Source organism: Mercurialis annua, linkage group LG7, assembly GCF_937616625.2.
Source record: "Mercurialis annua linkage group LG7, ddMerAnnu1.2, whole genome shotgun sequence".
Lineage (NCBI taxonomy): Eukaryota > Viridiplantae > Streptophyta > Magnoliopsida > Malpighiales > Euphorbiaceae > Mercurialis > Mercurialis annua.
The window spans coordinates 47658677-47719624 of NC_065576.1; the positions used below are offsets into that span (position 1 = coordinate 47658677).

At 32.0% G+C, this 60948-nt stretch overlaps 10 protein-coding genes across 19 annotated transcripts in view; 4 read left to right on the forward strand and 6 right to left on the reverse strand.

Annotated features, from left to right (window-relative positions):
• LOC126657441 (uncharacterized) overlaps window positions 1-803 on the forward strand; it is a 1738-nt gene extending 935 nt beyond the window's left edge. Inside the window, exon 3 of one of the 2 annotated variants that reach the window (XM_050352131.2) lies at window positions 182-290. The gene's annotated coding sequence lies outside the window, so the exon portion shown is untranslated. Of the gene's footprint in view, window positions 1-181; window positions 291-568 lie in introns of those variants that run through there. The other variant, XM_050352130.2, reaches the window with a different exon arrangement.
• A 1790-nt stretch (window positions 804-2593) lies between these two features.
• On the forward strand, window positions 2594-6065 carry LOC126657439 (uncharacterized). Of its 4 annotated transcripts, none has more exons than XR_007633331.2 (3): window positions 2594-4884; window positions 5291-5378; window positions 5842-6065. XR_007633331.2 is itself a non-coding variant. In XM_050352127.2 (2 exons), the coding sequence occupies exon 1, from the start codon at window positions 2719-2721 to the stop codon at window positions 4852-4854; it is 2136 nt and encodes a 711-aa protein (XP_050208084.1). In that variant the 5' UTR covers window positions 2594-2718; the 3' UTR covers window positions 4855-4884; window positions 5842-6065. The 4 variants fall into 4 exon arrangements, 2 of the variants coding, with proteins under 2 accessions (XP_050208084.1, XP_050208083.1); XR_007633330.2 differs by having other exon boundaries at window positions 2594-4872; XM_050352127.2 differs by lacking the exon at window positions 5291-5378.
• A 954-nt stretch (window positions 6066-7019) lies between these two features.
• Window positions 7020-8988, reverse strand: LOC126656145 (REF/SRPP-like protein At1g67360). 2 transcript variants are annotated; one of them, XM_050350636.2, is made up of 3 exons: window positions 8835-8988; window positions 8483-8722; window positions 7020-7630 (listed from the first exon to the last, which is right to left on the reverse strand). In XM_050350636.2, exons 2-3 carry the CDS (start codon window positions 8705-8707, stop codon window positions 7172-7174), a joined length of 684 nt encoding a protein of 227 aa, XP_050206593.1. In that variant the 5' UTR covers window positions 8708-8722; window positions 8835-8988; the 3' UTR covers window positions 7020-7171. The 2 variants fall into 2 exon arrangements, with proteins under 2 accessions (XP_050206593.1, XP_050206592.1); XM_050350635.2 differs by having other exon boundaries at window positions 8801-8910.
• Window positions 8989-10893: 1905 nt separating this feature from the next.
• LOC126656141 (meiosis-specific protein ASY1) lies at window positions 10894-15794 on the reverse strand. The gene is made up of 21 exons (XM_050350627.2): window positions 15685-15794; window positions 15530-15586; window positions 15034-15130; window positions 14862-14930; window positions 14659-14751; window positions 14348-14474; window positions 14166-14235; window positions 14016-14057; window positions 13568-13696; window positions 13365-13478; window positions 13190-13232; window positions 13040-13081; window positions 12743-12867; window positions 12638-12650; window positions 12450-12526; window positions 12272-12361; window positions 11969-12119; window positions 11812-11888; window positions 11528-11728; window positions 11314-11439; window positions 10894-11237 (listed from the first exon to the last, which is right to left on the reverse strand). Exons 1-21 carry the CDS (start codon window positions 15685-15687, stop codon window positions 11184-11186), a joined length of 1800 nt encoding a protein of 599 aa, XP_050206584.1. The 5' UTR covers window positions 15688-15794; the 3' UTR covers window positions 10894-11183.
• A 1096-nt stretch (window positions 15795-16890) lies between these two features.
• Window positions 16891-19283, forward strand: LOC130014777 (putative transcription elongation factor SPT5 homolog 1). The gene is made up of 7 exons (XM_056103578.1): window positions 16891-17031; window positions 17667-17731; window positions 17795-17941; window positions 18033-18212; window positions 18307-18390; window positions 18709-18779; window positions 18878-19283. The coding sequence occupies exons 1-7, from the start codon at window positions 16992-16994 to the stop codon at window positions 19020-19022; spliced, it is 732 nt and encodes a 243-aa protein (XP_055959553.1). The 5' UTR covers window positions 16891-16991; the 3' UTR covers window positions 19023-19283.
• A 2257-nt stretch (window positions 19284-21540) lies between these two features.
• LOC126656146 (meiosis-specific protein ASY1-like) lies at window positions 21541-23449 on the reverse strand. 2 transcript variants are annotated; one of them, XM_056103580.1, is made up of 9 exons: window positions 23362-23449; window positions 23112-23156; window positions 22975-23016; window positions 22655-22751; window positions 22332-22575; window positions 22185-22242; window positions 21889-22002; window positions 21741-21783; window positions 21541-21643 (listed from the first exon to the last, which is right to left on the reverse strand). In XM_056103580.1, exons 5-9 carry the CDS (start codon window positions 22400-22402, stop codon window positions 21585-21587), a joined length of 345 nt encoding a protein of 114 aa, XP_055959555.1. In that variant the 5' UTR covers window positions 22403-22575; window positions 22655-22751; window positions 22975-23016; window positions 23112-23156; window positions 23362-23449; the 3' UTR covers window positions 21541-21584. The 2 variants fall into 2 exon arrangements, with proteins under 2 accessions (XP_055959555.1, XP_055959554.1); XM_056103579.1 differs by having other exon boundaries at window positions 21741-21789.
• A 3247-nt stretch (window positions 23450-26696) lies between these two features.
• On the reverse strand, window positions 26697-29662 carry LOC126656143 (putative transcription elongation factor SPT5 homolog 1). 2 transcript variants are annotated; one of them, XM_050350630.2, is made up of 9 exons: window positions 29506-29662; window positions 28819-29024; window positions 28568-28714; window positions 28316-28474; window positions 28138-28221; window positions 27741-27817; window positions 27316-27643; window positions 27071-27226; window positions 26697-26989 (listed from the first exon to the last, which is right to left on the reverse strand). In XM_050350630.2, exons 1-9 carry the CDS (start codon window positions 29543-29545, stop codon window positions 26891-26893), a joined length of 1296 nt encoding a protein of 431 aa, XP_050206587.1. In that variant the 5' UTR covers window positions 29546-29662; the 3' UTR covers window positions 26697-26890. The 2 variants fall into 2 exon arrangements, with proteins under 2 accessions (XP_050206587.1, XP_050206589.1); XM_050350632.2 differs by having other exon boundaries at window positions 28819-29006; window positions 29506-29660.
• Window positions 29663-31048: 1386 nt separating this feature from the next.
• LOC126656144 (putative transcription elongation factor SPT5 homolog 1) lies at window positions 31049-33480 on the forward strand. 2 transcript variants are annotated; one of them, XM_050350634.2, is made up of 7 exons: window positions 31049-31215; window positions 31851-31915; window positions 32020-32166; window positions 32263-32352; window positions 32506-32589; window positions 32915-32985; window positions 33083-33480. In XM_050350634.2, exons 1-7 carry the CDS (start codon window positions 31167-31169, stop codon window positions 33330-33332), a joined length of 756 nt encoding a protein of 251 aa, XP_050206591.1. In that variant the 5' UTR covers window positions 31049-31166; the 3' UTR covers window positions 33333-33480. The 2 variants fall into 2 exon arrangements, with proteins under 2 accessions (XP_050206591.1, XP_050206590.2); XM_050350633.2 differs by having other exon boundaries at window positions 31056-31215; window positions 32263-32421.
• Window positions 33481-44118: 10638 nt separating this feature from the next.
• LOC126656142 (uncharacterized) lies at window positions 44119-48972 on the reverse strand. 2 transcript variants are annotated; one of them, XM_050350628.2, is made up of 7 exons: window positions 48710-48972; window positions 47489-47711; window positions 46595-46716; window positions 46260-46338; window positions 45589-46140; window positions 44996-45333; window positions 44119-44619 (listed from the first exon to the last, which is right to left on the reverse strand). In XM_050350628.2, exons 2-7 carry the CDS (start codon window positions 47643-47645, stop codon window positions 44401-44403), a joined length of 1467 nt encoding a protein of 488 aa, XP_050206585.1. In that variant the 5' UTR covers window positions 47646-47711; window positions 48710-48972; the 3' UTR covers window positions 44119-44400. The 2 variants fall into 2 exon arrangements, with proteins under 2 accessions (XP_050206585.1, XP_050206586.1); XM_050350629.2 differs by lacking the exon at window positions 48710-48972 and adding an exon at window positions 48181-48204.
• Window positions 48973-57893: 8921 nt separating this feature from the next.
• On the reverse strand, window positions 57894-60484 carry LOC126654823 (cytochrome P450 78A5-like). The gene is made up of 2 exons (XM_050348818.1): window positions 59489-60484; window positions 57894-58719 (listed from the first exon to the last, which is right to left on the reverse strand). Exons 1-2 carry the CDS (start codon window positions 60434-60436, stop codon window positions 58126-58128), a joined length of 1542 nt encoding a protein of 513 aa, XP_050204775.1. The 5' UTR covers window positions 60437-60484; the 3' UTR covers window positions 57894-58125.
• Window positions 60485-60948: the final 464 nt, after the last annotated feature.

A 60948-nucleotide genomic window follows, 5' to 3' on the forward strand; every position in this document is an offset into this window, starting at 1 on the left:
TGATTATAGTTAACTTGTAGTGAAACTGAAACATAAGCAGTCTGTATCTTCTGCAAAGCTGATGTGCTGTATGGGCTGTTAGAAAGATTCTTTAACGTTTAGGATGATCTGCGCTGTATCTGTATGTTCTTTCGTAGTCTGAGTTCTGTGAATCTTTTGTTGCAATTGCTGAAATCTTGAGACGCAAGCGGCTTGGAAATGGAGCTTTTTGATGTTGAGCCGCACAAAAACTTCTCCAGTCTTACGTTTTGGCATTTTGTTTCCCTTTTCCGGTAGAGCTTATGAAACTCCAAGATTCTATATTTTAAACATATTTTTTTAAAAGAAATATGGTTTCGCCGTTTTTCATTTCAGTATTTTTCATATTAGCACTTCCATTTTAGTGCTACATCGATGTTGAGTTATGTCTAAATTTTTCAGTTGTTCATTTACTCGCATATTGTTTGCGTATGTGGAGCGAGCTTTTCATTAGTGTAAGAATGATATTACGGTTTTAGTTTGATAGGTGACCGTCATTAATCTGTTTCATTGCGATCGGTATTCATTGCCTTTTGTTTGACCGATGCAGATACCTCAATTCGCCTATAGCAGATTGAAAAGCAGCTTTCTTGAAGGAAGAAGATGCTACGCTGTGTTTGTGCTTTTGTACCTCTATTTCAGAATCTTGTAATTATCTCTTGCAGGATGTCAGCTTGTAATAATCTTGAAATTTATAGACTGGTTCAGGATTTCGAATAATTGTCCAAAGAGGTCGCCTTTTATCGAACATATGCTTGAAATTTCAAATTTTAATCATTTGTATTGATTGTCCTCCTTGATTGATATTTTCAACTTGGTATGAACCTTGCTGAAAACTAATCTCTGATTAACTCAATTTTTTTACAGTCTTTTCTAGCAGGTTAAGTGTTTTGGTAAATAGAGAAATGATTCAGTATTTATTTTTCAGTTTGGAGCTATTATGCAGGAAGGAGACTACAGCAAGTAAAGTAGTTGTTAACTTGGTGATGTTTTGCTAAACTGAATCAAGCCTATAAATTTATCGTGAGGAAGCACTTGTAGGAGAAATAAACTCACGATCTAACAAAATATTACCTAACGTTTATATCATTTGAACTGTATTTTTTTGGTATAAAAAGTAGAACTCACGGGATAACAGAATATTTACTTAACGCTTATGTCATTTGAACTATAACTCAGTGGTATATCCAGCAAATTTTAATACAGTGTCTTATCACACTTTTATGGTAAAAATAAATTAATATGAAAAAAAATATGATATGATATACTACAATAACATAATTAACTATTCATCTAATATATTTTATTTTGTTTAACTTTTAACAAGAGACAAGCATTCGCTCTCTGTCTTTAAAAAAAATCTTCTCACTTCTCTCTGAACTACAACTCAATACTTATAGCTTTAAGGAGGTGGTTTTTTGGCCTTTTGGCCGGAAAACTACATCCTCCTCCACCTTTCTTCTTAATTTTTAGTTTTAGTTGACTTTTATCTCCAATAATTACTCTTTAAATGGAGTTTTTTTTGTGTTTTTGCTGGTTCAATTTTGAAAATTTATTAAAAAATCTTGTATTTTCAAGATTTTTTGATTGTAACCAAGATTTTTGAAGCTTTTTGGCTTTACATGTCAAAAATTTGTTTGGATGATAATACATGAACCTATATATATATTGAAGATTCTTTAGTATTATATTTTATTTAGTTTTTTTTAATTAACATTTGTTTTTTTTATAGTTGGTGATTTTCTATCTATTTGATTCACTTTGAAGAACATGCCTAAAAAATTTAAAGTTTTAAAGAATTCAAACGGTTTATCGGCATAGTCGAATGAGATTCAAGTTAAGGTCCGCGTACCAACGGGACTTTGGTCATCGTTGTGCGCCAAGACGGCATCTTAACGGGATTTAGGCTTAATTTTTTTCTCCAATTATTATCTTTTACTTGTATTTTTTATTGTTTCATTTTAAATTTTTGGATTAAAGTTTTTGAAAGACTATATATTTACATATGCTTTCATGTCGTACTTTGACCTTTTTTTCAATGAATCTATCTCTGTTAAAAAAAATCTAATATATTTTATTTGACTTAAGTGGCCTCAACTTGTAAACAATGGGCAATTAACATATAAATTAATTTTATGGGCAAATTAGTCACGAACTTGATAGTTATGGGCAATTAATCCCATTTGGGCAAATTAACTTACAAGTTGAAGAGACAAATTGTCAATTTAGGAACAATTAGCTTACAAGTTCAGGGAGAAAATTGCCAAAATGGGGGTTAATTGCCCATAATTAACAAATTCGTGACTAATTTGCCCATAAAATTAATTTATATATTAATTGTTCATTTTTTTTTTGAACTCATATTAATTGTTCATTGATTACAAGTTAAAGGGGCAAATTGCCACTTAAGTCTATTTTATTTTAATTTTTTATGTAATATGATTAAATAAATATGTATGAATTGTATAGTTCAATATTAAAAAAATTATTCATTAGAAAATAAATTCCATATCACCTAATTTTTTTATTATTTTATAATTTATTAATAAAATAAAAATCGCATAAAATATTCATAATGCTCATAGCACTATAGCAGCAATGCGGCCAGATAATCGGCTAGTTTGCACTAAAACCCTAATCCATTTTCAAAGCCAACGTCTCTTCTTCTCGCTGCAAAATTGAATCAATCAACAGAACAGAATGAAACTCTTCGAAGGCGACGACGACAACGCAAACATCGACGTTTCGAAGATCGAAATTGACGAGAAATTCGCTCGCCGATACGAACACAATAAGAAACGCGAGGATTTGCAACGGTACGAAGAGCTGAAGAAGAAAGGCCAAATTGAAGACTCCGAATCCGAATCGGAATCCGATTCAGAATCCGACGAAGTTGAACTCAAGAAATTAAACGAAAAAAAAGACTTCAAGGAGTTCATCGATAATTTAATCAAGGTAAAACAACGTGACCCTTCTATTTATCAAAAAGACGTTAAATTATTCGAATCCGATAGCGGTAGCGATGATAGTGAGTTAGAAAATGAGGTTAGGAGTAGTAAAAATAAGAAAAAAGCTGTTTATTTGAAAGATGTTACGGCTCAGCATTTAATTGAGGAGGGGGCGGAATTCGATGAGGAAGAAGAAGGGGAGCGGAATAATACCCGGATTGAAAATAAGACGTACAATGAAGAGCAGGAGGAGTTGAAGAAGTCGTTTTTAGAGGCGGTGAAGGCTGATGAGGGGAATGATGTTGATAGTGAAGGGGGATTGTTGAAAGTTAAGGAGAAGAAGAAAGGGGATTTAGGAGAGGAAAATGATGTGGAGCTCGAGGATAAGCTGCGAAAGTATTTTGGTGATGAGGAGGAATTGGATGAGAATAATAAGTTTTTGAAGGATTTTATTGAGAAACAAATGTGGATTGATGGGGATAGTAAGAGTAGAAGGGGTGTTGATGACGATGAAGTGGATGATTTATTGAAAGATGATGAGGAGATTGAGAAACAGGAATTGTATGAGGAGAGTTATAATTTTAGGCATGAAGAGAATCCGGGGGATAGGGTTTTGGGTCATTCGAGGGTAGTAGAAGGATCGGTGAGGAAAAAAGAGAATTCTAGGAAAGAACAGAGGAAGAGAAAGAAGGAGAGAATGGAGATAGCGGAAATGGAGAGGAAGGAAGAGTTGAAGCACTTGAAGAACTTGAAAAAGAAGGAGATGAAGGAAAAATTGATGAAGATTGTGCAGGTTGCTGGGGTCGATGATCATGATGATTTTGGTTTGGGTTTGGATGATTTAAAGAAGGATTTTGATCCAGAAGAGTATGATAAAATGATGAAGAAGGCTTTTGGCGAAAAGTATTATAACACAGATGATGTCAATGCAGAATTCGGGAGTGATAACGACGATGGCGATGAAAAACCTGATTTTGATAAGGAGGATGAATTACTTGGACTTCCAAAAGGGTGGGATGGAGTGGATAATGAGGGATTTTTAGCTCTTAGAGAACGTCTTTTGAAACAGAAGAATGAAAATGGCAGTGGCATTGGTGGTAACGAGGAAGAAAAAGAAGAGGAAGAAGATGATGACGATGAGGAGGAGGAGGAAGAGGATGGAGAAGAAGAGGAAAAAGAGGGCAAAACGAGGAGGGATAGGGAAAGTAAGCGGAAAAGGAAGCGGAAGAAGTCGCTTCTGCAGGAAGTGAAAGAAGAATGGTTGGAGGAGTACTATAAGTTGGATTATGAGGGTACAGTTGGAGACTTGAAGACAAGGTTCAAGTACGCTAGAGTGCAACCTGAAAAATTTGGATTAGATACAGCCGAGATATTTACTTTGGATGACCAGGAATTGAATCAATATGTGTCTGTTAAGAAGCTTGCACCTTATAGAGAGAGTGAATGGAAAGTAAATAAGTACAAGGAAAGACAGTTTAAGGAGAAGCTTAGAGAGCTCCGAGAGGGAAAATCCGATGACCAGAAGAACCGAAAGAAGAATAAGTTGCAGGATAATGGTGATAAATCAACCTCAGAAAGACAGTTTAAGGAGAAGATTAAAGAGACCCGTTTGGGAAAATCCAATAACCAGAAGATTAGAAAGAAGAATAAGTTGCAGGATAATGGTGACAAGTCGACCTTAGATGGAGGTTCTCATCAAGACGAGAAAGAAAAAGTAGATTCTCATCAAGACGAGAAAGAAAAAGTAGAAGTATCAAATGTCGAGATGAACAATCTTTCCAGAAAAGCCAAGAGGAAGCGTAATCAAGCGGAGTACAAGCTTTCACAATCTCGAATGGAAGCTTACCAAAATATTCAATCAAAGGCTAAAGGAAAACGGAAGCTCTAAATTCAATCAGTAAACAAGGTAGTGAATGTGGTATGAAAGCTTGTTTCAAACCTTTGGTGCTGCTGTTATTTCAAAATGTTTATGATATTGAATTCCCTTGTGTGTGTTTTTGTTAGATGATCATATGATACTGTTAGATTTAAGTACTATGCTGGTAAAACTTGTGTTGCCGTTCTTCAATTTCTCGCATTTACTCTAGAATTAGATAAGATTGATTTTGACTTTAAACTGTTTTGTTTATATGTTTTGTGTTTCATCACTGAGTTTGGCTTAAAACTTTTCCATTATGATAAGCATTATATTTAGTGAAATTGATTTATCTGTTAGTGGTTTTGATAATGGTTTTGAAGATTAAAACAGCTAGAGTTATTATCTAATGCAGGTCTTTTTTTGTAATTTTGTTTGTTTGATGATGGAATTTTGATCTATATTGTAGTTCTGAGCATCTACTTTCGTTGATTGCATACGGATTCGGTCTTATGTCGTTTTTTCCTTCTTCACTAATACATCGGCGTTATGCTAAGGTAGGACGCATGTTAGCAATGTAAATAAGATTGTTCACTTTTGTTTTCGCGAAGTTCATTCATTAATAGCGATTTTTACAATTTGAATTCCATGTATTTAAAAAACACTTGTCTCAAAGATATGGTAGTGGTCTTTTGTACTTATTCCGACTACATTGTGTGCGATTAGTGCAGTAGATGTTTGTGTGTCTTTGATGGTTTATGATTTTTATTGACAGTAATGAAAATTGATTCATGAGCAATATGCAGCATTGTGTATTTGGTGTGTCAAAACTTTTTTTCACCTAGTTAGAAAGATTGTTTAAGAACGTCTTGCTCTGATTATTAAATCCTGAAGAAGCTAAGTAGCTCAGAAAATGCCCGTTCTATGATAGGTCATCAGGAATGGTTTAATAACTATCCTGAAATACTATCTAACTTGATCATGATTATTATTATTCATTAATGTTTATTATTGATGCAGGGACCTCAATCCCGTATCGCAGATTGATAGAGATCTCTCTAAATGGAAGAAGAATTAGAAGTTTTGTTGCGGCGGATAAAATTTTTGCACTCCAGAATTTTGTAACATTGTATCTTGCTGATTGTTTGTTTGTACTCATCTTGAATTTTCCAGACTGCTTCAGATTATTGAATACTTGTCCTCAGAACTTTTTGTTAAAGAATTTGCATCTTTTTTTATTGTAATTTTTCTAGAATATTTGGTTCGATTTAATTTTTAATTTTGAAAAATTGAAATAATTAAATTATCAAATTATATAGGCTTAATTCCTTAAAAAAACTCCACCTTGTATTTTTTTTCGTTTATACCCCGACCTTGTAAAAACACCATTTGTACCCAATTTTGAGTTTTTATGTTATCTCTACCCAAAAGCATTAAATTGTATTATTTTCATTTGAAAAAGAGTTTAAAACAATTCTTCATTTTTAACTTATATATTAGTTAGATATTAATGTTATTAATAGTATGAAAATACCATCTTCTTCAAAAAATTAAAAATAATAATAATTTTTTTTAATTTTTTTTAAAAATATTTCGAACAAAAAAATTAAAAATAATAATAAATTTTTTAAATTTTAAAAAAAAAAATTATTTTATAAAATTTAAAAAATTAATTAATTATTTGGATGTATTTGATTATTTTTTAAGTTTAAGGATTTATTTGTATTTTTAAAAATATAAAAAAGTATGTTTTAAACTCTTTTCCAAATTAAAAGAGTACAATTTAATGCTTTTGGGTAGCGATGAAACATAAAAATCCAAAATTGGGTACAAATGGTGTTTTTACAAAATCAGGGTATAAACGAAGAAAAGTTGCAAGGTGGGGTTTTTTTAAGGAATTAAGGCAATTATATAATATGTATATGATGCCATTTTCTAGAAAATAATATCTTTTTTTTTCACATTCAAATGATTTAATATATAACGAATTATAGTTTAACTAAACTTCATTATTAAATTTATTGTCTCGAATTCTTTTTTATCGTTATAATTTTAAAATAACATTATCCTTTTATTTTAGTAAAATCAAATTAAATCAAATCAATCAAATATTGTTCTATTTATTTTTTCAGAAAGCGATCGATTCTGGTATGTTCATTATTCATCTGAAGAACAAGGTAGAATTTACACAACCATAGTGATCATCAAGTGAACAAGTCTAAAAAACATTCACAAACTTGCAACAAAGTATTTTTAAACAGGCTCGCATATCCTTTATATATAGTTTTGCAAGCAACTACACCATACAGACTATACTAAGCAGCCACCAAATTCAATCCAATGCAAATATTTAATCAGAATCTGATGAATCAGATTTATGTGCAGGAGCTGCATTTTCTTTCTCTCCTGCTTCTACTGCTTTACCTTGCTTAAACGCTTTCGATATCTCATCAACAGGAACTAAAGGCAAATGGCCGACAATCGGAAAACCCTTCTGTGTCATAACCTTGAGAGTATGGTTGTACTTCTCAGACCAATGTGCAGCAGTCGGAACAGCCATGTCAGCAACCGTGTGAATGATCGGGAACTGGTTGAGCTTAATCCAGATGTTCACACTCTGAGTAAGGGCAAAGTGCTTATACTCCTTCGCAGCATAATGAACAGCAGCACATGGTCCTCCAACACGAGCCTCGTTGACAAATTCTTGAACCTTTTGGACTGTTATCTGAATCAAACTATGCACTTGGCCGGCAACTTGCTTAGCAAGTGGTGGAGCATGCTTATCAAACTTATCTGCACCTTCATCTACCTGTGGCAGGAAAACAACATAGATTAGCTCGGCTTCAATGGGGTCGATATACGTAAAGAATTTTACACAATTACAGGAACGATAAAATCTGGAAATTGCAATTCGGAAGCAGAAATCCAAGTGAGTCAGCTCCACATAATTCATAGTTAAGACCTTGAACAACAATCAAGTTGTACAAAGATTAAAAATACAGAATCCATCTACAACTAAATCATTTGAGCTAGAGATGCTCATTTACATAAAATAGTTGCCAAACTAAGCAAGCGGCTGAGCTACTGTTATCCATAATTAATTTAATTTAAAATAAATAACTCAGAATATAAACGTTTAATACTACAACATAACTAATCAAAACCCGAAATTGATATTCCGAAAAAAAATCCAAATAAATCAGCTCAACGTACGAAAGAATTTAACAAATATCAAACAATTAAAAGATTAAAACTATAGAATCCGTCGATAAAAAACGACACAATAAATCACAAAAGCTACATACGCAATAAATTCGCGCGACTAATTCATTTCAGCTAAAAATATTTTTAGTGGAATCATTTTTAGCCAAATTTAGCAAGCAGCTAAACCAAAAGCGCACACTAAAATTACTAAAAAAACTGTTCAATCATTTCCCTAAAAAAATAAAGTAAAATAAATTCCACATATAACCTATGACTTTTTTTTTTAAAACTCTACCAAAAATAAACCCATAAAGCACAGCTCAGACTGAACAAAACATACTAGCTGATCCAAAACCATAAACAAAACGAAAAAAAATAAACTCAAAATGCATCAAATCAATTAGCTTAGAGAAAAAAAATTAAATAAATTAATCCTAGTTTTATTTAAGTTTTTTACCTTTTTATCAGCAAAAACAAGAAGATCATCAGGTAAATCCTTAAATTTATTATAAACTGGGCTCACAACGCTCGTCACAGCTCTCTCAACCGTCCCAACAGTAGATCTCAACGGTCCAGAGTTTTTCTTAGCGTAATCATAAAAATTCGACACGTAGATCAACGACTGTAAAGCAGCCATTCTCACCAATCCTAAGTGCTTCAATTCCTTCTTCTCTGTCCCCATGATCTTCAAAAATAACTATCAAAAATGAAAAAAAATTATTAAAAAAAATTAAGTAATCTAATTAATAAGATATCAGATCATAAAAAAATATACCTTAGAAAGAATAATATAAAATATTTGTGCTTACTTCTTTGTGTTTCTTTTGTAAGCTTTTTTTGGAAGCTTTTTGAGTGACTGAAATTTCGGTGAGTTCAGTTGCGGAATCTTGGTTTTATAGAGATGAAATGAGGGTGTAGCGTAAGGGAAGGGTTTTAGAGAATCTGAGCCGTTGAGATGATCTAATGGTGATGGTTACATCTTGAAGGATCAAATGTTAAATTCGTAGCATATGAGGGATCTGAGTGGGACCTAGTCGAGAGGGGTCTAGGATTAAGTAGACGCTTCGTGAACCAACACGTGGCAGTATGAGAGAAGGACGTTGGAAATATCGAAGAAAAGGGAAATTTGTTTGGGTATTTTGGTAATTTACTTGTTTAGAGTGCTTTCTTCTCAACCAATCTGAAGCTTTGGGGAGTTGAGGACTAACAATTTTTTTAGCTAAAGACAACTAACTAATGTTTTTTCTGGATAAATAAATCAGGAATACTAAACTTTCAAATTCTTTTGATTTCATTTTTGTTTCAAAAGGGTAATTCTAATGAAATTCTGATAACATGATAATTTCAATTAGAATTTTAAAAAATATTATACACGCCAACAATTTAGTTAAATGCCATATAAGATAGTATTTTTTTTTTAAATAATATATTTTGGTAATGTTTGCTGAGGTAACAATTTTTAAAAAATTATATGGCTCCAGAAGAAAAATAAAATCATAAAAAATCTTACGAAACAAAAGTTAAAGTTTGGTGACGTTAAATAATTATATTAAAATTTGGTATTCTTTTTAAAGTAATTTGAAAATTTAATCACTTATAAAATATTTGACCCGGTTTTTCGCTAGCTGTAAGAAATGAATAATTTATATCCAAAAGAAATTTATTTTAATATTAGAATGAATTTATTTTAAATTAAATTCGTCAATTGAATCAAAAAAATTGCACTAAGGGATGTGTTTAAGAAGTTAATTTGAGTTTAAACTTCTAGAGAATTTTTTATTGCAGGTACTTAATTTTTTTTAAGTTTCTTCTACTTAATAGTGATAATTTTATGAAAATTGTTTTTAGTAATAAAATTGTAACTCAGATTATTTAAATTACGAATTGAAATAGATATACTATAATGAACTAGAAGAATATTTAAATGTTGTCGGTGGCAATTTCTCAAAGTTTTAAGTTATGCATATATGATAAAATCAAATTTAATTTAATAGGTTACAGAATAGCTTAGGCAATGTTTCTATAAAATTTAAGAGTTCAATTGGCACTTATGCATTAGGTAGGCATAGGTAGACATCCTAAATAAGGATGATACAACGAGTCAATTCACTCTTAATATATAAATGAATACTCCTAGCTTTTAACATGATTTTAGTACAGAACTAGAAGTTTATATAAAAATATTCAGTGAGGTGAGGTCATGTATACTCAGTACTCTTGTTCTAGAGGTGGGGCTTGTGATGAAGACAATCTGGAAACAGAAGCATCATGGGACATTAATAAATCCCGTAGTGGTTGGTTGGTGAAATCACACTATGTTAAAAAGGCTACTAAATAGACTCGAGAATCTCTTTGACAAAAAAAAAAGACTCGAGAACTTTGACTATATTTCGTTCATGAAATAGATCCGGAATAGAGTAGCTATTCCGAATAAAATAGTTATTCCTTATTTTGGTTCATGACATTGCTATTTCATGAATTTATGACATAACTACTACTTTTAGAAAGGAAAAAAAAAGCTATTCCATAAAAATATTATATATTATTCCATTTCATGAACCAAATATGGTCGTTGTTTTTATTGGTAGAATGACGAGATGAGAAAAAATAATTAAGGTAAGAAAAATGAAACAACTTATAGTAATAAAAAAATAACGACTGTGACTAATAAATTACTAAGAGATAACCATTGACCAAAGCAAACTTGAACCATATTTTTCTTTGGTTACTTACTGCTCTCTTAGGTTGGAAAACAATGGGATTGGCCTAAATATACATTAATTAATTGTCATTAGCTTCTTTTTCCATAAGGTTGCTATTAATTTAACTAAAGATAAGATATGTATTATATAAAAGCAAATAATGTACTACTAAAGATAAGATATGTATTATATAAAAGCAAATATTACTAAAGCTAGCATAATTGCTGCTATATATTTACAATATTTTTTTTCTACATACCATAAAATTGCATATTATGTGATTATATCCTATCAGAATGGGAATGTGACGGCAAAACCATTACCAATATTAGTAGTCTTAAGAGATATAAAGGTAAATCTGTCATTTTCTCATGCTAACCTTCTGTAAACTAAGACTCAAAAGAAAAGTTACTTAAATCAGAGGATTTACAGTTACTGTGGAACTCCGTTAGTTTTTCAAATAGCTTCGGACCTCTGGCGCTTCATGAACTGAATAATTGGCTCCTTAACCTGTTTTACGCAACGATATTGTTACCAATTCCAAGCTTGTTATAATAAAAAAAGCTCTTATGTATTTGGAGCTTACAGTGCTTGTTTTTCTGGTTCTCTTGTCTTGAGAGGATCTGCTGCAGATAACTGTATCTGCATCACCACAGGCAATTGCTCTGCCGTTCTCATTTCCTACCGCGAAACTTTCTCTTGAAGCAGCTGGCTGCGTATTCGCAATAATAAATGAGAAACAAGTCAGCTCTGGAAAAGTTCTATAGAATTTATTTACTGTCCAATTTATAAGCACTGACCTCAGCCTTGCTGGTAGGTGTGTTGCCTGTCTTTGAGATAGTCTGCTCGCTCCTGATTGATGCATTATTATTAATGTCGGATCGGATCTTCATGCGTGTAAGATCTGAGCCAATCGAGTGGAGGACACCACATGTCGAGGTATCTCTTTGGAGTGCTGCTTGGTCAGACTTCATTTGTTGGAAATTATTATTGTCAACATCCTGCCAAAATGCAAGAAAACTAGATTTAGAATAAAAATTGAACAAGTATTTAGCAAACGTGAAAAACTGTTTAATTCTGTTACCATAGCACCATTTTCCAAGATTTTCTTTACTTCCATAAACTTTTTCTCGGTTTGAGCTGAATGGATTACACGCTTTCCTGTGAAACATGACAACCAAATTGATCAGAATTAGATCTTAAGGCTATGAAAATAAATAGCTTCAGCTATGCTAACATACCAAGCCTACGGTTTCCTTTAGCTTCAAGGTAACCATCTCGAGTCATTCTGTCAACTAATTTGCGCACTGTTGTCTGATTTGCCTCTCCATCTAACTTGCTCTGAAGCTTTGTAGCGGTCACAAACTTCAATGGAAGAGCATGGTACAGTGCCTGAAATTGTAGGAATTGAAGGACATGGATTGTGAGAAACAACTTCAAGAAAACTGTCATCTTGTAATAATAGTAACTTCTTTCAAAATGCTAATCTTACTGACTTGGAAGGTGAAAAATAAAAAAAAAAATAGAAACAAGGGAAATCTCGCCTTTATGTACATGCGATCATCTTTGTTGCCATTTGGGATTGCTTGGCCATCCATTTCCTCTTTCACCAGAGAGAACTCAAAGTCGGATTTCTAGTATTTTGTTCCATTGCATAATTATGAGTATGAACAGAAAAGCTAAAATAAGGAAATGAAACTGAAGTACGATATGAAACGGAACCTTTTGATTGTTCTTGGTGTATCTATCTGTTCCAGTTTTTGACAAAACACCTTCCTTTACAAGCTTGTCGATAATTTCTGAAAACCAGTAAGAACGAATTAAATCGGAAAGAGAACATTGCTAAGAAGTTAATTCTAGTTGTAGCCTTTCCTATTTGAGAATTAACAAGAATCAATTGCTCCAATTACCTTCAGTCAGGACCTGCATTAGTAAACCAGAATATCACCAGCTAAATTTAAAATTCGTTTCAAAGAAATTCATAATTTACAGAAGAAAAAAGGAGAAATTGTTACCACTGAAATATCTGGGAAATTGGAGAGGATATCATTAAAACTTATAGTGTTAAGGTGGTGACCAGCAATCCAATCCTTCACCCTAACCATTTGCTGTTCATCCTCTTCTGGATCTTGAGTGTCATCTTCACACACATTACATTTCATAAATCCAACAGTTTAGTGTACCGGTAATAACATTTCTCAACTTTCAAAAGGTCAACTCAACAGATAGCCCAGATTTTAATTTTGAAAGGCTCCCGTGTGTTTGCTCAACGTGTACAATGTAAAGATTGTAATATTCAATTGGAATGTTACCTTGGTCAACCATGCCAGTGTCTTCCTCTGGACATTCCTTGTCTGCCAAGATAAGAACTAATTACTTCTATTTTCAAACACTGCAAATACCAATATATCAAGGTAACCAGAATACAAAGGGCGACTGCTCGTAAAAGGAAGTGTATTTACCCACTGGTGCGACTATGAATTCATTTTCTTGAGATTGATTAGCCTGAAATTACAACAAATTTGTTGTAGACATAAGTTAAATCACTCATTTAAACATCATGATTTCCAATTCTCAAGCTCAGGTAAATACTTGAGGAATAGCTTAAGCATAAATTAGAGGATTCTGTAACTTCACCTCACTATCAGAATCAGAAGAGTCTGATTTTTGTTCAGTCTCAGCTCCTAAGCTTACTTCATCTTCTTCCATATCATCATTTTCATCCTCACAAGGATCAAGCACACTCTTCACCTGCTCAAAGTGTGAGTTAATCAAAGTTAGATTAAAAAGATGATCCGTAAATCTGAATTCTGATGATTAGCAGAACCTTCGCTCATTACCTTGAGAGCAAGTACAAAATGCTTGCTGTTGACATTTCCAACCTCCATCTTAAGGGGGCTTTTAGTCCAGGGGTTATGTGCTTCTTCTTCAGTGCACACCCGGAAGAATGGAGGCTCATAATCTACTGGCTGCAAGCTCAAATTAGAATTTCATTAATCATTATGCTCTTCTTATGTTTAGTGTGTCATCAGGCAGAAAGTGAAAAAACTTCTGAAATACTTTTTTAGTTACTTACGCACACAACTCAAAGCACATCAAAACTTTTGTCAGAATAATATCTTAAACCATCAAACTTTTATAAGTTGAAGAACAGGCCTAATCTTATAAGAGATTTAAAATGCTAGAATTGGCAAATTTGGAATATGTAGGTTCTAAACCATAACAAGTAATCATTATAGTACAACTGCATAAGAAGAGTTCATCTAAGCATGTGGTTAGCTGACTTACAGTCACATCGTCATAGTAGAGGAGTTTCATCAGTATAGTACGCTGAAAAAAAATGAAAACCGCAGTCAAATTCCTTGCAGGCTATAAAGTACTATCAGTAAACATTTTCTAGGCATTTTGAACATTCAAAGTCAGACAGGATATTATTACCTCTTCAGGCATCTTATCCAGAGTTCTCATCAACTGAACCAGTGTACGGATCATTTTACAAGCAGAACTCCTGTATTTTCAACTTGCTCGTTAATTTAAAAGGAAAATTAAATTGAAATCTAAAACAGAAACAAGAGGTATAGAAATTCAGATGCAACAACAAGTATCTTAGTCATTATTACCTCATTTGATTGGGGGTAATTTCTGTTGTGGAGTTATACTTGAAAGTTCCTCCGTTTTTCTTGTTTCCACTACGGTTGATATTCATTGAAACTTCTTGACTATCAGTACTAGAATAACTGAAGGAAACTGCAGAACAAGACACAGCTATTAAATTCATCCAAAAATAACTTAGCAATCAAAGAAATAAAACAAAATATAATTACCGACGAAACTAATCAGCTATTATCAGTAAAATTATTTTCTCCTAATTGAGCTAGATTTTTTTTTTTAGCAAATACAAAATTGCTCATCAATCAGAAATCTGTCTTACATGAATATTCCTCAATCATCGAGCCTTCTATGGACTCGCACACGCAGAATAAAAGAGTCTTCAAGTACTTCTTCTGCAATGCATCATACACACCTACAAAAATACACCAATAACACAGTCCAATTCAAATAATCCAACAGAATTAAATAAATAGATCTGATTAAAATAAACTATAAAATCGACTGCAACAGATAACATCATACCTTTTTCCATCCAATCAATCAGCCTACGAGACTCTGGATCCAGCGGCATCAACTTCTTAATCTTCATCTCTGTTAATTTAAATCACAATTTCAAAAACAAAAATTAAAACAAAAATCAATATATTATACTATTGTGCTAAAATTCTTAGAAAATAACACGAAAAAACGTTACCTAAAGCAGGAACAGATTTATCATTGAAATACTTCTCTGGAAACAGGCCTCTGATGTAACTAATGTTGAAAATCGCAATACGGAGCAAGTTCCTTGTCTATATTCAAATACGAACACAAAATTAAATTTATACTTAACAGAAGCAGAGAACAGTCTCGTAAATTTTATTCTAAAGCAACATAACAAGAACATGAGCTTAGAGAGATCATCGCATAAACTTTAACTGCATATGTTCAAGGTTTCAATGAAATTATAGTAGATCTGGAAATGAATAAACAAAAAAACATTTATAATCACAAATTCTACATAAAATGAAATTTTATTTTCAAATTTTAGGTAAAACTGAGCTCAATAACTTCAGATCAGAGTTAAATCTATTGAAATCTACGACAAAATATACAATACAAACTAGATTTTCACAGAAGCAAAAACGACGATGATGATTGAAAAATATATAAAGACAGAGTTGAAACGGCGTAGTTTCAGAGTTACTTACCAGAAGAAGAGAATCCTGCTCGGTGATCTCAGTTTCTTTAACCTTCTGCTGTACAACCTGAAAACAACAGAAAACAACAACAAAACGGCGTCAGATTAAGAATAAAATGAGCTAGAAAATGAAGATCGAGTAATTTTCTTTTCTTCTGTTCTCACCATTGTTATGGAGATTTCAGAGAAAGCTTAGAGAGAGGTGGGAGTGTTTGGCTTTTGAAAATTTGAATCTGAATAAAAAATTTGGTTACTGGCGCCAGTAAGGAGGGAATTTTGAAGCGTATTTATAGACCGTTGAGGTCATTTTACTATGGTTGGATGAATAGTCAGTTAGTAACCGTGGTCGAGTTAGCTTAACCATACATAGAGATCGCGTGAAGGGACTGTGAGATAATTTTGTCACAAATGTCCGGGGCAGTATGGTCTTTTGAAGTAAAGACTGGGTGGATTGAGCGATAGATTGAAAATTTTGATTAAACAAATATCAAATTACCCCCTTAAACTTACACGTAATGAGAAATTAACATTAAAAATAATTTTTTTAATTAATTAGATCTCTGAATTTATTAAAAATGTTGGTATAACTTATGTATTGATCTGACCATAGAGTCAATTGAAAAGCGTCTTCCATAGAGCTACTAAAAAACTGGAAAAGAGGCAAATATACCCCTAACATATAAGGTCAGCAGTACATATATTTTAAAAATTTAAAAAAGACAAATAAATTCCGACAGTCTTTAAAAATAGTTAAATAAGCTCTTAATATCTTTAAAAAGGAACAAATAACCTCTTTTTAAACGGCGTGTTAATAGTATGTGTACGGTATGTAAATTTTGTTGATATGACGAATATAAATCTTAAATATTATTTCTAAATTCACAAATTCCATCTTTTCAACTCTTTTATAATAAAAAAACAATTACAAAATTAAAATTCTAAAATCTCAAATTTAGTTCAATCAAAAACTCGAATATAAACAATTTTAATTTTATTTTCACGCTGTAAATTAGAGTTCTTGATTGATTTGTATTTAAAAATGCTATACATGATTCACATTTGTCATGTCATCAAAGTTTACACATCATACACATACTAATAGTGTAATATGCCGTTTAGGAAAAGGATTTATTTACCTTTTTTTAAAGACGTTAGGAGCTATTTGTCCCTTTTTAAACTTTAGCTCCATATTTGCTTCTGACCCCAAACATTAGATGCATATTTGCCCCTTTTTTAAAAGAAAATTGAATATTTATTTTTATTTTATAATTAATTATTAAATGACAATAGAGCCTTCAATTAAGCTGTTCATCCATGATAAATTAGCAAGGACGATGTGGTAAATGTGCATATCTCCATGCATGTATAAAAAAGTTTCCAAATATTTCCACAATAGAAACTCTGAAGTTTTACAAATTTGCACCACCGAGAGCTCAAATCTTTAACTATTGATCGAAGAAAATCTATCAAAAATGGATCGTCGCAAAGATGACGACGGCGAAAATAGGGTCGGTGAGTATTGACTTTGATCCTTTGCTTTCACCGAATAATTTTCACTGTGAAAACGTTTCGTGTTTATACAATTACCTGAACCTCTGATTTGATTTTGTGAATTAGGGTTAGGGTTTGTGAAATTAGGGTTTGGAATTCCTGGTAATTAATATAGTTTGCTTAATTATTATGACGTCCTTAATTTAAAATTGTTTTTGGCTATCTTAGCTACTGAATTTCAGGGTTAAAGAATTGATAATTGCCGCTACTTTTAATTGTTTAAATAGTTATGCTGTAGTAGTAGCAGTTACAAGAAATGAAATGCTGCTTGTAGCAGTACGAGAAGTTAGCGATTTTATTAGAAATAGATATATTTCAGATTTTGAAGTAAGTTAATAGGATCTTATTATTATGTTTCAGTTGCAAAAAACTGTTCACAAGTCATGGCTTGTTAATTGTTTAAGTTTTTTTGAAGTTACTATTGAATCAAGTCATTGCCTTGTTATTCTAGATTCTATTCGGATGATTTTAGGTCTGGAAGAGACGTCTGCTGAATTTACTCAATTTATGCTTGCCAAAATAATGATGCATCACAAGTTGGTGAATTTATTTTCTTACTGCTGTGATTAATTTCTTACTGCTGTGATTAATGTCAGGGGTGGGGCAACAATCTCGTTCTCCATCTGTTCAGGATCCTAAGTTGTGGATGGTGGAATGTGTGGTATGTTTTATAATTTTGCTATGATTTTTTTTTTCTATTTTTAATTCTGTGAATGTACACCAGATTGGTTCTGCACAAGAAACAGTTGTTTGCCTTATGCAAAAGTATACTGATAAAGGAGCGGAGTTGCAAATCCGTTCTGCTTTTAAGCTTGGTCATATCATGAACTATATCTTTATTGAAGCAGACGAGGCGGCCCATGTGAGGGAGGTATGCCAATGGTATAACTTTTGTTCACGGAGTTCAATTTTGATGTCTTCCAAGGACATGTAGCTTAATGAATGATTTTGTTTTGCTCCAGGCATGCAAAGGATTTCATAACTTAGATGCACAAAAAATATTGCGGACCTCAATTAAACAAATGAGTACCTTGCTTTCAGCTGGAAGAAAGGTACCAGGTCCTGGAAGAAAGGTACCAGGTCTTTCAGGGTGTCGCTGGGTTAGAATGAAGATTGGAATATACAAAGGAGACCTTGCTAAAGTATACTTTACAACATTTTTTAGTTGTTATGGTGTTTCATACTCTTTCTCTTTTAAAGCTTCTGTCTATTTCTGTCCTTTTCTTTTTCCACAAGGTAGTAAATGTGGATCATGGGCGACAAAAAATAACAGTGAAGTTAATTCCAAGGATTGACTTACAGGCTCTTGCAAATAAACGGGTATTTTCATTTTCCGCTACTTGATCATGGTAGACTTTGTGGAATAGGAATTTTATGTTGATTTGCAAAAGTAGGGTGGGTGGCTTTATTTGAATTGGTTTTACATTTTGTTGGTAAACATTGTCACAATTGTTTCTGATCTGTTTTTGAACAAATGACGCAAAAATCATACGCAATAAGTGTTTTATCTCCCATTTTATCACTTATTATATTATTGAAAACTGCCACAGCATCAGCTTCCGTTGTTCCTCCATAACTATTAGATATTTTAGAATTTCTGCCTTTTAATTTTAGAATGTCTTCTGAAACTACTTATAGGAGGGCAGAGAGGCTGCTGAAGAGAAGGCTTTATTACCCCCGCCACGGTTAATGAATGTAGATGAAGTTAGGTAATGATTATTTTACACTTCCTCGTAGCATTTTAGTTCCACTATAATCGTATTTTGATTAAGTAATTGTTTTTCTTACTACTATGTATTGTTCTCAGAGAAACTCGTATGGGGCGAAGAAAGTATCATGCAATTATTGGTGGGACGATATCTGATGATGGGTTCTTGTATAAAACAGTGCCGCTGAAATCACTTCGTATTCGGAACATCAAACCAACTTTTGATGAACTTGAAAAATTTTGAAAGCCTGGGGAGACTGATGGTAATGATGATGTGGGAAGCTCTGAAGTGTCCGCTATCAGCACGAAGCTTGATGATCTTGTGCTGTTGAAGTGAGTGCTCAGAATCATTGTTGTTTTCTCAATTAATGTCTGAACTTTTTTTTTGTTTTCTTTTCCCAAGTACGTTTTCTCTGCTGTAATCCGGTCATAAACTCGCACTATTTCGGAAGTTCAAATCAGTTCGTGAAAGTGCAAAACATTCACGTTCTAATTTCTTTGATAATTTCTTGTTACTGCTATTATCAGTAATTTACATACCCACTAACATTAAATAAGCAAACAAAATCCATCGAACATAGTTGGTAATATAGCTAACCATAACTAAAGATATAGGCAGAACATAATGGAGAGTATGAAGATAAATGGAATTCAGCATGTTATTCAATATGTTATGTGGACATAGCAAGTCCAGAAGTACGATAAATATTCAATCCATATTTTTTTTCTTTAAACTTTAGCCATGCAGGGTTCATTTAGTTTGTTTTCTTTTATTTTGATATAAAAATGTTATGAAGACGTAAGAAAATGCAACAAATGTTCATTTTTTTTATAAATTTGGCATGGAAGATCAATTAAAGTAAAATTCATAGCTTTTTTTTTAAAAAAAATATCATAAATATAATATTGTGACTTGTTTTACCTCTTTGAATATTTATACTATAATTATGAGTTCCCAAAAAACTTTTCACAATTATGACAAGTGACTCTGTTATGTCGACACGTTACAGAACTCTTAATTTACATGTGCAACTCTATTTAATTCACACAACTCTTAAATGACATTTACTATTCCATCTCAAGTCCATTAAACTCCAATTTACTTAGCTGAATTAATCTATCTTAGACGTGGAGCAACTCCTCTACAGCTTTTCATTTCCATACATTCAAACAACTTTTAATTTTTCTTCAAAAGAGTTACATGCAATCTTAAATTACAGTCGCGTCATAATTACTCCCCCTAATCCTCTTTAATAATAAAGTTTCATTTGCAATAGTCAGTTTTCATGAAAATTCAGTATATTTTTAGTAGGAGAGTCCCATCAAGAACTTTCCACCCATGCGGCTCACACCAAATTTCATACTATAAAAGATGGGTAAAGGCAGCTTTCATTATAGAACACCAGTTTATTCTCAATTTAACATGGAGGTCTCTGGTCAGCGTTGAAGCATGATTCTAACGAATGTACTTCATCCAAGTTAGCCAGTCTTAAAAAAAATTAGTTACCCAAAAAAATGTCAAGCTTTTCTTCACATTTTAAAGTTCATTTTAGAGCAATTATGAAGAGTATATTATATTATATTAGTATCGTATTATATTAGTATAATATAATATAATTATATTAATACATAATATTGAATTATATTAATATTATTAAATTAATATCTCCAAAGTTTTGAGCTACCTACATGATTTGCATAAATTATATATTAATCAACTAATTAAATAGTTACATGAAATAAAATAAATCTATTTTAAAATCAAAGAATATTTTAAAAAAATTATCTGACATCATCCGCGTAACGCGCGGGTATCGACCTAGCTAGATAATAATCCGGCCCACAAATTCTATCTAGCACAAATGTATTATAATTATATACAGATATTACTTTCCTAATTATTGACTTTGATAGCTGTATTATGTATACTTTTTCATATCAATGAATAAAATCATTTTTTCACAATATCAAATCATGTATTTCTCTTTGGCAAATTGAAAATCAATACTATCTGTAACTAAGGATCATTCTTACTCTATACAATGCTCCTACAAAATCTGGCCAGTGACTATACAAAGTAGGAGGACCATCTATCTGTATAGGATCTTCCACATCGGAAAATCTCACCTCTATGTACAAGTGATCATCAATCCTATAAGCTTTGTTGCCATTTGGGATTGCTTGGCCATCCATTTCCTCAGAGTGAACTCAAAGTTCGATTTCTTCTGTTACATTACAAACCAATGAGTATATATGAATAGAAAATGTATAATAAGGAAATGAAGTGAATTACAACCTTTTGATTGTTCTTGGTGAATCTATGATCTGTTCCAATCTTTAATATAACACCTTCGTTTACAAGCTTGTCGATAATTTCTGAAATCCAGCAAGAACGAACTAAGACATTTATTGCAGCTTTAGCATTTCTTGTTTGAGCATTAACAAGAATAAACGGTTCCGATTACCTTCAGTCAGGACCTGCATTAATAAACCCGAAAGTCACCGGTTGAATTTAAAATTTGTTTCAAAGTAATTAATATTTTACAGAAGAAAAAGGAGGAGTTGTTACCACTGAAATATCCGGGAAAATAGAGAGGATATCATTAAAACTTAGAGTGTCAGCAATCCAATCCTTCACCCTAGCCATTTGTTGCTCATCCTCTTCTGGATCTTCAGTGTCATCTTCACACACATTATTTTCATTAGCCATTTGTTGCCTGCTCAGAAATAATAACATTTCCTAGCCTTCAAAAGGTCAACTCAATATAGCCCTGATATTTCTTGAAAGGTTTGCGTATTGTAATATTCAGTTTGAAATGTTACCATGGCCAACCATGCCATTGTCTTCCTCCGGTTGCGCTTTGCCTGTCAGGATAAGAACTAATTACTTCTACCTTCAAACTCTCCAAATACCAATATAACAAGGTAACCAGAGTATAAAAGGTGACAGGAGTGTATTTACCTACTGGTGTAACTATGAGCTCATCTTTTTGCCATTGATTAGCCTGAAACTATAGCAAATTAAATTAAATCTCTCTTTTGAACATCATGACTCATAATTTTCAAGCTCAGCTAAATACTTTAGGGATTAGAAGATTATTTAACTTCACCTCAATATCAGAATTAGAAGAGTCTGATTTTCGTACAGAATCAGCTCCTAAGCTTACTTCATCTTCTTCCATATCATCATTCTCATCCTCACAAGGATCAAGCACACTCTTTTCCTGTTCAAATTGCGAGAATATCACTATGTTTTTAATATGTTTAGTGCATCATATAAGTGAAAAACTTGTAAAACAGTTACACACACAACTTAAAACAGATGAAAACTTGTGTGGGAATAATATTTTTTAAAATGCTTGAATTAGCAAATTAGGTTCTAAACCATTAAGAGCAGCTGACTTACAGGCATCTTATCGAGAGTTCTCTGAACCAGTGTATGGATCATTTTACATCCAGAACTCCTGAATTTTCAACTTGCTTGTTAATTTGACAGCAAATTTAAATCAACATCTAGAACAGAAACAAGAACAACAAGTATCTTAGTTACTACCTCCTTTGATTGGGAGTAATTTCTGTTAATGTTCCTCCATTTTTCTTGTTTCTGCTACGGCTGATATTCATTAAAACTTCCTGACAATCAGAGCTGGAATAGCTGATGAAGGAAACTGCAGTACAATGCACAATAACTCAGATACTAAATCCATCCAAAATTGATAACAGAATTAATAGACAGCGTCTCTTGCCTTTCTCCGTCCAATCAATCAGCCTACGCATCAACTTCTGAATCTTAAACTCTGTTTATTTAAGTCACAATTTCCACATCAAAGAATCAACAGCGCTAAAATTTTAGAAAATAGCACAAGAAAATATTACCTAAAGCAGGAACAGACTTATTATTGAAATACTTCTCTGGAAACAGGCCTCTGATGTAACTAATATTCAAAATTTCAATACCGAGCAAGTTCCTTGTCTACACATATTCACAAAATTAAATACGGAAGTAGAAATCAGAGAACAAACTAGATGTTCTATTACGATCTCTCTCTTACATAAATTTTGAATAAAATTTTATTTTCAATAATTTTTAGATAAAATTAGCTCAACATTTCAGATCAGAGTAAAATCATGAAGCTACTGAAATCTACTGCATTTGCACAAAAGCAGAACAAACAGAAGAGCTAAAACGGCGTCACCTGAAGAAGCAAATTCTGCTCGGTGATCTCAGCTTCTTTAACCTTTTGAAAACAACAGGAATCAACAAAACGGCATCAGATTAAGAATAAAATGAGCTAGAAACTGAAGATGAAGTAAAATTTTCAGAGTTACTTACAAGAAGAAGAGAATCCTGCTCGGTGATCTCAGCTTCTTTAACCTTCTGAAAACAACAGAAAAATCAACAAAACGGCGTCAGATTAAGAATAAATGAGCTAGAAACGGAAAATAAATTAACATTGTTATGGAGATTTCAGAGAGAGATTAAAAAACAACAAAATTAGCGTCAGATTAAGAGTAGAATGCAGTATCGTATAAGATATATAGATTAAAAAATGAACAAGAAACTGAAGATTTTCTGTTCTCACCATTGTTATAGAGATTTGAGAGAAAGCTAGGAGAGAGCTGAGAGTCTTTGGCTTTTGAAAATTTTGAACAAATCAAAAATGTGCTCACTCGCGCCAGTAGGAGGGAATTTTGAAGAGTATTTATAAACCGTTGAGGTCATTTAACCGTGGTTGGATGGATAGTGAGTTAGTAACCGTAGTCAAGTTAACTTGGGAACACAGAGAAATCGCGTGCATCAACTTTTGGATATTTATGTCATTTTACGCAAAGTTGCGGAGTAGCATGGGCTTCTCAAAAAGAGATTAGGTGGATTCATAATTTCAGTTATATCAATTAGGGTGTGCAAAACCGAACCGAAACCAAAAATCGAACCAAAACCAAACCGAACCGAAAATCGCCGGTTTGGTTTTAAAATTAAGATTTTTTGATACATTTCGGTTCGGTTCGGTTTTGAGTTTTCAAAAACCGAAAAACCGAAAAAACCAATATTTTAAAATTTATTAATTAATTTATAGAAATATTACTATTATTTTTAAAAAATAATACTATTTTCTTTAATATTTAAGTGTTATTGTGTGTAAAACATCACAATTGATTTACATTTGAATTTTATATTTAATTTTTTTATTTTTTTTATTTTTATTTGGGGTAAAATTTAAAGAAAAAAGAATTATTTTTCTATTTCGATAAAACCGAACCGAACCGATTTTTTTGTGCAAAGTTCCGACCGGTTTTAAAATTCTTAAAAAACCGATCGGTTTTGATAATTCCACTTCCGAACCGAACCGAAACCCCGAATACACATTGATATTATCAATATAGTATAGATTTATAAAAATTAACGTTAAAATAATATTTTTAATAATTCAAAGATAAATTAAATGGATTACGTCATTAATTAACTGATATAAAATATTAAGAAAAGCAACTAAATAGGACAATTGATCTATTTGAAAAAGAAAACAACAATAAAAATTAAAAATTAAATACCGAAAACTATCTTATGTTTTCGGAAACGAAGAAATCAAAACTTTCTCTCGAAACAACACTTATATTCTTATCGATTAATTCCCCTGGATTTGTTGATTTATGTCAATTAGTCCAATTTATGATCAACTAATAAAAAAATGATCAATTATCCTTTGCTCCATAAATTTGGTAAAATTGAATTCAAAGGATTAATTGATAAAAAAAAATATGACAATTTAAAACTGAAATGTGTTTCCTTATAATATTTCTCGAGGCTCATTTTAAAAGTACTAAAAAATTTTGATTTGTATATTTTTATTAGAGATGTAAGTAGTATAAGCTTTTTGAAATTTTTTTATTAGTAAAATAAAAAGTACAAAATGAAAAAAAAAGTTTTGAATAAAGATAAAAAATGGACTTAAAACTTTTTTTAAAGAAAATAGACTTTTTTAAAATAATTTCATATTTTTCCAATAATAATTTGCATTTAATGGAATTGAAATAGTAGCATTGTTTTCTTTCTTTTTTTGGTTACAAGGCAGAAGCACTCCTCTGAAGGCTAATTCACTACAACTCTGTCATAGCTTACACCAGTAACACCACAAATATCATGGTATAATGCAGAGAAGTTAGCTATCATTTGTTGAATAGCCAACACCTTAGAAAATCTATTCGAGCTCTTAGAAACGAGTTGGACTACGGTAAAAATCTATTCGATAAGCTTTATGGCGATATTAAATGCAAAACCGCGAATCCATCTACCTTGATCATCTTTAATAAGACCACCTGCATAACCTTGCCCAGAATTCTTATTGAAGGATCCATCAGAATTAAGCTCGTAGGTACCTGAAAGAGGTAGCTTCCGCGAAATACTTCATGACTGCTTATTTCTAATATGATGCTTTGTCCAGCTATTACGCTGGTTATCAGCAAGCTTCGTGCACAAGAGCAAATTACAATCATTCAATGGGAAAGCTGAAGAACCTTCAAGAAAAGGTAATTTTCCCTCCTGCTCTCATTGTAAACGAACTAACCATGCTGAGAAGGATTGTTGTCATAAAGATAAACCTCCTTTTCATTGTAATTTCTGCGATAAACTTGGTCATAGTGAGAAATTTTGCAGAGCAAAGAAAAAATAACATCAACTGCAGATTCAACAACGTGCAGATGTGACTGAAGAAGACAATAAAGATGATGAGCATCACAAGCATTCAGTTCACCCGAACCCAATACTTGGCTCATCGATAGTGGCTGCACCAGCCACATGACCATGTTCCTATCAATTGATAGATCAGTTCAACCAAAGGTCAAGCTTGGAAATGGTGAAGTTATACAGGCTAAACGAAAAGGAATAGCACCAAGAAAGGTACAAAATTTGTCAATAATGTTCTTTACATTCCAGAATTAGATCAAAATCTTCTTAGTGTGGCACAAAAGCTAAAAAATGGATATACAGATTCTTTTGTTGTTTTATCACTAATATATATGGGACAGAGTTAGCAAAAATTGATATGAGTGGGAATAGCTTTTATTTGAAGCTTGATTTAGTTGAAGGCCGTATCTTTAGAGCCAAGATTGGTGAGACTGGTCTTTAGCACAAAAGATATTTAAGCAGAATGAAAATTGTGCTAAGTAGAGATGTTCACTTTGACGAAGTTGATAGAATTGCCCAAGGACAAAAAGGCAATTAACCTGAAATGGGTTTTCATAACCAAATTTAATCCAGATGGTTCAAATCTTCAAGCACAGGGCTAGATTGGTGACGCTAGGTATATGATCTGTGCTTGAAGCTGAGTGTGTAGAGTTTATCATGGTTTGATCTTGGCTCGGGACCTGGGTCTTAGAAGAATTATGTTGAAAGTGGATAATAAGAATGTGGTGGACGCTATGAACAATAATAGTGTAGCTGGAAATCAATTTAAGATTACAGCAGCGGGCTCTGCTCAATCGGGATTGGGTTGCTCGTGAGGGACGTCTATAGCGAAGCAATTTGTCGCCGATCACCTTGCTTCGCTTAATTCGTCTCAGAGCTTTTGTGTTGTTTATCACGATAATCCTTCGTCTAACTTGCTTTATTGGATTAGTCATGACCTTCGAGGTGTTTCGTATAATTGAAACACTCACATGTAATTGGTTTTAGGCATTTGCCTCATCTTGTAACAAAAAACAACATTAAAGTACAATGAAGGACTTGGCTAAAACATTAAAAGAATTCACTGAAAAGTTATATTGTTAAACTCTTTATGATAAAAAGTTTCAATCTTTTCAAAGAGTTAATTGTAGATGCTTGCTCAGTTAACATAGTGGGTATGTATATATTACTAATAATAGCAGTCACAAAAAATTATCAAAGAAAATAAAATTTGACTGATGAGAGTCTGTGATATGCGTACTTTTACGATATTAACTGATTTGGACTTTCAAAATAGTGTTTTGAGTTTTACAACCGGATAACCCGAAGCATCGCAAGAGTTCGGTACTAGTTTCATTGACAGCAGAGAAAGTATACTTGGGAAAAAAAAATATTAACAACCCCTACCATTAATTGAGAAAACAGCAATTTTTCTGGAAGTATAACACTCACTCTGACAGCACAAGATCATGAAGTTCATCTCGAAGTTCCGTGATGGCAGTGGTCACTTCAGATCTTTCCACAACATCATTAGCAAAAACACGGATCTGAAAATAGCAAAGCATAATTACCATACACAGCTATTCCTTTTAAACTCAATTACCATACACATGAAAACTATCACTCACATGTTCCTTGGTCGTATCCGACAAAATGATGAGAACGTGCTGCTCAACCTTAATAACCATGCCACTTGCACCCTCCTGGGTACCAGATACAACCTTCACATGATTACCCGGTGCAAAATACTTGCAAAGCTCCTTCTCATTGACCGCAATAATTCTCTGAAAACAAACAGTTGAAACAGAATTATAAATTGAAACAAAAAATACACAGGATAAAACTTATACAGATCTCTTCCAACAATTCTTACCGGAAGGTCCTCCATATCAGGTCTAATATGTACATTCTCTTCATCAACTTTCTCTACCCATCCCTTAAGGTTTTTCAATTCTCCCTTGACGACAATAACTGCATCGCCCTTGACAAAGTGACGCTTCGTGACAGTATCGCCATCATACTCCCCAGGCTTTCTAAATTTTTCAAGTTCATCAAGAGTTGGTTTGATGTTCCTAGCACTAATTGATTTCATCGACACTGTTGTATACAAGAACCCGTCTCTAAACATCATCCCACCAATTATTACAATATAATCACCACTTATAGCGTCCTTTATTCGTTTCACAGGAATATGTAGTTCTCTGAGAGCAATACATAGAAGTAAAAAAACAATTACTTAATCAAAACACGATTTCAATGGAACTGAAATGCTAAGAGAAAGTGTAAAATAATCATTACCTAGCTTCATCTACATTGATAAACCGTGGCGGAGGCGGGGGGACAAAAGCTTTCTTTTTGGCAACCTCTTTGCCCTCCTATAAAAAGTTTCAGAAGATGTTCTAAAATTGAAAAGCAGAAATTCTAAAATATCCAATAATTATGAAGGAACAGTGGAAAATGATATTGTGGCAGCTTTCTATAATATAATAAGTGATAAAAAGGGAGATAAACACTTGACGCGTATGATCTTTCTGTCATTTGCCAAAAAGCAGATCAGAAACAACTGTGACAATGTTTACAAACAAAATGTAACAGCACGAGTTCAAATAAAGCCACCCCCCTACTCTAACAGATCAACATAAAATTCCTACTCCCAGAAAGCCTATCATGATCAAGTAGCGGAAAATGTAAATACCAGTTTATTTGCAAGAGCCTGTAAGTCAATCCTTGGAATTAACTTCACTGTCACTCTCTGTCGCACATCATCCACATCTTCTACCTTGTGAAAAAACAAAATGACAGAAACAGACATGAGCTTAAAAAGAGAAAAAGTTTGAAACGCCACAACCACTAAATAAAGTTATAAAGTATACTTCAGCAAGGTCTCCTTTGTATGATCCAAACTTCATTCTAACCCACATATCCCTTGAAGGACCTAGTGCCTTGCTTGCAGATGAGAGACAATCAAGCAAATCTGTAACTGGAACCCGTGCTATTTTCTGCGCATATAAATTACCCAGAACTTTGCATGCCTGGATCAAAAAAATATCACTCATTAAGCTACATGTCATTGGAAGACATCAAAATTGAACTCCATGAACATAAGTTATACACCATTGGCATACCTCCCTCACATGGGCCTCCTTGTCTGCTTCAATAAAGATATGGTCCTTGAAATAATCAAGGTAAACAGCAGAACAGATTTGCAACCCAGCTCCCTTATCAGTACACTTTTGCACAAGGCGAACAGCTGCTTCTCGTTCACAACCACTCTGGTGTACATTAAAGCATAATTTCACAGATTTGATATTGAAAATATTTTAAGAGAAGATTCAAACATGAAACAAAAAAATCATAGCAAAACTGTAAAACATACCACACATTTCACAATCCATAATTTTGGATCCTGAACAGATGGAGAAAGAGCTTGTTGCACCACCTCTGCCATTTCTTCGTCATACTCATATTCCATGTGACTTGACCTTGCATACCTTGCTTTAATGCTTCTATCTAGAGCTTCCTCGTCTTTTTGTCCATCCTCCCGGTGAACCCTTCTACCATCATCTTCATCAGGTAGATCAGCTCCATTATCAACAATAAAATCAGCAATGCAATTACGCAAGCCACACTTTTCCAATGAGTCCAATTCAATTCTTAACTAATAAAAGAGGCCTAGTTTTCCATTTTAAAAGCAAAGGAAAATTCACATTTGAATAACTATTTCACTTCGATAAAATTGACATAACTATAACAACGTGTATGGAAATGAAACTGATTAAAGCCTACTAAATGATCACATGAGCCTCAACAAGAAGCGGAAACTTCGCGCCAGGGGCAGGGTTAGCAGACTCGGTCTGGTTATTAGATAAAAAAAATACAGCTATAGTGATTGTCATTCCGTTTCTTGCAACTGCTACTACTACAACATAGCTATTTACACAATTTATCATCAATTCTGAAATTCAATAGCCACAAACATTAGAATTCTGAATCCTACAACCCTAATTTCACAAATACTAACCCTAATTCACAAAATCAAATCAGAGAAGAACAAAGTACTTACCCTCTTTATCAACCTCAGCATCGTCCATATAATCTGACATTCTTATCTTCTTCTTCTTCTTCCAATTCTTCTATCAAAATTCTTTCATCAAAGGTTAAAGAATGGAGGGAACGTCTCAAAATTCAGAGTTTCTGTTATTGCAATATATATAGAGTGCAACGTAAATATCCCTTCTCAGTTGGAAAAAGAGGAAATTATGCTCCTTTCTTAATGGCCTAATCACTCAAAAATCCCTCACCTTTAAACTGTTTTTCAATTCCACCCCAACGTTGAAAAGTTGTCAATTTTACCCACTTTTGAATTTTCCGTTTTCAATTGTACCCTAATTTTTTAATTTTTATTAATTTTTTTTACTTAAATGATAAAATCATTCAATTAACTAAGTCTAAAGATGAAATTAAAATCTTTTTTATTCAAAAAAGTACAAATAAGTCCTTTATTTTTAAAAACTAACTAAAAACTATAATCAAATTAACACTAATTTAAATTCTTAATTAATTTAACTAAATTTAAATAAATGTTAAAAACATACAATTAATATATGCTAGACATGGAGAATGTTTTTAAATTTTTTCCAAATGAGAAAGACGTTAATTTAATATTTCAGGGTACAATTGAAACACAAAAATGCAAAATAGGGTAAAATTGACAAGTTTTCAACGTCAGGTAGAATTGAAAAGGGGTTAAAAGGTTGGAAATTTTTAAGGCATTAGGCCTTTCTTAATAGGCTTAATAGTCCAAAAATACCCAAATGTTTCGATTTTTTTCGTCTATAGATCAAAATTTCGAAATCTAGCCTATTTTTCATTTTTTTTCATTTTAGTTATAGTTAGATATGTTCATGGCCGGCTTCGAGTCGGGTTTGGACCGGATTTGAACCGGACTTATCGAGCTTTTGTATTTTTAAGAAAGTCCATGTTCGGTCCAATTCGAACCGGGCTTATTTTTTTGAAAGTTCACATGAATTTTTTTTAATTTTTTGAATACAATTAAGCTCTCATATTTTAAAATTGAACAACTAAACTCTCTTTATTTAAAATCAAAAAATAAACTCTTTTAATTTACTTTCTGGACACTTACCCCCTCAAATTTTTTGGTAAATATTTTAAATATTAATTTTTTTAATTATAATTATAAGAGGCATGTCATCCATTAACGAGTATTTTAATGGTGTTTGACGAAAGGACTATTTGAAAACAAAACGGGTTTAGTTGTGCCTAAAAAAATAAAAAAGTTAATTGTATTATTGTGAAAACTACAAGGGTCTTTTGTACTTTTTGCCTTTCCACAGTAGAAACTCGGAAGTTTTACAAATTTTCACCGCCGAGAGCTCAAATTTTTAAAGGCATTAGGAGCTTTTTGTCTTTTTTTAAACTTTAGCTGCATATTTGCTCCTGACCCCAAACATTAGGGGCATATTTGCCCCTTTTTCAAAAGAAAATTGAATATTTATTTTAATTTTATAATTAATTATTAAATGACAATAAAGCCTTCAATTAAGCTGTCCATCCATGATACATTAGCAAGGATGATGTGGTAAATGTGCATATCTCCATGCATATGTAAGAATTTTCCGAATATTTCCACAATAGAAACTCTAAAGTTTTACAAAATTGCACCCCCCAAATCTTTAACTTTTGGTCGAGGAAAATCTATCAAATATGGATCGTCGCGAAGATGGCGAGAGGTTTGACGGAGAAATTAGGTTCGGTGAGTACTGACTTTGATCCTTTGCTTTCACCGAATAATTTTCACTTTGTCTACTCTGATATTTTGTGAAAACATGTCACAATTACTTCGTGTGTATGCAATTACTTTAACCTCTGATTTGATTTTTGAATTAGGGTTAGGGTTTGTGAAATTAGGGTTTGGAATTCCTGGTAATTTATAAATGTTTTTGGCTATCTTAGCAATTGAATTTCAGGGTCAAAGAATTGATAAATGTCACTACAGTTAATTATTTAAATAGTTATGCTGTAGCAGTACTGGAAGTTGGTGATTTTATTAGAAGTAGATATATGGAAGAATTATATGAGGTCTTAGAAGGGGACCTTTTTTAGAGATGAAATATATCTATTTAGGATTTTAAAGTGAGTTAATAGGATCTTATTATTATGTTTCCGTTGCAAAATTGATCACCAGTCGTGGCTTGTTAAATGTTTAAGTTTTGAAGTTATTATTTAATCAAGTCATTGCCTTGTTATTCTAGATTCTATTCGGATGAATTCTATCGTAGGTGCCTTTAGGTCTAGAAGAGACGTCTGCTGAATTTACTCGAGTTATGCTTGCCAAAATAATGTTGCATTTAGTGAGTTTATTTTTCTTACTGATGTGATTAATATCAGACGCGAGGCCACAATCTCATTTTCCATCTGTTCAGGATCCAAAGTTGTGGATGGTAAAATGTGTGGTACGTTTTTATAGTTTTGCTATGATTTTTTTTCATGTTTGAATCTTCTTCTAAAACATTTTTCGATTTTCAATTCTGTGAAATTGTGCTTGAATGTACACCAGAGTGGTTGTGCACGAGAAACAGCTGTTGGGCTTATGCAAAAGTATACTGATAAAGGAGCCGAGTTGCAAATCCGTTCTGCTTTTAAGCTTGCTCATATCAAGAACTATATCTTTGTTGGAGCAGACAAGAAGGACCATGTGAGGGAGGTATGCCAATGGTATAACTTTTGTTTATGGAGTTTAATTTCGATGTCTTCCAATGACATGTAGCTTAACTTAATGAATGATTTTGTTTTGCTCCAGGCATGCAAAGGTTTTCATAACTTAGATGCGCAGAATATAACGCCGGTCCCAATTAAAGGAAGGGCTGGTTTTCTTTCAGCTGGAAGAAAGGTACCAGGTCTTTCAGGGTGTCGCTGGGTTAGAATGAAGACTGGAACATACAAAGGAGATCTTGCTAGAGTATACTTTATAACGTTATTTAGTTGTTATGGTGTTTCATACTCTTTCTCTTTTAAAGCTTCTGTCTATTTCTTTTTTCTCAAGGTAGTACTTGTGGATCATGCGCGAGAAAAAATAACAGTGAAGTTAATTCCAAGGATTGACTTACAGGCTCTTGCAAATAAACTGGTATTTACATTAATTTTCTGCTACTTGATCATGATAGACTTTGTGGTAATAGGAATTTTATGTTTATTCGTAAGAGTAGCGTGGGTCACTTTATTTGAACTAGTTTTACATTTTGTTGGTAAACATTGTCAGAATATTGTTTCTGATCTGTTTTTGAACAAATGACAAAAAGATCATATGCATTAAGTGTTTTATCTCTCATTTTATCACTTGTTATATTATTGAAAACTGCCAGAGGATTAGCTTCCATTGTTCCTCCATAATTATTAGATATTTTAGAATTTCTTCTTTTTAATTTTCGAACGTCTTCTGAAACTACTTATAGGAGGGAAGAGAGGTTGCCGAAGAGAAGGCTTTATTACCCCCGCCACGGTTTATGAATGTAGATGAAGCTAGGTAATGATTATTTTACACTTTCTCTTAGCATTATAGTTCCACTAAATCGTAATTTGATTAAGTAATTGTTTTTCTTACTACTATGTATTGTTCTCAGCGAACTAAATATTCATGTGGAGCGAAGAAATGGCAATTGTTATGCAATTATTGATGGGATGATATTTGAAGACGGGTTCTTGGTTAAAACAGTGTCGATAAATTCAATTAGTTTTCAGAACATCAAACCAACTTCTGATGAGCTTGAAAAATTTCGAAAGCCTGGGAAGACTGATGGTAATGATGTTGTGGAAAGCTCTGAAGTGTCCACTGTCAGCTTGAAGCTTGATGATCTTGTGCTGTTGAAGTGAGTGCCCAGAATCATTGTTGTTTTCTCAATTAATGTTTGAACTTTTTTTATGTTTTCTTTTCCCGAGTATATTTTCTCTACTGTAATCCGGTCATAAAACTCGAACGCTATTTCGGAAGTTTAAACATTTTCACATTCTATTTTTTTTTATAATTTCTTCTTATTATTATTAGTAATATACATATTACATACCCACTAACGTTAAATAAGCAAGCATAATACATCAAACATAGTTGGTATGTAGCTAACCATAACTAAAGTGCGAAGTGAGAGCCGATATAGGCAAAACATAATGGAGAGTATGAATATAAATCGAATTGAGTACGTTATTGGACATAGCATGTCCAGAAGCACGGTAAATATTCAATCTATATTTTTTTTTCTTTGTACTTTAGCCATGCACGGTTCATTTAGTATTTGTTTTTTTTTTTGATATAAAATTGTAATTGAAGACGTAAGAAAATGCATCTTTTTTTAAATTTGGTACGACAGATCAATTAAAGTAAAATTCATACTTATTTTAAAAAGAAATATCACAGATATAATATTCTGACTTGTTTTACCTCTTAAAATGAGTTGTTAAAAATGATTTGAATATTTTATACATATTGGAGCTGATGTGGTAGAAAATTATTAGACAATTTGAAACTGACGGGGTAAAACGTGGCAAATGTCAAGTTCGTTTTTTTAAGCCTTGAAACTGGCTTTTGATCTTTTATGCAAAGTTCAGGGAGTAATAATTTTTTTATAAGTTGTATGTAATCATATTAAACTATGAAACCATGTGAAATCTTGTATAACTAATTGAAATTATAAACTTTTGTGGAATTTTACAAAACCTTTCAAAATAAAGTGAAGCGCCATGAAAGTCTGTCGATCTACATAAATATATGGAAATTTGTTTAAAACTAAATTGTAAGAGTAATTAATTTTTATAGATTTAAGTGAATTTTTAAAAAAATATTAAAATTTCGGTTAAAATAACAATAAGGCATTAAAAAAATTGAATTTATTTTGCTATTTATCTAGTTTTATTACATTTTAGGCTTAAATGCACCAAAAATCACCAACTCTCGCGTGTTTTTGATATTTAAAATAATCTTTTAATTTTGGCAAAAAAGTACACGAACTTTCAAAATTTTGCAATTAAAGATACTGACACCATTTTGGATGTAAAACGACAACGTTTTAGATTAAAACGGCACCGTTTTAGATGTAAAATGACACTATTTTTTAAAGGAAACACATACGTGGTCTTAATTAAAAAAATTTGAAAAATTCATGTTAAATATATGCCAAAATTAAAATATTATGTTAAATATTAAAGACACGCAAAAGTTTGTGATTTTTGGTGCATTTAAGCCTACATTTTATCACATTAACATAGCAAAAGTGCTCTTCAATTTTCTCTATAATATTTTTAAATAGTATAACTGTATAATTAAAGATTGGCATGAAATTATTTATCATTTTTTATAGAATTAGGTCATTTTTTACAAGCAGAAAAACACATTGCCTAAAAGAAGCCAATGCAAGGATAAAATATTGGATTGGAATTCTTTTTAGTTCATTTCAATTTGAGGAACATAATTTCTCAAATACATTGAGATTTACCATACAACGAAACTACATATTATCATATTCAAGATGTTTTCCATATTTTCATATCCAACTGACAATTCACTTATCTCACACACTCACTTTATTTTCTCTGTTTTCTTATATAAGTATACAATATGATGTGGCCTCTCCTATTTGTAGGAGTGATAGGTTGGTTCATGGATTTAAATCGCGGTAACGGCCGCAGTCGCGGTCGCGGCTTTACATAACGGTAACGGATTGGTAACGGCTGTAACGTTGTGTAACGGTCTACCGGAACGCAATTTTTAAAAAAAAAATTATAAAGTACATAGAATTAATAGATTTTGACAGGATTAAAATGACATTTAATTATACAATTATCTAATAAAAAAACTATGAAAGAATACATACTTTATTTATAATTATATTACAGTTACAATATATTTTTCTAAAAATCAGTTGATCTTTTAAATTTTAAAAATCACATAAATATTTTAGTTTTTTTAAGGAGTATAACATGTTAGCTTAATGAATTCCTTTTCATGTTAGTTATTTGGTTTTCTATTTTTTAAAGAAAAAGAAAAAAGATTTTGATGTATTATTATTTGAAATTTAGATTATTAAAATAAATAGAAAAAGAAAAGAAAGTGTCATGTTTGCTTTATTTATATGTATTTTTCAAATAATTATTTAATTAATATTTATTGATAGATTTGAATTTAGATTTTTTAAATTAAATATATGTTTTAACTAATATATTTAGGTGTATAGTATTTTTTTTTTTGCCAGATTTAAGTGTATAGTATAGACTATAGTATTTCTTTTTTTTTTTTTAACAAAGGCTAAAATTTCCATTAATAATAACGAAAATTACATGAATGGTTTCTCAACATACTGAGTCAACTATTCTAGAAAAGATGATGAGAGCTGTAAAAATACAGTCATCGACTAGGGCTAAACTAACCACCAAGGTCACCCAAATTTGTAAACTAAAACTAGATCTAATGATAAAATGTAGATTTATTGAACGTTCTAAAGAAGTCTAACTTCGAATGCACGGCTGATCACATCTTCTGTGATACATCTGTTCTCTTGAAAATTAAAAACATCATCGATATTGACGCAAAACATACCTGTACTTGATGAAATCCGTCGTAAGATGCTGCCTATAATTGTTTCAGAGATCCAAGTCGTTTGCACCGCAAAAAACAATTTCATCTCTAAAGATGAAAAAACTACTCTTAATTTCGATTAGATTAGATCTAATCTCAATTAAAAGACTATGGTAGAAAATAATTTCTAAATTTAGACCAAAATTGACCAAGAAAGAAACTTTATTCGAAAACTAAAGATAAAAACTATACAAAAACAAAATTTGAGAGATTGGTGAGGTGATTTTTGGCAAAAAAATGGCCAAAAACCACCCCCAAATGAATAAGAAAAAGAAAACTTACTAGGGTTTGAGTTTGAGAGATTTTTCAAAAGGGAGAGACGGCTAGAGCTAACCACTGACACCTCACCATTAACAAAGATAATGCACTAATAATACATGCAGGGGGGGCTACATGTGTCATGAGTAGTATAAATTGACCTTGGGAAAAGTCACTAAATCTTTTATCGGGAGAGTGAGAATTTGAGAAAGAAAATGAAAGTATCAAAAGGAGGAGGCCGGAGCTGTTCTCGGATGAAGATTTATGTCCTTCTCCTCTTCTTGTTCTGTTTAAATTTTACTTTTGAGACCGTTATCTAAAGGTAACGGAACAACAAAACGACTGTTACCTTCAAGTAGCGGAGGTAACGGCCGTTGTCTTACAATTTTTTTTAACCGTTCCATATTGACTATAAAGGTAACGGAGAGTCTGAAAACCTGTAAATAATGGCCGTTACGTTACGTAACGGCCGTTATTTAAATTCATGGGTTGTTTATTAATTTTTTAGGAGCTTCTATCTTAACTCTAGGGATAAAAGGTTTTAAATACTATTAGGTAATTAGAGAAAGTTTGAGAGTGGTTGTTAACTTTTTACTAGACTGTGAATAAATTATCATGTCAAAAGACTTAATTTTGGTTAACTGATATTTGTAGCAAAATGTATGCATGGATGCGGATCAGCCGACGCGGTTGCCGTTGTTGAAGATCAAGCATCAGCTGAGGCGATAAATGACGATGAAGGAGAAGTTCTTATCCTTCTATACCACAAAAATTTCAATTTAATTTACCACATTTCCTAAATGATGTCGTTTCAACAAATGAGAAAAAAAAACCTAAATTTCTTTTCTATCCCTTGTATACCTGTCTTTTTTCCACCTTTCTTAAACCTAGTTTTCTCACCTGCAACTTTTAACAAAATAGATGGCTGACGACGTGGAGGTAATGAGGCGGCTACGGTGACACGAACATGCCTCCTAAGGGCTCTCGACGGTTAGGTGGGGCGGCCGCCGCAGCTCGCCCCACCTTACCTCCACTACTAAATGTGGATATAAGAGAGGTACACAACGAGTGTACGATTTACATCGTTGTAGGGATATCTCACGTTGAGGGCATTATATTGACACATTTGTTACACGAGGAAAAATTTCTATCAAGATTTTCAACATAATATAGCAACAGCCGTAATGATTAGTCCGACTATCAATGCAACCGAGTATGAAATTATTGGTGCTTATCAATTGGACTGCAAATATATCATGGTGTCCAAAGATCTAATTTATGTCTGCTGGCATATTACAAAATGTGTGTATGGATGCAGATGCTGCAAACGCTGCTGTTGCCGCTAATGAAGTCAAAGAATTAGGTGAGGCGATGGATGAGGATGAAGAAAAAGTTGCTAACGGAGATGGTGGTGGCAACTGAGTGGGTGGAAATGACAGCGTGGGGAACGGTCCGGGCAAAGACGATGTCGGTGGAAATGATGGGGTTGATAAGGTAGATAATGAGCATACCATTAATTTGGTTGTAAGATTTCCTCAACATGAGTTTACAATTGCTTATTTGCTACAGGAGGGAAAGCTCAACTCTTTTGACGACTATATAAATGAAATAAGAATTATAATAATGAATAATCCAGTTGTAAATGAATAAGTATATGAAATTGTTGATACTCATAAATATAACCAAGCATGTACTGTTTTGTATATGTTGGCGCCTGAATTAGCATGCTAAGAGAAAGAGAACGAGTACGAGATTACAAGTGTATATAGAGTTGTAGTTGATCTCCAATATCGTTAGTGAATTTTTTATTGAAAAGTAATTAGAGGTTTTTAACAATGTGTGAATTTGATGAATGATATAGTTTAACATGCTAAAATGTGCACCTTCAGTACGTAATTAGCATTCATGAACTAAAATTAAGAAAATGGTTTAAAATGTGCATCTTCAATATATAATTACCTTTGACAACACCATTTTAATTCCTTAATTATGTATAGGGAGATAATTAAGTTTAAAGCACTCATTAACACAGCCGTGCGTCTCTTTTTATGTGCAATAGATAATAATTTTGATAAGGCGTTGCTAAAGAGGTTAATATTGCTTCAAGTAAGTGGGTGAGAGTGCAAAGTGACGTGTGTAAGAGTGGTAACAAGAGTGTTGTACTATTTACACTTTAATAAAAATAAAAGAAAGTTTATTCAATTAAGTCCTTCCAATTTTCATACAATTATTACTAAACCAAAACTCAAAAAATCAAGGGGAATAGTATCTGAAAATTGAAAGAGCACCTAATGTTGAAGATTAACTACAACTCTATATACAGTAACAATAAAAATAGGCCATATAACCCTAATACCAGCTGGATGATTTGCTCCCCCGTCTACAATCTTATCTTCTTCCCCTTCTCTTGGATTTTTCATGGCTCTGTCTTCTTTATTTTTCTCTGCCTTTTTCTCTTCCTCATTTTCCTATGCCTCTTCCTCTGCTAATTCAGGTGCCCAGAGATATATATTTTCACCAGATGCATTATAAGAACGTGAATTAGCAATTTCATACTTGGTTGCATAGATAGTCAGACGAATCATTATGGTTGTTGCTATATCATGCTGAAAATTTTGATAAGAGTAAATTTCTTCTCGTGTAATAAATGTGTCAATATAATGTCCTCAACGTGAGGTATCCTTACAATAATACTAACGGTATGCTCGTTGTGTACCTCCCCCATATCCATGTTCAGTGGCGGAGGTAAGCTGAGGCGAGTTGCGGCGGTTCGTGCCACCACAGCCGCCCTATTACCTTCACGCCGTTAGACATCTATTGATCACGCATATCAATCAGGCCACAAGCCGGTCATGACAATTGGTAGCATAGTTACAACAATCGGTATCAATGTCACAATAATACTAAAATACCTTATGGACCATATCCTTTAGGCTAGTCTCTATGCATATCTTCTGTAAACATATCTTCTGCTCCATCTCCCATATTTTCTACTGTCCATCTTCCTCGTCCTCGTCCTCCGCTCCTTCTTCTTCCTCTCCCTCTTCTGCTTCCTAATCATCCTCTTGTCACGCTAATTCAAGTGTCATCATATACAGAACAATACATGCTTGGTTATATTCATGAGTATCAGCAATTTCATACATTTCTTAATTTACAACTGGATTATTCATTATTACAGTTCTTATTTCATTTATAAATTTGTCAAAAGAGTCGAATTATCCCTCTTGTAGCAAATAAGCAATTGTAAACTCCTGTTGTTGAGGAAACTCATGTTGTTAAGCAAATTTCTGTTGCTGAGGAAATCTTACAACCAAATCAATGTTACGGTTATTATCTACCTCATCAACCCTATCATTTCTGTTGGCATCGTTTCCGCCCGGACCGTTCCCCACGCCGTCATTTCCACCCACTACGTTGTCGTCGCCACCTTTATTAACAATTTTTTGGACTTCACACATCAACCCTATCATTATGGTTGTTGCTATATCATGTTGAAAATCTTGATAAGAGTGAAATTTCTCCTCGTGTAACAAATGTGTCAATATAATGTTCTCAATGTGAGGTATCTTCGCAATGATACTAATTGTATGCTCGTTGTGTACCTCCCCGTATCAACATTCAGTGGCAGAGATAAGTTGGGGCAAGTTGCGGCGGTTCGTGCTACCGTAGCTGCCCCATTACCTCCACGCCGTCAGCCATCTATTTTATTAAAAGTTACAGGTGAGGAAACTAAGGTTTAAGAAAGGGTACGAAAAAGAGAGATAGACGAGAGATAGAAACAGAATTTGGATTTTCTTTTTCTTATTTGTTGAACAACATGTGGCATATTAAATTGAAATTGTTGTGCTATAGAAGGATAATAACTTTTTTAGCTTTATATTTTTTTTATTATTATAAATGATAAGACAAAGGATATGCGGTATATTAGATCTTAATTTTTAATTTCAAATAAGTAATTTTGTTTATCTAAATTATAATCAATTAATGAATATTTAAAAACATAATTTCGATATTTTGATTCGTTGATTTTGTAATTTTTAATAATTATATAGAAATAGTAAACAAAGATAACTAAAAACAATATTTTAAAGCAAAAAGTATAATAATTTATTAAAACTGATATATATAAACCATTAATAATATAGACAATATAATACTAGTTTGAAGCCTAGTCCAATTGGCTAAAACTCTCTGGTGCATTCATGAGGTCTCGGTTTTGAGTTTCAGTACATCTAATAATTTTTTTATTATAATAACTTTTAATCTTTGAATTCATATACATTTATTATTTTAATTGATTCACTTTTATATTTTATAATAAAATAATGAAAAACAAATCAAATGTGATAATTATTAATTGTTACTTTTTTTACCAATGTTGTCAAATCCAGTTTAGCCATTAAACCAGTGAGAATAAAGAATGAAGGGTTAGAAGTTCAACATGAATTGAAATGGAATTTAAATGGAAGTTGAAAATAATAATACATCTAATAATTAATTATGTAATTTTATGAGAAAAAAAAATTATTTAATAAAATTGTTGAAAAATGGAATTGCATATTACATAAATTAATTATAACAAATTTTTGAAATAATAAATCAAAAAATATATATAATATTTTGAAAGAATTTAGTCCAAAATTTCAAACAATCTCTATAAAATATTATATATTAATATATCTACTTAATTGAGTAATTTAATTAGAAAATAGAAAGTATATGTTTTATAAATTGCGCTATTCAGTCTGAGTTTGAAATGAATAAATATTTTAGTTTAAAGTGAAAAATTAAGCTAAATCAAATCATGAAAAAACTCGTAAAATTCATTAAATTCTAACTAGATTTTTCGAGTTAAACGGGTAACCAAAAGGTTGGAACTTCAACAAAGAGGATTTTAAGAGTGTTCTAGTCCGATTTAATAGCTTACGGCAATGAAAATAAATAGCTTCAGCTTTGCTTGCGTATAGCCTACGGTTTCCTTTAGCTTCAAGGTAACCATCTCGGGTCATTCTGTCAATTAATTTGCACACTGTTGTCTGATTTGCCTCTCCATCTAACTTGCTCGGAAGCTTTGTAGCCGTCACAAATTTCAACGGAAGAGCATGGTACAGTGCCTGAAATTGCTGGAATTGAAGCAAGGGCATGAATTGTGAGAAGCAGCTTCAAGAAATCCATCATCTTCTAATAATACTTCTTTCAAAAATGCTAATATTACTGAATTGGTTGGTGAAAACTAAAACAATCTCGGAAACACGGGAAAACTCACCTTTATGTACATCCGATCATCAACTCTAGGAGCTTTGTTGCCATTTGGGATTGCTTGGCCGTCCATTTCCTCTTTCACCAGAGTAAACTCAGTGTCCGATTTCTAGTATTTAGTTCCATCGCATAATTAAAAAGTATGAACAGTGTTGGAATATGCCTAGAATTCTAATTCTTATTTGTATTAGGACTCTATTAATGAAGTGTTTGGGAGAAAGATAACTTTGTTATCATTGGCTAATTAGAAAGTATAAATCCAATTAGGATTAATACTCCTAATGCCATATAGATTATTTACTCATTATATATAGCCTACCTTATTCACCTTTTAGAAAATATCAAAACCGAACACACAATGTAGACATTGATGTGAATACGGGAAAAAAGGGTGTGTGGTGTGAGGAATAAAAAGTTAATTCTTACCCTTTCGGGTTGCTTCTTGTAGAGAGAAACACTTTGTGGGTTTTTCTTCTAAGGACATATTTACTAGAGATGTTCTCTATTTGGTGATTCTCCACCAATTTTGTACTCCTTTTGATGATTAGTGTATAGCTCGAATCTTTCGCCCGTGGATGTACGTTTTAAAACAGAACCACGTAAATCTCTTGTGTTATTTATTATTTTGCTATATTGTTATTTGTTGATCAAATTCATTATTAAATACCTACCGAATGGTTTCGATTCCGCTGCGCATACCAATCCGGTCACGACAATTGATACCAAAGATTCAACAATCGGTGTCAGTGTTACAACAAACTGGAATGTACAATAAGGAAATAAAGTTGAAGTACTAATATGAAATGGAACCTTTTGATTGTTCTTGGTGTATCTATATGTCCCGGTTTTTGATTAAACGCCTTGCTTCACAAGCTTGTCGATAATTTCTGAAATCCAGTAAGAACGAATTAAAACAGAAAGAGAACATGCTAGTATAATGTGAAGATTGTAATGTTCAATTTGAAATGTTACCTTGGTCAACCATGCTAGTGTCTTCCTCTAGACATTCCTTGTCTGTCAAGATAGGAACTAATTACTTCTATATCCAAACTCTGCAAATACCAATACGAGAAATTTATCAAGATCGAATTAGGTCTCAACCGGGGAATCGGCGTTTTACTACCAATCACAAGTTTAACAAGGTAATCATAATACAAAAGGTGACTGCTTGTAGAAGGAAGTGTATTTACCCACTTGTGCGACTATGAATTCATTTTATTGAGATTGATTAGCCTGATATTATAACAAATTTGGTGATCACTTTTTTAAACATCATAATTTCCAATTTTAAAGCTCAGTTAAATACTTGAGGGATAGCCAAAAGCATAAAATTAAAGGATTTTAAACAGATCCAAACATTTTTTAGAATAATATCTTAAACCGTCAAACTTACATAAGTTAAAAAAACAGGCGTAATGTTAAAACAGCAACCATTATAGTTCATCTAAGTATAAGATTAGCTGACTTACAGTCACATCATCATAGTAGAGGAGTTTCATCAGTGTAGTACGCTGAAAAAAATGAAAAACCAGTCAAATTTCTTGCAGGCTGTACAGCACTATCTGTAAAAATCTTCTAGGCATTTGAAAATTTATTTCGTATTTTTATACACTTTTTTAGGCATTAAATATATAAACTTTTTGGGAAATACTGCATATTTTGTAATTTTTCCAACAACCAAAAAAGATACTTCCTCCATTTTTTTTAGTTGTCCATTTAGAGAAAATTACACATACCAAGACAATGCTCATTTTGTCTTAAATTACAAAGAAAAATACTAATATAACCTCACTAGTTAATAAATGCTTTATAAAGTAAAATATAGAGTCATTTATTAGGCATGGATAAATTTGGAAAATAAAGATTAAAATCATCTTAAATCTCTAAACGGATAACTATTGAAAAAATACATTTGCCTAAAGTGACAACTAAAAAAAATGGAGGGAGTAAATAATATAAATTGTAACAGTCCCATCTTCCTCTGGTTTTGAAGAAATACTTACATGAATCTAGTTCACCACGTAGCATTAATTTTAGAACATGGCTCATATATCTTGGCTTTTGGACATTGTTCATATATCTTGGCTTGTTCTTCCTTTTTAATCTTTATTGGGTATAAATTCTTTTAATTTAAAATTTAAAAAATTCATCTTTATTTGAAAAATAATTTTTTTCAACTTATTAATCTTTTATTTTTGTCCATACAAAAATTTATCACTGATACATTTCAAAAGTCTCGGAAATATGTACCTTTAGCGTTTTTTTTGATATGTAACTTGCAAAATATAAACATATAGAATAAAACCATGAAGCACATAAAAAAATTAAAATGCAATTTACGAAAAACAAAACTGGCCAGTTTTATATCATTTTTATAATTTCCCATTTTTTATGCATTTAATGGAATGAAAACAACAATATTTTGATAACATTTCCTTGCCAAATAGACACTTCATCACACTCAAGAAATTTTAAAACAGGTTTCATTTCTTTCAAAAATTTAAACCAAACCAATACCGAGAAATTAGAAATAAATTTATTCCAGAATCCAGGCTAACATTATTGCATAAACTATAATGCAATATCACATGCCTTCGTATAAAAAATCCAACTCTCGAGCAGAATTAGAACAAACTCTAAACACATTCTGCACTCTATCTGGTTAGAACCACAACAAGCCACTGATAGGAAATTTGAGATCATTCTCTGGAGATTCAATGGAGCTTTCCCTCAAATCAATTAGTACAGGACCAAATTTAGTCTGCCATAAAAAAAACTTCAAATTTCCATGGCGGCTCACCTTTCAAGAGGATCTCCCTTGATTGAATTTAAAGATGGATAAACAGCGGCAGCAATCTTATCCCTTAGATTGTATTTCTGTGCAATTATCGGCCTGACATCTTGAACGTCGACTAAGCTCTCCAGAAAAGGTAGCAGTAAAAGCAATTCTTGATCCGACCGATCATCAAACCAGCTCTCGATGGGTATGCCATTGTCCACTTGGAACCCGAATGCCTGAGAAGAAAAGACAAGTGAACAACCCTACATTAACTGTCTAATTAGTCAGAATCAAAAAGTATTTTATCAGCAAATCAGAGATTCTAATTTCAGACTGATTTCCAAAGCAACCTGATCAGCAAATTGGATCTCAAAAATACTGATAACATGTTATTCCCAAAACTTAAAGTAGTAAATGTGTAGCTAAATGATGTACTTTTTAAATAGGGGTAATTGAAAAAAGATCACAAATTTAATTTTGACAAATCTGAGAATTAGTATTAAAATTACAATACGCTGAAGTTAATAATTAATTTTGCAATTAACCCTTTCTAATATTACTCATAATTAAAAAAGTAGGAAAACTCAGAAAAATCATTAGCTCCTGCTATACCTGAGGAGAGTTGTCAATGATGGCAACATGTGCCAGATCACGGCCAAGAATTGACAAATCTTTGAGGTAATTTCCCTCCACATAAACACAAGATTCACGGAAGACGCGGTGGCGGAATACTTTCCTCTTTGGATCAAGGACATTTAGAAGTTGTTCTGCATAAATACTTTGACTAGCTGTAAATATAATGATCTCAAAGAGACTAGAAACTCTGTCCATAAAATCCCGCAGGAATGGGCGGCATCTAACATATACTGTATGCTTTTGAAGGTTGAAGTTTACAGGAAATGTGAAGTCTGAATCATCACAAGGTTCTAGCGACGAATGCACCAAAGTCTCTGCCAAAAAACAATTTAATAAACACAATTAAGTTTAAAGAGTATCAACAAATATAATACAGCAAAATAATGCCAAACAAAAATGCCACAACTGGACAAATAGATCAAGAAATAATAACTGCTACCTCTCTAAACCATAAGGACAGCACTAGAGAATACACCAGTGCTTTCTACAACAGAATGAGGATGACACATTGCACGACTTATCAAAAAAACTCAATAAAAAGATTGAAAATCAGAGGCTGACTTTCTTACCATCCAAGTCTAGAACCAGAGTTGTAGGAGGGCAGCTCCGTGTCTTTCTAGGTAATAGAAGTGGCCGAAATGTGGGGACAACTGATGATAAGTCAGGCAAGCTCTTTATAAATAAAAAAGGATCAAAGTCATCAAGCTCTTCACACTCATCATCATCCTTAGTTGACATACAATCTTGATCATACTCGTCAACACATTCTAATTTTGAGTTCTTCATGGCAAGGTATATAGCTGAAACCTCAGATGAGAGACCACCACCTACTGAGTCTCCATTAGAGGAATTTACAGTATCTGTGCCTGTACCAAAAATGGAGGATGTTGTGTCACCAAAAATTGAGGATGTTTTGTTCATATCTATTCCTATGTCATTATGGCATTGCTCAGTAGCATCTTCTCCAGAAGTAGATAGCAATGTTTCTCGAGTAACAGGACCATCCTGAAGCAATGTTTCTCGAGTAACAGGACCATCCTGAGGATCAACTTGAGAGTAGCACATTCTACTGTCCTGGTGTAATTTCTGGTCCCCACTCCGAAACAATTTAATGAAGTTGACTGAAAATACAACATACAATATCATGATTAATAAAAGGGCTCAGGCAGCAGATACACTGTAAGGATGCACAAATACATACAGTAACTTCATTAAGAAAAGTATTATTTTCATATCATACCACCAGAAGCAATTTGTTCTCCAGGAAATTCAGGTATGTGAAAGGCAGGAGAAAAAATACAAGGCTCATCATTATAGCCCTGCAGAATGAATCAAAAAAACATATGACAAAATTATAATGTATTGACATAAATCATCATCTTTTCATTGTATTTATTCTTTTGATAAAAAATGTCACCAAAGTCTATTACACTAAACAACACCAATGAAATTTGATCATAAATAATTAATGAGCATATCAGATGTCACAAAAAGATTGTGGAGCTCAAAGAAGAATCAAAAGCAAGAGTCAATAAGATAAATGCAATAATATGAGGTTGTGGAGCTAGAAATTACCTCACGCTCCCCCTCATCACACATAGAAACTGCACTTGATGTTTCATGATGCACTGAACTGTAATTTGTATTCAACTCTATAGATGCCATAGACTCCTCAGTTTTCTTTTGAAGGGTGCCCCCTGAAAGTTTTGGAAAAAATCATATTGCTTTACTTTGCTAGTATCATTTGTTAATTTTTAATCAAACTTCATATAGAAATTTGGCACACATATTGTTGTCTTTAAGTATAGCATCAGTACCAAAGAGGTTAGAATGAGAACATAACTGGGAGGTTATCATAACTGTATACATATACAGTTATTAAATGAACACATTATCCATATAGTCATGCCCAAAGAGCACTCACACTAAGGGTGCGTATCAGTGAGTTGGGTCACAAAACCGACCAAAAATTTCTAATAGATCATTTTTTTCAAATTTTTTGAATCAAACTGGAAAAACAGATCATAATATGTTTTCTATATTTTATTAAAATAATCCTACTTGGTTGAGATGGTAAGCACTCAAGTGTGGTTGTAGATTTACCCTGGTTTGAATCCCTATGTTGTGAAGTTCTTTTAATCCTCTTGTCTTCGGATATAAAGAACTATAGGTGCCGGTTTTCAAACTGATACTGTTGTAGAAAAATCCCATTCCATTGCAAGAAGAAATTAATCAATTTGCCGCTGGGCAAAGTAACAGTATCTGGATTTGGAATATAATCATATGTTATATAGATCTATATCTCAATAAATCTGGCTAAACCTAATTTCTCAACACCTAAAACCAAAAACTGAACCAAAATTTAATTGGAAATTTCAGTTTGGTTCATTAGGTTTTAACCCAATATTCACATCCCTACTCCACACGTTGCAAGATTCCTACATATACCACTAAAAGAAGGTAACATACCACATCTCTGCTTTCTAGTTGAAGATGTAATGAGGACTGTGGCTGCCTTTTGACCAGCTTGTACATTATCCGCAGCTTTCTTCTGAGCCTTTAAAATTAAGGGATTGCCATGCCCTCGAGAAGTATTTCTGCCAGCTAGTTTTTTCTTGGTTGGCATTTCCACAGGAAAGTTGTCACAGACAGCAAATAGGTACTCCTACCAAGTTGCCTTGAGCCGCTTAAACTGAAAATTTGACAAATTTGCAAAAAGAACATAAATAAAAACATACAGGACTAAATAATAGCCCAGAGATTGTAGGCAAGTCAATTAGCAAAAGTTGTCAACAAGTATAGCATGGAACTATAAGAACAATTTAGAAATATAATTATAGGACATCATCGAAGGCTTCCTCAAGTCAACATAAATTAAAATCTACATTGAACATGAAAATGAACATATTGAATCATGTATCTGAAGCTTCATAGCTGTTATAATATACTTGCTGAAAGAGTTTTAATGAAGATTGTCAAAAAAAAAGCTAAAAGTAAAACCGTCGATTCAAATAGTAAAACCAAGCAAACATGAAAATCTGAAAAACAGCATGAAATGGATTAAATCAACCAAATACAGTGATTTAAAGCTAATATATAGATATGTATATAATTTGCCTAGTTACAAAAAACAATCTATTACTACGCTCAACATTGCATACTTCACGAATTTAAAAGCCGGAATAGCTGCATAGATTTTTTGTGTGGAAAATATCGGAACAAACTCCTAAGTATACAACAGCATGTTGATATGATAGATTTCTACTATATTGTTTTCTACTTAAATTACTTGAGCAAGGTTATCAGTATATTCTCTTAAGTTGACTGACTACATTCATAAATTCTTCAAAGTCTAAATCTTTGACTTCCACAATTTGAACTACTGCAAGTTTATAATTTTAAACTTAACCCTTCTTGAACTTCAAAATTCTACATTCAAACAAAGACCAAACACATCAAGCCAAGTTAAATTAATTTAATTCAGCAAACCACAATTACACACCTTACCATAGATAGCAAACAAACAAAACAAATTGAAACCCTAGACTAAATAAAATCCAAAATCAATCACTTAAAAACACTAGAAAATGCATCAAAAAACAAATTAAAATCCAAGAAAACACAGCTAACAGTACACACAAGCTAAACAATTAAGTATGAAACTAAAAAATACAGCAAATTAAAACTTGCCTGTTGAGATAAGATCAATACTTGGAGCTGAAATTAAACTGCAAATCACAAATTAAATTTTAATAAAAAAACAGATCCATCAAAAGATTAAGAAAAGAAGTTGGAGAAGCTATTGAAACCCTAGATTTAAAGTTTAAATTAAACCAACGAAATTTGGTGCTGAGTTTTTGATTTTTGGACTCAGTTTTTTTTCCCTCCAAATGAAAGCTGAGAGAGGGAAATTGAAAAAAGAAAAAAAGGATCTGAAATTATTTTGTCTGAACAAAAGGGTCGTCGTGATAAATATTAATTCGAAAAATAAATTTTCTGTTTAAATTTGTAATTACAATCTAAGTTAAATAATTTATCTTAATTAAACTTGATTTAAATTCCGTCCTTATTTTTCACGCGTGTATATCAGATTAAAATATTGTACTCGCTCTTAAAAGGTGACACGATGAGTTGCGAACAAATAGAGACGCGCGTGGAGATGTTTAGGTGAGAGTGTGAAGTGTGTAAATGAATTGCTTTTTGTATGTCTGTCTGTTTATTTGGTTTCTTTGTCAAAATCTGACCATTAAATTAAGGTTTAATCACCAAAAAAACCTCCCCTTTTTGCCCTTTTTCAGTTGTACCGTGATGTTGCGATTTTATCAACTGCACCCTAATTCGCACCTTTGGATTTTAATTCCGCCATCAAAATTAAATTGGAGTCTTTTTCACTCGAAAAAAATTCATAAAAATCCTTATAAATTGCTAGTTTAAACTCTTTTCCACACAAAAACTTAAAAATGGATGACTTGTTTTAACTTTTCCCAAATGGAGAAGAGATCAATTTAGTAATTGAGGGTGGAATTGAAAACTAAAGGTGCGAATTAAGATGCAACTGATAAAATTACAACGTCAGGGTGCATTTGAAAAGGGGTTAAAAGGTGGGGTTTTTTGGTGATTAAACCTTAAATCAATGATTAATGACTCTTTAAGTTTTTTTAGTTTTATTTTTTTGATTTATTATTGGATTATGTTATCTTGTCTTTATGTTAAGAGAAAATTACGCTCCATACACTTTTTTTTTTAAATATAAAAATATATTTTGGTTTTTTACTGTTGCAAAAGTATCTTTTTAAAACTTTTTTTTGTAAAAATACGTCATCTACCAATAATTTTCAAATAATCTTTTAAAAGAGTGTTTTTTTGTTAAAAAAATGTAACAGATTTTTATCAATATTTAACTGGAAATATATATTTTTATAAAAAAAACCTTGATAAAGCTCGACATAATTCAAATTTGATCAGATGTTATTTAGGAAGTCAAACTCAAGATTGACATATTTAAAATGAATTCAATTTAATTAAACTCGACTCGATTATTTATATAAAAAATTAATTCTATTATTAATATTTAAAATTATAAATAATGATAAAACTGATTACACTCATGAATTTGTCGAGCCGGATATAGTGTTCAAACTCGACTAATAATTAATTCGAATAGTTTGAATTCAACTTTTATTCAATTACTATCAAGTCTATTTTAAATATTTTCAAAATTAATTTTAGTATATTACTCCCTATATTGCAAGTCATAAAAAATACTAGTATTCTAAACTAGTATGAATGGACCAGTTACCAAAATAAATAAAAATCAAAGGTCTATATAGAAATAAACACCAAAGTGTCTATAATGTTTAAAAATATAAAATACTACTACTAATAGTTGCATAGCCTCGTGAAGGAATCTTTTTGAAAATTAGAAAAATTTGAATTATGGGGCCTCGCGTAATTAGAGACGCCAAAGTCCAAATTAAAACAATCTTGGTTGTTCACCCACTTATGTAATGGCCCGATTCGATATATGCACTTCAGATCTGTTTAGTCTCAAAGCTTGATTGGTTGGCTCCTACCAGTATTTGAAAAACAGAATCGGTGAGGTAACCCATTTTCGGTTTAACTAGTTCGACCAGTTCAACTATCGGTTCATCTAACTAAATAAATTACACCTAAAAATATTTAAATATAGGTCAGAGTCTAACTAGTTGAACCACCAATTCAACCCGATCAATCGCATGTTCAACCGATAGTTCCGTCTGGATCAAATTGGTTCAATTTGGTCCAGTCTAGTTGGAGTAAATTTTCATTTTTAAGGGGAATCGGATTGGACAGCTAGCCGGTTTTAAATTCATCTATATTTCTATGCACCCCAACTCTCGTAAACTCGTATTTTTCTGTCCCGCTTTGTTGATTTTACATTCCAACTTTGTATAGTCTAAGTAAAGGATGAGTGGTGTCGTAAATATGTGTAGTAGCATTCCTTATTTTTAGAAAATAAAAGTATAATAAAAAGAGATGCAATTTTGTAATTTTCGACTTTCCGCCTTTGAAATGTTCTTTGTATATAACAATTAGAATAACGCAACTTAAACGGACAATATCTTTCTATTTGCCTGCAATCATGTTCGCCTTTCGGAAAGGTTTCGCCTACTCTTTTCAAAAGGCGCTACTAAACTATTATAGTACAGTTAGTGTCTGTCAGTAGTATAACAAAATGTCGTTTGAATTTTACTCAAAAAAATGTCGTTTGAAATAAATGCTACAGCTAATACTCAGTTAAAGATTTGAGGTTTTCACTAAAATAAACTTAATACACAAATGGTGTTTTAAAGCTCGACATGTAACTTGAATTTTTTTAAAAAGCTAAACCTCTAACTTAAAATAAATAAATTTGTAAGGCTGATCAATCGCACACAAAGCAAAAGCGATCAGTGTTAACAATTGTAACAAGCAATCAATGAACAATAGACCGATGCATTAAAAAAATGAAGCTTTTAGAGCTATTGAGTATTGAATTCGATTCGGATGTTCTTACCTCTAAACAATGGTTAGAACTCGTATTTAATGGCTCTTGAATAACGTGAAAAACTCTCATTGTTTTAACGGGAAAATTGTTATATCACTTTTTTCTCATTAAATGCATTAATAACGCAGTTAACGATCGTTTGCTTACAGCGGTAAAATAATATTTGAATTTGAAAATTTATCAACAATCGTCAAGCAGAGCCAACAATCGCGGGCCTCTGTCCCGACAATGGTTGCCTTGCTCGTTGATCTGGTAGTGACGTATGCCGCTAGTGAGTTAAAACAGGTAATTACAGGTTTAAATAGAGGGTTTTTTAGACAAATGCCTACTAATTAGCAAAATAATCCTACAAATACATGTTGACTAAAACATGTTGAGATTTACGATTTGACCAAGATATCTTGCAAAAATAAATTTTTCAGTTTTAAAATATACGATTTGACTGATTTATGCCAAATTACAACGCTGATCGGATGATTTTAAGGAACCGCCGGAGTTCATACAACAGCCACCTTCAAATTAACACAGGATCACACTCCAAAACCTGATCATAGGTCGGAAATCCGCCGGCGACCGGAGACAGCATGGAAAATCTGAGAACTGATAAAGTTGAGCAATGAAAGTAGTTGCGTCTCTAGGTGTGTCGATTGTTATGTAGAGGCCACCGACATTGTTAGTAGAGCTCTTTTCAATGCTCCTCACTGATAGTAATGGAAAAAATGTTATTTCCATGCTTGTACTCTATGCTGCTATTTTTACAATTATTTCTCATTAAGCTCCGGTTTTGCCATTTATAATGTTTTAACAGACTGCAATATTTACTTGCAATTGAGCCAGATTAAGTTATACGCCTTCTGTAGTGTGCTGGAAAAATTTGTGTTTTAACTATGGCGATTTGTGTTTCCATCGCTCAACTTTAAGTATTTGGGTTCTGCTCTTAGCTGTTAAATGAAGATTTGAGGAAGATGAATTCAATAATTGTCCTATTTTTGGTCCTATCTTATCATAACTGAGATGATAATTTTATTTATTTAGGCTTTGTTGTCACTCTCAAAACCCATCATCTACACCTGTCTTACTAGAACATTTTAATGAAATGTTGAGTAATGTGATGTGCCCGTTAATTAAAGGCAAAATTTATCTTGATGTTTCTATATTTTATCAATTTTATTCGGCAAAAACAATACTAAAGCCTCTGTATTTTATTATTAATATTATAAACATGAACTAAAATTAGTTTTAATTTGTTTATTTTTAATTTAAAAAAAATCAAATTTACTATTAGTTTTCTAAAGGTGTACCATGTAAAAGATAAATTTGTAAAATATTTATTATGAACTAAAAAAAGTTTATCGTAGATTACCATAAGTCTACTTCGACATAATTAACTATTACAGATTTACTAACGGTTTATTATAAATATCGGTTTAATAATAGTGAACTTCGGTCTAGTATCAGTTAACTAATAGGTAGTTAACTATTAGTTTACTATCAATTTATTAACGGTCTACTATCAGTTAACTAATAGGTAGTTAACTATTGGTCTACTACCAATTTACTATATTTGTTTATCCTTTACGATTACGATTTTATTGGCTATTTTTTTCAAAGATGGAAATAATATTTTGGTAAAAAGATACAATTTTTACTATCAACTTATTAGAAAATAAATTTACTATTGATTTACTATCAGTATTATATACAAAATTAGTTTATCTTTTGGTATAACTAAACGAGTAGTTAACTTACGGTCTACTATCAGTTAACTAATAGGTGGTTAACTATTGGTCTACTATTAATTTACTAACGGTCTACTATCAGTTAACTAATAGGCAGTTAACTATTGGTGTACTATCAATCTACTATATTTGTTTGTCCTTTACGATTGCGACTTTGCTGACTATTTTTCTTAAAAGATGGAAATAATATTTTGAAAATTAACTATAAATTTATTGATAGTTTACTCACGTTTAACTAACGGTGTACTATCACAATTTTTATATTAATTTCTTAAAAGATGAAAATTAACTATAAATTTATCGACAGTTTACTCACGGTTAACTAACGGTGTACTAAGAATAAATTTATTAATTTTTTTAAAAGTGCAGTATGCTTCAAATACACAATTCAAATTTACCAACAATTTATTAACCATATAATTATAAATAAAAATTATTACAAGTTTTCAACGGTTAACCTAATGTTTACTAATAGTGTATTATAAATAAAATTATTAGTATACCATTAGTAAACCACTGGTTAACCAACAAATTATTAGTATACCATTAGTAAAATTATTAGTATACCATTAGTAAACCACTGGTTAACCAATGGTAACCACAAGCTTACGAAAAAGTGTCAAATGGTTACCAATAGATAACACAATAATAATAATAATCATCATCATTTTTATTAGGTTTAATCACTTAAAACCCTCTCACCTTTAACCTCGTTTACAAATGTACCCTGACCTAGGAATTTCTTCAATTTTACCCTAATTTGGCCTTTTATGTTTCAATTGTATCCTAAAGTATTAAATTGACCTATTTTTACTTATACAAAAGTTTAAAATAATTTTTTATTTTATATTATTAAATGGGAATAAAGATAGGAGTTTTAAGTGATTAGACCTTTTTATTATTACATAACAAAAAAGAGTGGTTTTTCTTCTTTGCTAATACTCACTAAAAAATGATTACAAAATAAAAAAGAGAACAAATCCACAAAATGAAACCGAAAAGTAGAACCCAAACCCAAAGTAGACAAATAATAAACAAACAGTGCACATCCACCTGGTTCAAGCAATTCAAATATATGGTTATTTCAATATCTGCAATGTAAGACAAGAATTATTTGAAGATGTTATTAACCCAAGTACAACACTTTTAATTCCCAGCTCCATCTGTTGGAAAAAAGCTCATAGCATCATAGCTATCATCGAAACAGCCACGGCCACCGCCACAACCATTGGAAAGTAAGAATCACCCATCACAAAAACAACCACCACTACAACCAGCTAAATCTACTAAAACCCATTTCAAATTTTAGATTGTTTCCTTTTCAGCTGGATTTGTTCCAAGACAAACCATTTCTTACCGCCGATAGTATATTCCCCGCCAAAGGCACCGGCAATACCAAAAAAAGCCTCAGCCTATGCTCTTTTAACTGAAGTTAAATGGCGAAGAAACAGCGCGAGCTGCCGCGACAGAAGCGGAGGAAGCAGCGCCGTCGAAGAAGGGCAAGAATCCCTTCGAATCCTTTTAAGATAGAAAATGGAGCGGTTGAAGAAAGAGAGATAAGAAATTCAAAATGAAAACCACATGCAAGAGATCTAAATTATCGCATAAATTGAAAACATTTTTAATGGGAAAAAAAGAGTAAAATTCACAATAGAAATCGTAAATATAGAAGAAGGAAGATGGTTTTCGTTTTTTTGCAACAAATATAAGCGGGCCGTATAAGAGAGAATAATTAGGCCTTTAGTGGTGCTGGGCCTAATTTCCTCTTAAATAGATGGTAGATTGACTTGCAAAGTCAAATGAAGACTTGTACCAGGCCCAAAGATCATTGGGGAAGATTGTTGGCAGCCAAAATACTACAACAATACCTTATACATACTTTTTTTTTTATGGAAATACCTTATACATACTTAAACATAAAACGTCAAATATATAAAAAGGCCTAATTATTTAAAAAATCTTATTTTGTAACATTTTTTCATTTATATCCTCATCTAGAAAAAAATTTATTTATACCCTTTTTTTGATTTTTCATTTTTATCTCTACCCTAAAATTTAAATTTTTGACAATTAAATTTATTAAAGGATGAAAACATTATAAATAATTAATAATATTAATGCTTAATTAGCATATAAGCGAAATATAAAGGATCATTTTAAATATTTTTTCAAATGAAAAGAAGTCAAATTAGCTCTTGAGGGTAGAGACGAAAATGAAAACTCAAAAAAAAGGTACAAATGAACTTTTTCCTAGATAAGGGTATAAACGAAAAATGTTATAAGGTGGGTTCTTTTTAAGTAATTAGGCCACATAAAAATGCAAATTAATTGTGTATCAAGATTGCAAGTTAAAAAACACATACGTCAACAATTTATATACAACTGTCATACACTATCTTGTTCGGCCACCAACGCCGCCTTCAACCACTTGCGACCACCTACATTGACCACCCTCTCGATTCAGTACAGGGCACCGACTCTAATCCCTAAACCTTAAAAGTTCGGCGAGGGTAAAATATAAGCAAAATTGTAATGAGGTATAAAAAAACATTTAAAAAAACTTGCATAAAAAAATGCATGGACCTTTATTGTAAAATTTGTTAAACCTAAATTATAGAATGTATTTTTTCTACAAAAAAAATAAAAACCCGCCCAAGGCAATACTATGCCAATAATTAAGCATGCTAACAAATGAATAAATTATTAATAAATAAATAACTAATCGACTTTTATGTAATCAATTTGATATTTTTGTATTTTTATATATTTATTTTTCAATTTAAAGAGATTGAGTCATGTTTTCAATCTTTTTTAAATCATAACGGACTTAGCTATATTTTTAACTGAACCAATTAAACATGCCGAACCGATTTGGTTCTTAAAATACTGAATAAAACACATAATAATATGCTAAAATAAGCATTCTTACATCTACAATTTTAACTATATTGTTAAACATATCTCTAAAAAATAAGATATTTTTGTCCATTAATTTTATAAATATATATGTAGAACTCCAAGTTTACCAAATTTTAAAATTATTTTTATAAATATTCAATGTAATAAATACCCACAATTGACCATTTTAGTTTAAAACGGATTATATGAGTTTAAATTGAGGATTATATGTCCGAAAATAGATAAAGTAAAAATCGCATATAATTATCTTAATTTATAAAATTAAACACATTATAATCCATATATTTAGAAAACAAAAATTATGTATATAACGAATTATTTTGTCTCAAAAGAAATATGTGTGTGCTTGTGTCTGAATTTATGTTGGTACTCCCTATTCAGTGAGTGGACAAGATTTGATCACTATTTCTTTATATCTTATCACTAATCTTGAATTAACTATCCAGCTAACAAATGGGATATCGACACTTACCTAAAAACATTTCCCAAAATAGCATGTCATGTGGTCCAATTATAGCCGGACACATCATCAAACACTTTCAAAATGCTGCGGCGGCGCCCTTTTCAATCCAATAATTACTAATAGATTCGCATTTAAGCTAAAAAAAATTCTTTTCTTTTTTATGATTGTGTGCGCGCTTGTGGTTTGTGCTATGGAAAAAGGCCAATGGAGATTTCAATATCTCAAAATATCAATAGTTAATTAAAGAGTAAATGTCATGAAATTTTACCAACTTTACTCGTCTTCTTATTCTGATTACACAGTTTAAATTTTTCCATTTTTATGTACAAATTATCATTTTTTTTTTCAAATTCATGTATGCTGATGAGGTGTCACGGCTCTATTGGTGTAATTCGCTGAGGTGGAGGTCATTTTACACCAATGAACGAGTGTCGCCTCAACATCGTGCATGAATTTAAGAAAAAATGTTAGTTCGTGCATGAAAATAAAAAAATTTAAAATGCGTGATTAAAATGAGAAAACGTATAAAATTTGTGATTTTTTATATTAACCCTTAATAAAATCCACACAAAGGAAAATAAAAAGCAGAACAAACACCATAAACTATTTTGATGATTTATGTACAAAGTTTATACCAGCTCCGTCCATTAAGATAGAAAAAATAGTGGTTTTATAAAAACAAATAAAAAAATTATTAATCATAGTTGATATATCTAAATATTCTTATAATTCCCTTTAATTTTTTAAAAATAAATTATTATGAAAATAACGCATTTAATGCTCATGGAATAAAATTATGAAGATAGTTTGATAATTTTATTTTAAATTATCAATAAACGTGGTTATTTTTTTTATCTTTATGTGATAAAATAGTGTCTGTTCTTTTTATTTTTATGGGATTCTAGAGAGTATGTTTTAGAATGTTCATATTAATTTTGTTATGCCGGAAAGTTTAAATATATTTTGTGGCTTTATTAGGAATCCGGTAGCTAGAAAATGATTAAAAATGCTCGTTTTGTATGCTTAAAAGCTTGAAAAATAGTATAGAAAAAATAAAAATAAGATACAACAATAGAAAATCTGAAAAAATCAAACACAATTGATGCAATTTTTTCATGAAGATAAATAGTTACAAAGAAAAATTCAGAAAATTAAAGTGATTTTTTTTAACAATTATGGCTGAATTATAGTAACTAATTACATAATCATTTGCATTATTACTTTAAATTATGCAAGAAAGTATTTACATTAACATTTTAAATTAGCTTAGATTACACACGTTGACTTTGGCCGATTCAACTTTTTATGCATATTGCACAAATTTTAAAGTCACATTGTTTGCTTAACTTTTCAATTCATAGCCCTCCCATTTATTTTTTACAATAGAAGGCAAACATTTTAGTCAACTTTTAACTACTTCATGTAGTAATTGTAAAGATGAATCAAGCTTTAATTTATCCTATCGAGCAACTGCGTAACAAGCTAATGGCTGTTTCATTTCAAGGGACAGCCTCAAGCATTCAGACAAGTCCACAGGCTTTCCCGGTAGCCATTTGTATTCTTGTAAGAGCCGCCCGAGCCATAGGTGCACGGTGGCTAGGCCCAGTGCTTTACCTGGGCAGACCCTCCGACCCGACCCAAATGGTGCAAGCCTTAGATCCGAACCCATTATTGCCACGTCCTCTTCCAAGAATCGGTCCGGGTTGAACTCGAATGGATTTTTCCATACTGACGGGTCATGAGTTATGGCCCACATGTTGACCATTGCGGTTGTGCCAGCGGGAATGAAGATTTTGTCGACGTGGACATCTTGGATCGCTAGGCGGGCCCATGAAAGGAGGGGGCCAGGAGGGTGCATTCTTAGTACTTCTTTGACTATAGCTTGGAGGTAAGGGAGGTTAGGGATGTCGGAATCTTGAACGTGGCGATTCCGGCCAGTACACGTGTCGATTTCTTGTTGAGCTTTTTCTTGGATGTCTTGGTGCATAACTATTCTAGCCATGATCCATTCCAGTAGTATGGCAATTGTGTCTGTCCCTCGGAATATCATTTCCTGTAGTTACACAAGACAAATTGCATAAACAAAACATAAAATAATCCACTAGATCTTTTAATCTAATCATTTTAGAGTATATCTTAATATATTCGCTCTGGAATTCAAATCTCATCCTATAATATTCAAAAAATTGAAAATAAAATCTAATTGTTTTCTTTTTCTTTCAACACCATTTTGTATTATGTCTAATTACTCCATATTTACTAATAATTTTTTATTTATTTATATTGTGAAATATATAAGTTGTGTCAATGATAAAACATGTACTCCAGAAATTAATTGACTACTTGAACGCTTTAATAGATTAGACCAAATTGACTAAATGATATATCATGAAAGAAGATTCTTAAAAAAAAGGGAACATATACAATCATTTGCTTAAGGGCTTCAATCAATTCATAAATAAAATATGAATGAGTCAAATGAAAATTAAATTAATTATTTAAGGAAAAAATAATAAAGGGTAATTACAAAACAAATAGTGAACATCATTTTGTTTTATACTTTTAGCATGAATTTTAATTAAAATACGAATTATTATCCAAAATAACGAGCAATTTTCTGACAAAAATTATTGATGTTTATTCAAAAATTGATCGACATTTTAAATGTAAAAATAATTATAATCTGTAGTTTAAATTATTAAAATTGAAATTTATATTAAAATTATTAAACATTTAAAAATTCATGATTTATTTTATTATAAATTTAAACAATAATTATAAATGTTTTGTATAGTAAAACACAAGGAAAAAGACCATCTTACCCATAAAACAGAGACCATATCAGCTTCAGCAAGCTGCTCATGTTGAGACAAAGATAGCAAAGCACTAAGAAAGTCATTTCCATCACTAAACTCACCATTCCCCTTTCTCTCTCTAACAATTTCTCCCACTAAACCATTAACCTTACAAGCCAATTTAAAACATTTTCTTTTCACCCCATAAAAATCCAAAAATTTAAAACCAAAATAATCTTCCAAATTAAATTTACTAATTAATTCATAACCTTCTTTAACCATTAAACTTAACTCCTCTTCATCTCCCTTCCTTAAATTATTACCAAACACACTCTCTAACACATTACTTAAAGACCCTTTTTGTAATATTTCTCTCAAGAAAACAATATTTGAATTCTTCACTTGTTCAACCATTTCATCAGCTAAACGACGTCGTATTGGCTCTAGGGAACAAATTCTCCGGGGAGAAAACATGTGAGTTGTAGCTATTTTACGTAGGTTTCTCCAGTAATCACCCGACGGAGCAAAGCCGATGGCGCGTTCGAACATTAATAACCGAGCTGATTCTTTAATCGGACGATCAGAAAACGACCGGCCGGATAGGATTTCTTTAGCTGTATCAGGGTGGCTGCTTATAATTACACGATTTGCGCCTAAACTGAACGCCATAAGTTTTCTTGCATGTAATGAATTAGCCATAGCGGCCAATTTACGGTGAGCGAGTGAGCCCATTTCGGGTAATGTACCGAGAACTGGCCAGCCGGTTGGACCGGCGAGTTTTTGTTTGGGGTTATGGTAATTTCTCCATGCAAAGCCACCGGGGACTAGCCAGTAGTTTAGAGATACGGCGAATAAAGTGAAAAATAAGGAGAAGAAACAGAGAGTGAGAGGCAAGTTAGTTATACGACATGTCGTTGCTAGAGAAAGTAGTAGAAATGAGAGGTAAATTAGCATGGAAGATTTTGAAATCTGCATGATTTTTTACGGGAGGAAAATATGAAAGTGAAGTGTGGTAAGGTTGCATGTGGCTTGGTTTGTATTTATAGTAGTAGAAATGCGTGGGGTTTTACATAATTAAGGCTTAATTCCTTAAAAAAACCCCACCTTGCAATTTTTCTTCGTTTATACCTTGACCTTGTAAAAACATCATTTGTACCCAATTTTGGATTTTTATGTTTCATCCCTAACCAAAAGCATTAAATTGTACTATTTTCATTTGGAAAAGAGTTTAAAACATACTTTTGTCTATTTTAAAATATACAAATAAATCCTTAAACTTAAAAAATAATCAAATACATCCGAATAATTAATTAATTTTTTTAATTTTATAAAATAAAAAAAATAAAAAAATTTATTATTATTTTTAATTTATTTGTCGGAAATATTTTTTAAAAAAATTAAAAAAAAGTAAAAGAAAATCGGAAATATTTTTTAAATTTTTTTTTAAAAAATATTATTATTTTTAATTTTTTGAAGAAGATGGTATT

Bases quoted from the DNA above. Each gene is read 5' to 3' on its own strand.
- LOC126656145 (XM_050350636.2), bottom strand. From the start codon at position 8,707: ATGGGGACAGAGAAGAAGGAATTGAAGCACTTAGGATTGGTGAGAATG. The intron at 7,631-8,482 runs GTAAAAAACTTA...TTCCTGCCACAG, and splicing joins TTGTTTTTGCTGATAAAAAG to GTAGATGAAGGTGCAGATAA.
- LOC126656146 (XM_056103579.1), bottom strand. From the start codon at position 22,402: ATGAATATCAGCCGTAGCAGAAACAAGAAAAATGGAGGAACATTAACA. The intron at 21,790-21,888 runs GTGAAGTTAAAT...AATTTGCTATAG, and splicing joins CTTCTAATTCTGATATTGAG to TTTCAGGCTAATCAATGGCA. The intron at 21,644-21,740 runs GTAAATACACTC...TTATCCTGACAG, and splicing joins GCTCATAGTTACACCAGTAG to GCAAAGCGCAACCGGAGGAA.
- LOC130014777 (XM_056103578.1), top strand. From the start codon at position 16,992: ATGGATCGTCGCAAAGATGACGACGGCGAAAATAGGGTCG. The intron at 17,732-17,794 runs GTATGTTTTATA...AATGTACACCAG, and splicing joins TGTGGATGGTGGAATGTGTG to ATTGGTTCTGCACAAGAAAC. The intron at 18,391-18,708 runs GTATTTTCATTT...AACTACTTATAG, and splicing joins AGGCTCTTGCAAATAAACGG to GAGGGCAGAGAGGCTGCTGA.
- LOC126656144 (XM_050350633.2), top strand. From the start codon at position 31,167: ATGGATCGTCGCGAAGATGGCGAGAGGTTTGACGGAGAAATTAGGTTC. The intron at 31,216-31,850 runs GTGAGTACTGAC...GATTAATATCAG, and splicing joins TGACGGAGAAATTAGGTTCG to ACGCGAGGCCACAATCTCAT. The intron at 32,422-32,505 runs GTATACTTTATA...TTTTTTCTCAAG, and splicing joins ACAAAGGAGATCTTGCTAGA to GTAGTACTTGTGGATCATGC.
- LOC126654823 (XM_050348818.1), bottom strand. From the start codon at position 60,436: ATGCAGATTTCAAAATCTTCCATGCTAATTTACCTCTCATTTCTACTA. The intron at 58,720-59,488 runs GTAAGATGGTCT...GTGTAACTACAG, and splicing joins ATATGGTCTCTGTTTTATGG to GAAATGATATTCCGAGGGAC.
- LOC126657439 (XM_050352127.2), top strand. From the start codon at position 2,719: ATGAAACTCTTCGAAGGCGACGACGACAACGCAAACATCGACGTTTCG.
- LOC126656141 (XM_050350627.2), bottom strand. The intron at 14,752-14,861 runs GTATGATGTTAT...GTATTTTTGTAG, and splicing joins GATTGATTGGATGGAAAAAG to GTGTGTATGATGCATTGCAG. The intron at 12,120-12,271 runs GCGAGATTTCCC...CTACAATTTCAG, and splicing joins ATGATCGCATGTACATAAAG to GCACTGTACCATGCTCTTCC.
- LOC126656143 (XM_050350630.2), bottom strand. From the start codon at position 29,545: ATGTCAGATTATATGGACGATGCTGAGGTTGATAAAGAGG. The intron at 28,715-28,818 runs GTATGTTTTACA...AATGTACACCAG, and splicing joins TATGGATTGTGAAATGTGTG to AGTGGTTGTGAACGAGAAGC. The intron at 28,222-28,315 runs GTATACTTTATA...TTTTTTCACAAG, and splicing joins ACAAAGGAGACCTTGCTGAA to GTAGAAGATGTGGATGATGT.
- LOC126656142 (XM_050350628.2), bottom strand. From the start codon at position 47,645: ATGCCAACCAAGAAAAAACTAGCTGGCAGAAATACTTCTCGAGGGCAT. The intron at 45,334-45,588 runs GTAAGAAAGTCA...GTTTTTTGGCAG, and splicing joins TCTGGTTCTAGACTTGGATG to AGACTTTGGTGCATTCGTCG. The intron at 44,620-44,995 runs GTATAGCAGGAG...TTTTCTTCTCAG, and splicing joins TCATTGACAACTCTCCTCAG to GCATTCGGGTTCCAAGTGGA.